General features: G+C 40.3%; 3 protein-coding genes across 3 annotated transcripts in view; 2 read left to right on the top strand and 1 right to left on the bottom strand.

Annotated features, from left to right (window-relative positions):
- Positions 1–492, top strand: part of LOC309688653 (bifunctional protein GlmU-like) — a 5,217-nt gene extending 4,725 nt beyond the window's left edge. Inside the window, exon 3 of the mRNA XM_082504527.1 lies at positions 1–492. This exon is cut by the window's left edge and continues 335 nt beyond it. The gene's annotated coding sequence lies outside the window, so the exon portion shown is untranslated.
- An 18,447-nt stretch (positions 493–18,939) lies between these two features.
- On the top strand, positions 18,940–65,059 carry xrn2 (5'-3' exoribonuclease 2). Its single transcript, XM_082504994.1, has 31 exons — positions 18,940–19,151; positions 19,779–19,906; positions 20,156–20,267; positions 20,412–20,523; positions 21,147–21,205; positions 21,313–21,402; positions 21,564–21,636; positions 22,328–22,378; positions 22,542–22,699; positions 23,296–23,370; positions 23,892–24,025; positions 25,182–25,239; positions 25,454–25,561; positions 25,690–25,734; positions 26,308–26,439; positions 27,064–27,108; positions 28,811–28,905; positions 31,737–31,872; positions 37,504–37,611; positions 38,303–38,392; positions 38,506–38,578; positions 38,956–39,039; positions 39,573–39,670; positions 41,682–41,761; positions 41,891–41,947; positions 43,294–43,362; positions 44,482–44,610; positions 47,396–47,514; positions 60,255–60,315; positions 62,917–63,118; positions 64,683–65,059. The coding sequence occupies exons 1-31, from the start codon at positions 19,077–19,079 to the stop codon at positions 64,743–64,745; spliced, it is 2,919 nt and encodes a 972-aa protein (XP_082361120.1). The 5' UTR covers positions 18,940–19,076; the 3' UTR covers positions 64,746–65,059.
- A 254-nt stretch (positions 65,060–65,313) lies between these two features.
- nkx2.4b (NK2 homeobox 4b) lies at positions 65,314–67,967 on the bottom strand. Its single transcript, XM_082504997.1, has 2 exons — positions 66,987–67,967; positions 65,314–66,489 (listed from the first exon to the last, which is right to left on the bottom strand). Exons 1-2 carry the CDS (start codon positions 67,483–67,485, stop codon positions 65,828–65,830), a joined length of 1,161 nt encoding a protein of 386 aa, XP_082361123.1. The 5' UTR covers positions 67,486–67,967; the 3' UTR covers positions 65,314–65,827.
- Between the last annotated feature and the right edge of the window lie 3,928 nt (positions 67,968–71,895).

Below are 71,895 nucleotides of genomic sequence, written 5' to 3'. Positions count from 1 at the left end.
ATCAGCAATATTTGAGCCGCAGCATTTACACCTGCAGGGCAGCTAACAGAACATCGATCAGCTCCACACAACAATCGTCCCTCAAGAATCTGTCTGTACCCAACACATGACACATCGGACTTACATCATGTGCTTTTATGTAAATCCCAAAAGTTGATTCTATTCATCCGGATGTCCAGATAATTTACTTACCTGGATGATTGAGCATACATCAAGACAGGTCTTACGTAGGCCTTCGTTGTCCACAAAGCAAAACTGTGGGACTGGTGAAGCTTCATCATGAGCTATCCTTGAAGCTAACTCTGAGATTAACACTGTGCTGAGAAACTCAGTCAAAGCTTCATGTTGAACTAGAAGAATGTGACATTAACTAAACTTTCTTCCAAATCTAGCAGAAATAGTCTCAATAAATACTGACTGTTAAATTACTGCAAAGATGCAATGAGATGACTTTGTTGAAAGAGCACCATTAAAGGCTTAAATCCTGAACAATGCTTGAAAGGAATTTTTGCATTGTATATATCATTTAAGGTATTTTTGCAGGTTTTCATCTCAGTTTACTGGAGTTGATGGTGCACATATAAACAAGGTTAAAAGTTGATGTAAGTTAAACGAGTTTAAAGTTGTTGTTCTGCACAGAGATGGCTGAAGGGATCATTTGTAAAATACTCAGCAGGCATTTCAAAATTGTTTGTTTTGTGCTCAAATAATTTAAAAAAATGCAAACCCTAGCAGTTTGGTTAGCGTCGGGACAGAGGAGCGATCATTTCTCCTGCACGCTTGTGCTCTGCAGTCTTTACAGTAGCTGCTCCGCTTCCAGGAGAAAGAGGCGGGGCACATTAAAGTCGAGCTACAAAGGGTCCCCGCTGCAGCTTTGTGCTTTTGTTTGTCCGCGTCAGCGCAGCATGGTGGCCAAAAAAGCGTTGGTGGTCTGCCCCTGTGCCCCCGCCCCCAAGGGGGGCAGGGGGCCGTTTAACACATCCAACTAAAGCAGCTTTGTTTTCCTTCCTGACAAATGAGAAGGCGATGCAGGCGTGCAAAGCAGATGTTCTGGATTTAAAATATCACTTTTTGATCTCCATCCGTTCTTTCGTTGCTTGAAATCACATCTTAATGTGGCAGAGGTGATTAAACATCACCAGCGTTGTTTTATTCGCTCTCACGTACCCTCGCTGTGCGTCCACACAGAGATATGTTGCTGTTCTTCTTTAAAATGTCGCCGACTAACAAGTTTAGAAGTAAGAGTTGTTGTTTATTAATGTTTGTGTCTGGCATCCTGCTGTGAGGCACCAATTACTTTCTACTGTGAGTCTCTTGCTTGACCGAGAGATGGCTTCAGAGTTCAGGTTGCTGTGTTTGTGCCCACACTGCGGCTCGATGTGTCCCCATGCTGACCTTTTAAAAACACACAAACACGAGCATTTCAACACTGTTATTTTATGAATTCATAGTATTGAATGGGTTGCACCTGTAGAGCTTGAGTGAAGTCAATGTAAAAGATAAAGGTGCAACAATCCCTATACATATATAACTATTCATTAGGAGGGGGTGTTGAAGATGCATGGAACAGCCAGCAGGATAGGCTACTCTGTTTGAACTGTGGTTGGTTCCTTATCTGAGCTCCAGCTGTGGAGAAGACAGAAGTTTGATTATTGGAAGAAGTTCATCAACTGAAGGGAAGTCAAGTGTTAAACACAGTCCAAACTGTCCACTGTGGCCTCTGTCTGTGCTTCCTGAACTCTGTGGTAAACTGTTGCTTCACTGTCAGCATGCAGTTTGTTTCTATAGTGTCTGCATTGGCAGAATTCCCACACAAATCTCTCTTTTTGATACAGAAATTGACATCAGCATGGGAATATAAATCCCACTTCAGGCTTCAAGGTTCAAGGTTCTTTATTTGTCACATGCATAGTTATACAAGTATAACACACAGTGAAATGTAGCCTGACACGCTCCTCAACATGTGCAAAAAAATTGGGGAGGGGGGGTGTAGAGGAAGAACATATATATACACACACACACACACACACACACACACACACACACACACACACACACACACACTGGGTGAATGTGAAGTAGTAGCAGCAAGCAGGTGAATTTTGTACATTAATATGAATAGACATCTGACTATTTTACAGGATAGACAATATAAACATATTTAAAATTAAAGGAATTTGAAATGTACATTGTGCCTTGGTTTAGAGTGTTTGGAAGAGAGTCCTGTCTCAGTCAATTATAGATGATGTAAGAGGGCGGGTGTGTGTGTTTAGGGCACGGATGGCTTGGGGATAGAAGCTCCTCTTGAGTCTCTCTGTCCTTGCCCGGAAGATGCGGAACCTTCTACCAGATTGCAGAAGTTGGAACAGTTTGTTGCCAGGATGGGACGGGTCCTTCAGTATCTGCGCTGCTCTAGTCCGGCATCTCCTGGTGTAGGTGTCCTGAAGCGGGGGGAGAGCAATCCTGCAGCAGCGTTCTGCTGTACGGATCACTCTCTGGAGAGCTTTTTGGTCCTTCCTTTCAGGGAATTTGGGGAATGCTGCCAGATTTTAATCTACTGATTTGTTTTTTGATGGCTTTTGTCTTTAGACCTTGTGTCTGGGCAGTATTCTCCTAAAGTTTACAGAATGTGTTCAGATGATTGCTGTTTAGAATTTCAGTTTTAAAGACCGCCTGGCTTAACATGATTCACAATCCTTTTGTAAAAGCAAACATGTTTGGTAGCTGGTGGAAAGAATAGACTGATAGTAAAACTACCTCAGGTAACTAGTCACACACACACACCCCGCTCTACTCAGGTGAATCTCCTTGTACAGATGAAAAGCAATGCAGATGATAGTATCTGCTCTCTTTTTCTCATTAGAGGATTCTCCTCCCTGATGCCTTTTGTCCCTCTACTTGTGTTATCCATCAGTAATGAGCCCAATAAAAACAGGGGACTCTGGTGTTGTTAAGCCGCCCCCTCTTCGCCTCACTTCTAACGAGACCAACCCTGGTCATTTGTAAGTCGGCTGCAAAACAGACTCCTGTTTGAGGAAACAAGAGAAACCGTGGTGGCGGTCGCAGGCCTATGGCACAAGCAGACATCCCCCTCCCCGGGAAGCTGGTGCTGATCAGCCGGCTTTCGGCTTTTATGTGGCAGTCAAAGATCTTCCAGGCTAATGACACGCAGCTCTGTTTGAATGTCACAGCATGAGGCGGAGGGCTGGACAAATCCCACACACAGATCAAAACATCCGAGCTGCTGCTGTCACCGCTAAGGGAAGCTGACACAAGTTGCTAGTGTGTTTCCAATGTACAAATGTTTTGCTGTTTTTCATATTTTTGTGGCTCAGAAAGTCAAAAACAGTGTATCCAAATGAGAAAGGTTTTCTGAAGAGGTAAAAGAAGAGCACAAAACTAAAAGTGTCAAGAAAACAGTGCAAGGAAAACTCAATTACAGTCCTGCACGTAACAATACAATTAGTACTGAAGTGTTCTCGAGATGGAGAGATGCAGTTCAGACCTTTTGCTGGATGAAGTCTGATAAAAGCAAAGCAGAAATAAAAATTGAAAGAGGAAAAAAGCAAGGATGGAGGACTAGTTCAGACTGATACATTTTTTAGAAAATATTAAAAGAATTTGGATCTAATATCTGAGTGTTTAGCTCTTCCGATGCTAAAGTACAGACATAGCTGTTGTTTTCAACCTGGACGCTGTTCAGCCTTATCAAAGCTCACAGGATGACTTTGGATGGATGTACTTGGACATTATTAAACATGCAACAAACTCTGAATCATTTGTGTTTTCATTTCAGTTGAGTTTTTCCTGTTTTAAAATGTTCAATTTTACTTAAGTTTTCATTAGTTTCAGTGTAAGTTTCTTTTGTTCAATTCCCCATCCTGACACTAAAACTGTTCACACAGCAAAATAAGCCCATGTGAGTGAGTGGTAGGCTCTGAGGACTCTTTGATGATGATAACTGCAGTTCATGCCCTTTTCTCTCTGCGGTCTTTAAACTTGATCAGACAGGCTTCAGTCACATCCAGGCAGCTTATTAATGAAAAACCAAATCAATAACGCCAAATCCTCCTCAGGATTTGAACCTGAGAGCTCTTAGGCCTTAGAGTTTTGGGGCATAAAACGGTGCTGTTGCAGACTTTCACCACCAGGAGGCAGCACGAGTCAAGATGAGACGCAGGTTGCAGTAGGTGCGCTCTTCAAGAGAATCTTCAGTCAGAACCATTTACAGCATGAACCAAGTAAGACCTACTGTCAGACGCCTCACTCTGGGAAGTGGCTTCAGTTTTCCAGCTTCACTGTTATAAAGTCTGCTTTTCAACAAAACACTGAGAAGTCCACAAAGCTGAGCAGACGCAGTTATGGAGCCAGAGTCCGCAAGGCTTTGACTCTTGAGAGTGATCATCTCAAGTCAGGGGCGTATATTGTATCACATTCTTTCAGTTTGAGTGTTTTTTACCTGCTCTTGGGTTAAATTGGGGCGATCGTGGCTCAAGAGTTGGGAGGTCGCCTTGTAATCGGAAGGTTGCCGGTTCGAGCCCCAGCTTGGACAGTCTCGGTCGTTGTGTCCTTGGGCAAGACACTTCACCCGTTGCCTACTGGTGGTGGTCAGAGGGCCCGGTGGCACCAGTGTCTGGCAGCCTCGCCTCTGTCAGTGCGCCCCAGGGTGGCTGTGGCTACAATGTAGCTTGCCATCACCAGTGTGTGAATGTGTGTGTGAATGGGTGGATGACTGGATATGTAAAGCGCTTTGGGGTCCTTAGGGACTAGTAAAGCGCTATATAAATACAGGCCATTTACCATTTACCATAAATTGAAGCATAGCATGTACGTAATTCATGGATGGCATGTATGTAACAGGACCCACTTTCTATGGCTTAGCCACTCTTAGCTGGTGAGGAAACAAGCTCATCACTGACATATATGTTCATTTAATATTTGTGACCCAAACTTATGTCATAAAGTTATTTTTTTCTGTACTGATAATGTAGTGCACGAAACATTGTGGACAACCCAGTGAAACTGTTCTTGTGTTTTTGTTTGTTTGGTGGCACTCCTGTGGAAAACCAGACAGTTGAAAAAAACAATATAAAAAATGCCTGTGATGTCACCCACTGATATTGTTGGTGTCATTGCTAGCATTTTGGTCCCAGCTTTTTTTAATTGTTGTTGTTTGTTCTTTTAATGACCTGCAAAAGAAGCCATATTATTTGTCAGAACGCTCCTTTAAAATACTCCGAAAGGCTCCAACAGCACAAACACAACTGAAAAGTCCAGTTCGGTGATATTTAAACACATTTAATGTTTCCATTAGAGGAACTGCAGTCTAGCCTGCTCTCCAGATATACGGCTTTAGGGCTAAATCCTACCAACCTATTTGGTACAAAACAAATGAAATGACACAAATCGGCTGCTTAAAGGTTAGAAGACATGACAAGACATTTGTTAGGGCAGAACATAAAGCTCAGATCCTTCAGTGTGTGGAGATCTTCTATTTGTGCCATTTGCTTTCCTGTTGTCCACTGGGTGGTGGGCAGCATCAGTGACAGAGAGGCCAACAGGCTCAACAAACTGATCCACAATGCAGGAAAAGTAGAATAGAATAGAATAATCCTTTAATTGTCCAACTGGGAAATGTAGTTGTAACAGCAGCAAAAAAATACAAATACAAACAGAACAGAACACAGGACAAAGAACAGAAACACACAAACTTTTTACATACTTACATCATGGACAAGTTACCAAAACAGTACTGTACAGTTATTATAACTGAAGTACAGATAAGTGGCAAACCCAGGTCATAGTGTGCAAACAGAGCAGGATACTGAAAAATGTTTTAATAGTTAAGAATATTTAGAATAACTAGAAAAGTAAGTTAGGTAAATGACATTTTGGCCTAAGTGTCCTTTACCGTTTTTGTGATACTTTACTCAGTGTTGCGTTAAATGCTGTTTTTGTAGGAGTAACAAACTGTCTCTGGCTTTGTTACTATCACCTACTATCCATCTGTGAGCATGTATGAAGGTTTTTCCACAGCTGACCAGGCAAACAAAAGAACCAGAGCCTTTACAACGTACTACTGGTAATTTTTTCTTCACAAAAAAAAGAAAGAAAATCATTCGTTTATTACAAATCAAACTAAAAATAAAGGTTGGTTCTTTGTCCTTTTCAGGAAACATGGGCTCTTCCACAGCTTTAATAAGATAAACGGGCACAATCAGCGTGAGCAGAATGGGCCCAAACGCTGGTATAAACAAATAATCAAATCATTTGATGCAGTTTATGGGAGCACTGCAGCTCAAGTGCCCTTCCTCAGACCTGTGTAGCTCTGTCTAATGGGATGTTGGTTGAATTGCTGCTAGCTCGAAATTGTCATTTTATGCCTGTTATTTCTAACAATACTAACAGATAAAGAGGAGAAAAGGACATCCATAGTGGCTGACTGTGCTGTTTTCAAGGCCAATGTGGTGAAAGTTTAAATGTCCCTGAAATAAATTTGATTTTATAATGCTAGGAAAAAAATCCCAGAAATATGAAATATGAAAACTGTCAGCTGTTTTAGATCCTGTGAGCAGCCCCAAACAAAGGGTCCCACTCAAAAGGGTTAATTCCCGTGCAATCGCACAAACCAGGTGAGCCCCGTCTCAGACGCTGTAGGCTGAAAGGTTAACGCTCATGACAGCACAGCTAGAAAAAGACTGACCTAGTGTGGTGTGTCAGGAGAAAGCTTCTTCTTTCTATAAAGAGCATGACAGCATGGCTTGCTGTGTTCAGATCAGGGTCACTTGATCCAATGTTGATGATAAACTTTGCTAAAAAGGGATGTTTGTAGCTTAATTTAAAAGTATCCAAACTGGGGGCTAGTACCTCAGGAAGAGTCATTTAGGGTTAGCTGGATAAAGGCTTTGTGTATTCTTCCACCATGCTTTAAAACAACAATCAGTCAGGTGTGAACAAATCATACATGTTGGGAATGATCACAAAGCCAACCCTGCATGCATTTGCAACTAGTTTTCAAAACAGAGGACAGCTCTTCCCAAACTAGGCCAAAAACAGAGTGCTGCATTATTAAATCCCACGTGTGTTTGTATAGGTATCACGTGGACACATCTAAGACGTTAATCCTGGTACCAACACAGCCTTTATCTGGTCTTCTGCGGACCATATTTTACATGTTTCCCACGTTATCAGATTAGGATTTGGGCCTCTAAAAGAGATGGGAGATTCTCAAATAACTGAATTTATTTCTGGGCTTTATGTCATTTGCTGTGGATGCATTTGTTCTTTAAAAACTGGTGTAACTAAAAATAATAGAATTCCTTTGTTGTCACTCTCTTAAAATAAAAGTAATAAAATTAGATCTGCCGTGAAAAATAAAAAGTGTGAACATTCTTTCCACCTCAGGTGAAAAGACAACAAGAAAATGAGCCCTGAAGGCAACATCAGAGCCTTTTTGTTTGGATCCTCCAGCTGAAGTTGAACTTGTTTGTGTAACTGAAACTCAGTGAACAGATCAGCCCATCTGCAGCAGACAAGGGTTCCCTTTTGAAAATGTGCAGTGAACTTCCATTAACAATAATTGAGTCCCACTCCACTGAGTCACTAACAGAGGGAGGAGGGGGAGGAGGAGGGAGAGTGCACGTGTGTGTGTGTGTGTGTGTGTGTGTGTGTGTGTGTGTGTGTGTGTGTGTGTGTGTGTGTTGTTATTAAAATGCCTACCTCTCTAATGTGCAGGTAAGGACCCCTCACCGTTGCATCTCACCAGGCTTGCTGCCAGGGCCGTCTCTTGCTTTTAAGTGAGCGCCTTAATTGAGACAAATTTAGCTCAATTAAACCGCTTTACCTCTGCCAAGAGCGTTTCAGAGCGGCGGAGCAGCCTTTTCAATTAGCTGCCGTGAGTAAATTCACCACTGATCCTGTGACTGTTTGGGTGTGCGGACTGTGAGAGCGCTGGAGCCCGCCAGAGTCACAGACCCGCTGCTGCTGCTCCATCAACACGACCTGGGATGGCCATAATGGAGCTCAAGGACATTTTAACTCATTTAATAACACGAGTGAACAAACAGATATACAAAGGAATAAATAAACAAATACATTAGCAGATAAATGACCCAAAATTTTCAGAGTGGGGTTGTGCTGGCAGGCATTCGGAACCCCTCATTAACATGTGGGTTTTAAACCATGTTAGTGGGCTGGCGCTCACGCGGCACTGCTGCTCTGCTGACTGAAACATCTCGACTGGCATTAATTTCTTAACAGATATTAATGGTTCCCAAAGGATGAAATGCACTCACATATTCCTTTATAATAAACACTTATCAGTGTATTAAGTGGTATAATCAGACACTCAGTGGAAAGATTATGGGGCAAACCGTTAAACCACGCAGACCACCTGCACCCAAAGTCAAAATCAGGATGATGTAAGAAACTTTCAGCAGCAAGTGTCACACGACTGACTCTTGATCTTTCCCTGTGACCTTGTTTTGTCTTTCTTACAGTAAGGACATCACTCTGCAGGAGGGGGAGATATAGGAGAGGTGGAGGAAGATCTCAGCCTGGGCGTCTATTGTCTTGTGTATAGTCTGGAAGATGAGTGGATGACGGGGTGGGTGCAGTTTTCTCTGTGGTGGGGTCGGGTGGGCTGTCCCAGGTTCTGTGGGGCCAGGCGGCGCTGCCGAACTGGGCCCCAGTCCGGATGGGCCTGGGCCCCCTTTACCTGGCGGGTTGCAGAGTGTGGGGGTGCCTACTGGGGTCAGCGGGGGAGGGAGGGGTCACTTGCCCCTCCATTCCTTCCCTCCCCATCTCCAGCTGCCTCCCTCTTCCCGCTCCACCACAATCACCCACACATGCAGGGCCTTGGAGTAGGGGCCCTCCCCCCTTTGTCCCCTTCTGGCTGCCTGTGCCTGAATTTTATCCCACAACTTAGACATTCACATTACTCACACTCTCATAACACATACATACACATAGGATCTTGGGGGTGGGCACACTACACGGAATCCAATAGACCATCAGGGTGTACAACCTCACCCCTGGCGTCGTTGCCCACCTCTCAATTTTAAATACATGTAGACACTGAGGGCTATCAGGAGGGGCTACCTGCTGCTCTCTGGCAGGTAGCTCCATGTCCTCCTGGGTTTTAAATGCACCTTAGAACACACATGCATCAACACTACATATGAGTGGGCGGAGGGAGGTTTGGAGTCTTCACACACCACTGTTCTCTGCAGCCTGCTGGAGCGGGGGGGCTAGGAGGAGGAGTTGGCCGTCCGATTGGGGTCTGGAATGTGGGGCCTCCCTGCTGCTGCCAAGTCAGGGCGGTCTGCACACTGTGCACTGTCGATCTTACGTGCTGCACAATAATGTTTAATATTTAGTATTTAATGTTATATTCCCATATATCATCGTGATGTTGTTTATTGTATTGCTCTTTTTTTTCTCTTCTGCTTGTTGTCTCTTTTTTCTTTCTCAACAGGTGATCCAGGTGATTGATATATGTATTTTTTGTCTGCTTATTTTGTAGTTTTTTGTTTTTTGCCCTTTATCCCCGTCCCTCTTCCCTGCTGTTTTTCTTTCCCTCTTTCTTTCTCCCCTTTCTTTTCCCCAGTCAAATCTGTCCCGTATTTAGCAAGTGAAAATAAAATAAAATAAACAATAAAAGGTGAATCAAATAAACCATTACGGCAAGGCTGGGATGGTCCATTTGGTAAAGTAAATCCGTTGGGCACCTTTCTTCGCCTTTAGACAATAATTCTGATGGCAAAAGAGCCAAACGGGACAGGCAAAACAAAACAAAAAAACAGTAAGGACATCAGGGCGTTTTACGACGTGGACAAGTGTGACCAAACTGTGACAGAGAAACGGATTACAGGGGATACACACAGCTGGGTATCCCACAGGCCAGGGAAAGTCAGTCACAGTCAAATGCCTCCAGAGGATAAGATAGGTGCTGAGAAACCAGCTCAATGGTAGGCGTGAGATCCAGTCCACCCATAGATGGGATAATAAGCTGGCCACAGAAGGAGATAGACACTAAAGATGTCAACATTCACGACGCTGGAGGGTCACCGATTGGTTTGTGAAGTCCTGCTGTGAAGATGAAGTTCTTACCTTTCTAAAATCTGAAGTCACGAGTGTGGGGTGAATCTGACTGGCAAACCGAGGGACGCCACGCACATCAATCATGGGTTGGTAGCCAATGAATATACAGTAATTATCCTCCTCTCTGAGTCCAGTGAGCATCATGTTTTACTCTCTGTGATCTGAAACTTGTAATTTGACCCATAAACTCAGGAAATTTTTACCGAGGTCATAGAAGACTGCTTTCTATGGAAGCCTGTTTCTGCCACTTAGAAAACAGAAGAAGGATACATAACTCGAAATTTCGAATTATTTTCTCAAAATTTCGACTTATTAACTCAAAATTTTGAGAAAAGCAACTCGAAATTTCGAGTTACCGCTGCCAATCAGTAATCTATGTGAATGATGTCATTTCCTTGTTACCCGGAAGCTGAAGCCCTCAGGTACAAATGCTACAGCTAAGCTACCGGTATTACATCCAGTCATGAATGCACGGATTGCTGAGTACTTTCAGCGTGGCTTCAAAAATGATGAAATCCTTGTGTTATTAGCTAAATCAAATGGCGTTACTATCAGCAAACGTACTCGCGAAAGCGCCAATGTGTTGCGATCCGGTTTTGAGTGCGCGTTACTCTGCGCCATATGCTTCCGGGTAACAAGAAAGTGACCTCATTCACGTAGATTACTGATTGGCAGCGCTAACTCGAAATTTCGATTTATTAACTCGAAATTATGAGAAAAGTAACTCGAAATTTCGAGTTTCGTTTTTAGAAATTTCGAGTTATGGATACTTGTTTTTTGGGGGGGGGGTGGCTTGTTACAGTGGGGCAAAAAAGTATTTAGTCAGCCACCGATTGTGCAAGTTCCCCTACCTAAAATGATGACAGAGGTCAGTAATTTGCACCAGAGGTACACTTCAACTGTGAGAGACAGGATGTGAAAAAAAAAATCCATGAATTCACATGGTAGGATTTGTAAAGAATTTATTCGTAAATTAGGGTGGAAAATAAGTATTTGGTCACCTCAAACAAGGAAAATCTCTGGCTCTCACAGACCTGTAACGTCTTCTGTAAGAAGCTTTTCTGTCCCCCACTCGTTACCTGTATGAATGGCACGTGTTTGAACTCATCATCTGTATAAAAGACACCTGTCCACAGCCTCAAACAGTCAGACTCCAAACTCCGCCATGGCCAAGACCAAAGAGCTTTCGAAGGACACCAGGAAAAGTATTGTAGACCTGCACCAGACTGGGAAGAGTGAATCTACAATAGGCAAGCAGCTTGGTGTGAAAAAATCAACTGTGGGAGCAATCATCAGAAAATGGAAGACATACAAGACCACTGATAATCTCCCTCGATCTGGGGCTCCACGCAAGATCTCATCCCGTGGGGTCAAAATGATCATGAGAACGGTGAGCAAAGATCCCAGAACCACACGGGGGGACCTGGTGAATGACCTGCAGAGAGCTGGGACCAAAGTAACAAAGGTCACCATCAGTAACACACTACAACGGCAGGGAATCAAATCCCGCAGTGCCAGACGTGTTCCGCTGCTGAAGCCAGTGCATGTCCAGGCCCGTCTGAAGTTTGCCAGAGAGCACATGGATGATACAGCAGAGGATTGGGAGAATGTCATGTGGTCAGATGAAACCAAAGTTGAACTTTTTGGTATAAACTCAACTCGTCGTGTTTGGAGGAAGAAGAATACTGAGTTGCATCCCAAGAACACCATACCTACTGTGAAGCATGGGGGTGGAAACATCATGCTATGGGGCTGTTTTTCTGCCAAGAGGACAGGACGACTGATCTGTGTTAAGGACAGAATGAATGGGGCCATGTATCGTGAGATTTTGAGCCAAAACCTCCTTCCATCAGTGAGAACTTTGAAGATGAAACGAGGCTGGGTCTTCCAACATGACAATGATCCAAAACACACCGCCCGGGCAACAAAGGAGTGGCTCCGTAAGAAGCATTTGAAAGTCCTGGAGTGGCCTAGCCAGTCTCCAGACCTCAACCCCATAGAAAATCTGTGGCGGGAGTTGAAAGTCCGTGTTGCTCGGCGACAGCCCCAAAACATCACTGCTCTCGAGAAGATCTGCATGGAGGAATGGGCCAAAATACCAGCTACTGTGTGTGCAAACCTGGTAAAGACCTATAGTAAACGTTTGACCTCTGTTATTGCCAACAAAGGTTATGTTACAAAGTATTGAGTTGTATTTTTGTTATTGACCAAATACTTATTTTCCACCCTGATTTACGAATAAATTCTTTACAAATCCTACCATGTGGATTCATGGATTTTTTTTTCACATTCTGTCTCTCACAGTTGAAGTGTACCTCTGGTGCAAATTACTGACCTCTGTCATCATTTTAGGTGGGGGAACTTGCACAATCGGTGGCTGACTAAATACTTTTTTGCCCCACTGTATGTTCCCCGCATTCATTTTTCCGGCCCTCCCTTCTTCGTTTTTTAAAGTAAATACTAACCTCTAAATCTCAAATCCAGTTTCTTCCTTTTCCTGTTCAGAAACATCAGGACCAGATCGTCATCGCTTCATGTCAACTTCATTTGTGTTGTTTGTTTTACAGTGTACGATGGCCCCTAATGGAACGGTTACGAGCAGGGTCTAACCTGAGGAAAGCAGGCTGTGCCTTTGTTGATGTGTTGTGAGTTCTAAATCTATTTGTGGGGCGGAGCCAAGAGGAAGCAGGCTTTAACAGAAGTTCAGATTTGTATATCTCAAAGGTAGCAGGGATGGGAATGATGTATAGTCTAGCCTCTTTGATTCCTTTAAAATTCTGGTGGATGTATTTTTAAATAACTGGAGACGGACTTTTGGCTGTTTATGACAATCTTCACTATAAAAATAATGAAACCTTTCCATGCGGTACAAGAACTCAAACGTTCTTCCCACCAATGAGCGTAACAGGCAAAAAAATAAGTAAAAATTCCGCTAAAAGAGGAGGAAATAAGATGCAGAAAGCTGCCTGTGAGCGCTTCAGAGGAGAGGAACAACGGAAACCCGGCAGGTCTTTATTCCTGCAGCACAATGGGCAGAAACAGACTCAAAGAGGCTCCGATATGAAGAAGTGTGCGAGCCACGGAGGACACATCACAACCTTGGAGACACAAATTGCTCCGTTGTACGATGTGAATTCCTGCTGAGCTTTTCATGAGTAGGCTAAAGGATCAGCTAATCAAAGGCGCACTAACATGTTTAGCCAGTGTCTTTGTTAGACCAAAGCTACAGTACAAATAGACCTTTTTTTTATCGCGCCTTTATTAAGCTTCTGTTTATCAGATCATATCTCATGTGTGCAGTGCTCCCTGTGCTTGAGTGTGAAAGTGTGAATTTAACACATGAAAACACAAATCAGCTTCTGGATCAGACTCTGAAAGCAGAGGCTGAAGGAGATAAAATGACATTTGAATACGTACGTAGGACCTACAGCGACCTGGTGTGAAGTTCATGCTCAGACACTGCTGATTGTGACGTGTGCCTCAGACTCTGAGTGTGGATAGTTCCAGTCTAAACGAGCAGAGGTCTTGTGTGGTGTGATCTTTAGCTGTTTGTATTTTGTCTTTGAAGTGATTGTTCTAAAATAAAGTCTGTGCTTAAGGTGTTAACACAGCTTCAGAAATCATTTTAGGCTTTGGTAATGAACCGAGGTGCCAGCAGGGAGTTGTGGAAAAAACACCGACACCTGGTCTGAAAACCACACAAAGTACTGTGAACAGTTTTTAGTGTCTTTGTTTTTGTGTGTTCGTCTGGTTTTCTGAATCTTCTTTATCCATTTTCAACCTAAAAGTGGTTCTTCTATGATTCTGTAATTATTCTGTCTTAAAAATTACTTTTATACCTCTTTTTAACCTCCTTGTGTCTTTTTGAGATCTTGTAATAGCCCTTTGTGTTCCAATCTCTGTTTTCTTTGATTTTATTTTAATCATTTTGCATTTTCCTTTCATTCTCCATCTCCTTGAGTGATATTTTTTGCCTTTATTGGTGATTTCTTCGTATTTGTCTATTTTTAAACATGAACTATTGGATATTTGGATTCATATGTACACCTCCATCAGAAGTCCACAACTCCAGTGCTGGTGTGGAAATGATTTTGTGATCTGTTTGCATCTCTTTGCTCTTTTTGTGTCTCTTTTTAGTTACTTTGCATCTCTCTGAAGTCTTGTGTAGCTCAGGGCCCCTTTAAAGTCTCTTGTGTTTTGGTAATTTTGTAAGTAGTTTTTACATCCTCTGTTTGCAGTGATTTTACATCTTTATTCCTCTATTCATCTCTTTTTAGTTGCTTTGCTTCCTGTGTTTTCTTTTTCTGTCTCTTTGAAACTGTTTGTGGTATATTTCAGTAGTTTATCTTTCCTCTTTTTGATAATTTACTTCATTTTTTAGCAAAAAATTTAAACCACCACATCTGACAGGAGCTCTGGACCTGGGGAGCTCTGGTGAGAACAGTATTTTACACCAAATACATCAATAGGGCTTGTCTAAACATATGAATGAAATTAGTCTCGAAGTTGGTTTGAATTCATCCTTCAAGTTTTTCGTGTTAGCTGCCTCTAGCCCAGTTTATATATGTACCATGTAGCATTATAATAATGTAATGTCATAGTCAAAAGTTAAAGAATGAAATTGAAACATACACAAACATATACAAACATGCGTTTGTTTGGCAAAAGGACACACATTCTTCACTCGAGTGCAGCTGCAGATACTTGTGTTGGAAAAGCTCTGAAGCACTGAAGTACTGTTCCAACTTTACCTAAATAAAACAAAAGTACAGGCTCTGAAATGTATTCAGCTTATAGAAGTAAGACGTAGCTCTTTGAAGGACATTTTACTTTTAATCATCAGCTGTTTTTGTGCAAAATTAACCGACAACTGTGATTTTCTCTCATATTTTTTGTTAAAAGTTTGTGTCTCTGTCACAAACATCTCTTTGATTTGTACTCGCGTTCCTTGCAAATGTTAAAGTGCGTCTCTTGACCTGACTTTCTCCCCTCACCCCCAGCCAGTCGCGGCCCCTCGCTGAGCCTGGTTCTCCTGGGGATTTCTTCCTGTTAAAAGGGAGTTTTTCCTTCTCACTGTCACCAAGTGCTTACTCATAGGGGATCAACTGTTTGCATTACTGTATGATGTTCACCTTACAATAACCTGCACCAAATAACAATAACTTGTTCACTGTTGTTGTGATTTGGTGCTATACAAATAAAATAAAATTGAATTAAATAGAAACACACTTGTCTGAATGAGGCTCAAACTGTCTCAGATGAGAACTGCCAAACAGGTATTTTTCCAACTTTCATTAATCTGCCATAAACTTGTTCTCACAAAGTTTTATTTAATTTCACACATTTTCTGTTCCCACTGATGAACTTCACTCATTTCAGTTCACTCAGTTTAATAGCTGTACTGGGAAATTTAATTTGCAGATATGCTCTCATGAAATCCATCAACAATATAAAAAGAAGAAAAACATTACATAACAAATACAGAAAATTAAATCCACATCCAAAAAACTCATAAGATATAATCCTCAGTAAAATTTTTAAAAAAGGCACAGCTATCACAAATTGATTAAAAAAAACAAAACAAAACACTATTGCATAGAAAATAAAGGAGTTTTTTGTCCTGCCACATTTTACTCTTCGTGTTCAGTATCTGCAGCCTGAAGCAAACAGTTCAAGTTCTCTGTGCAGGGGTTCGGTCTGGTTCATCACATCAGCGCCTGTCTTTTGCACCTCCTCCTGCTCATAAACAGCAGATAGTGAGATCTGTGGGGCTTTGCTCGAGTTTATCCTGTCCTCGGTTCTAGCATTTCCAAAGCAGTTGGATGGAGAATATTAAAACAGAGTGATACTTATAGCTGCCCTCTCTTTAAAACAGTATCTTGATGAGTGCCTTCACGTGACGCGTTTAGGGGACATCTGCAATCTAGCTTACACTCTTCCTGTGACAGCAATGCATAAAAGCCCATCTGGCCTCAGGTTACAGAACACACCTGCTATTTACAGCTACAACTAAAACGGATGCAGGATTGTTTTTGCTTCGTTTCTGTTGCTTAAATTAGTTGCAGCTGAGATTTTTAGAAGTGGTTCATAACATAATATCCCACTGCCTTGTTGTTTACTCTCTTATTTACCATTTTGATTAGGTGGAAGTACAGTTGTGAATATTCAGTGGAGTTTTTCCCACTGCACTCTTGGCTTATAATAAGCTAATTTCCTTCACTGGCATCCATAAAACTGTTTTGACTGTACAGTTTTATAGCTCTTAATGACTGCATTTGGAGATGTAGAATAAGTTATACAGTAGAATTTTTTATTTTAATATGATGTAGAAAAGAAAAAAAAGATGTTGAACAAAGGTAAATAATTATATGTGGACTTTTTACCTTTCTACCTAACATGTGATCTCTCCAGCCTGGTCGCTCACCCTGGATCTCCTCCCTGTGTCTCAAAAGTTTAAATTAGTCCAGATTGGATCAGACGTTTTCGTGTCCCAGACCTCCTCTGTCAGACTCTCTGAGATTTAGCAGCAGCTGTTCCTCTAGAACAGCTGGAATAAGACAAAGTAAAGCTGAACCCTACTGTGAAGCTCCAAAAGAAAAGACTGGAAAAAATAATTATATATGCCCTTTTTAAAAAAAAACATGCATTAGGATATAGAATCGGTACTGCTGAACCTGTAGTATAAACACCTTGATTAAATTTACTGTCCATGGACACATACAGGTTTTTAAATCAAGTCGAATTTCGTCTAGATGTGATATCCAGATAACCCGGGCTGGTGATGATGGTAATGATCCACCAGGTGAGGGCGCTCTCCCTCTTTCAGTCGCCTGCATGCGTGTGGAATACCAATCCAGAGAACCCCCTGAACAATCAGCTCACAGAGAGATGAGATAAAGACTGAACCTTCACGTTTCCATTTTTTCCAGCTCTTCGAATGAAACATGTTTTTTTAACTTCTGAAATGCTTAAACTAAAACTTCTGCTGTGAGATTGTTTTGATAAACCAAAATTCCCACTTTATCTCAACAGAAAAACTTTATGGAAATCAGTCAAAGCCCAGAATGAGCGACCTTTTTTCCATGAATTCAGCAACTCATCGTGTGCAGGTGCCGGAATGTATTCTTGTGTCATACTCCCGAGCTGCACCTCCGTGCGCTTTCACATCTGCCATTTGCGCTATACGAATGCAGGCCATTTACCATTTACCATTTTTACCATTTGCATCAGATTTCACTTTATCTTCTCCATTTCTCTCCACAAACACTAAAACGACACCTCTGTCCTATTACCTGCAGCTCCAGCGTAAATGTTTATGGAAATGGCTCGTCGGAGCAGGCCAAGTGTTTTCCATCAGCGGCTCTTTGCAGTAATAATACTGCAGTGTTGATGTCAGACCCGCCTTGCTTGAAGAGGGGAGGCTAATGGCCCCTTTCCCCCGCTGCATGAACCAGCGAAGAGAGGAGGGAGGGAAAAAAATCTAATTCACCTTAAATGTGCTGCTGCAGAGCTGGGAAGCGAGAGGGCATCTGTTCAGAGAGTCCCCATTAAAGGAACATCATGTAAGATCAACCACAACGCAATTAGGGAATATGGACACGAGTGAGAGTCTGCGAGGATCACACCTCTCACACACCTGTTGGCTTTCGGTGGTTTCTTCAAAGCACTGTTTTCATTTCAGTCCCCACTTTTAACATGAAAACTCAACTATAGAAGTGATTATTATTATTATGATGATGATTATGATGATGATGATGCTTATTATTATTATTATTATTATTATTATTATGTAATATTTTATTTAAACAAAAATACTGAGTGACAGAGCACATACCCCTGTAGTACATGTTTATAACAATATTAAAATTAAAATTCATAATATGTGTTGTTTATTTGTCATTTTCTAAAAAAGTTTTAAAGTAAATTATTAATTCATTGACTGCATTAGACAACTTTAGAAAATATGAACGCCCCGTCCCTCTTCTCAGCTGTTTCTCTTTCCCTCTTTCTTTCTCCCCTTCTTTCCCCCAGTCAAGTCTGTCCCGTATTCAGTAAGTGAAAATAAAATAAACAATAAAAGGTGAATCAAATGGACCATTACGGCAAGGCTGGGATGGTCAATTTGGTAAAGTAAATCCGTTGGGCATCTTTCTTTGCCTTTAGACAATAATTCTGATGGCAAAAGAGCCAAACGGGACAGGCAAAAAAAAAAAAAAGAAAAAAAAAGAAAATATGAACGCTGACAAGTTCAGAGACTTTCTCAGGAAGCAAAGATCGTTCAGCAGTTGATTTATACTCATTTATACTCATGTTAATTTAACAATACCTGCATATTCACTTGTATTTTTATTTTTATTCCTATTTATTCTATTTATCCCCTTCGTATATTTTATTTATATTGTCTCTGTATTTATATATATATGTGTGTGTGTGTGTGTGTGTATTATATATATATATATATATATAATATTCTGTAACTCTGTAACTTCTGTCGGTGCTGTGCTTTTTTGGAAATCGAATTTCCCAGAGGAACCCACCCGAGGGATTAATAAAGTTCTATCTACATCTATTAATATCCCTAATAACAAAAATAAAGTATTAAGGAGGAAATATAGATCCCAGTCAGTTTTCAACATTATATTCCGCTTACATAAGTGGTGACTATAGTCCAGAAATAAATATTTATTTTATTAATTCATTAATTTACAATCCTGGTGGATCAGTTGTTTCCATTATCAGGACCGTTGGATGCCTGCAGTACCGTCTCCGACCTATGGGGTCGCTGTGGAGTTGCGAGACACTTCAGGATGCTCCGGAAATATTCGACATAAACCGGAAAAGGTACACAATGGCTACGGCCAGCAGCATGTAGCCAACGCATCGACAGTTAAGATCTTGTTTTAATTAAGCTGTTTTAATCATTGCCTACTTGTTCGTATTTTAACCGTTGAAATAGAAACGACTGTTTACCGGAGATGGGAGTTCCGGCGTTTTTCCGTTGGCTCAGCCGAAAATATCCATCAATTATTGTGCACTGTGTGGAGGAAAAGGTGAGTGGTTAGCTTTGAAAGCTAGCAGCCTGTCCGAGGAACATTATCGGGAAGCTTTTTAACACTCTTCTCGCGCATTTGACTGCGTTTTAATCGCTGCACACAGCGGGTGAAGTTACTATGGCAATGCGAAATGTTTTGGCGAGAGTGGGGACGATAAATCAAAGCTCGTGCAGTCTGTTTACTTACACGTGACACTGTAAATAACATTGCTGCTGTGTGAATGTTTGAAACCCACGCGGAACTTTAACCTGACAGCAAACACAGAAAGTGTTTGGATTCGTTGTTTTTGTATTGTTAAAATTAACAATAGCTATAATTACTTTACTGGTCTGCTGTTAAACAGTACTGTGCAAATGTTTTGAGCCACTCCTCGTTTCTTTATGATTCACAAGAGCTATTTGCCATAAACATTGCATACAAAAGTAAAAAACTGTCTACAGCATACATATCCTGCGTAATCACAAAGCTTTCTGAAATCTGTGCTGTAACCTGACATACATGTCTGTAGAAATGTCACTAGGTTCTGTGTGAGTGCAGCTCACAACAGCTGAAGATGTATTTTTGTCCGGAGTTGCAGCTCTGATGCAAAAAAGGTTATTTTTTTGTTTCCTTTCATGTTAACAGGGGAAGGAGTGTAATGGAGTTCGTATTCCTGTTGATACAACGAAGCCAAACCCCAATGAGGTGGAATTTGACAATTTGTACTTGGACATGAATGGGATCATTCACCCCTGCACGCATCCAGAAGACAAGTAGGAACCGTTCTCAGTTTAATCTGGACATAAAAGACCGATCTTCTGTATTTACAGCTCAGTTCATTTCTGATATAACAGAAACCTACTCCCTGTGAGGTTTTTGTTTCCAGTGTAATTTATTTGGAAGTCAATAATTTCATTGAAACAGTCTTTTTCTAAATTTGAAATATTTATACAAATTTATACATATATAAAAGTTCATAAATGAAGCCATACCAAGTCTTCACTTTGTCTCTTCCTCCACAGACCGGCTCCCAAAAACGAGGATGAAATGATGGTCGCGATCTTCGAGTACATTGACCGCCTGTTTAACATCGTGCGGCCGAGGAGAGTTCTCTACATGGCCATCGACGGAGTGGTAAGCTGCTGCCGTTAACAGAAACGTGCAGTTTTTTTCACTGATGAGCATTCACAAGTGTTACTGTGTGTGAAGTAAACTTGTTTTCAGTGTTACGCCGATCTGACAGTAGCTTTGATGTAAACTAAAGTTAACTCTGCCCAGGCTCCACGTGCCAAAATGAATCAGCAGCGCTCTCGGCGGTTTCGTGCCTCCAAAGAAGGGGTCGAGTTGGTGGAGGAGAAGAGTCGCGTGAGAGAGGAGGTCATCCAGAAAGGTGTTTTATTTGCCTCTTTGACTGCTGGACTGAAAATACGGGCAATATATTTTAATGTGATATTCAAAACACTGTAATGTTAACTGCGTCAAATTTGATGCATGGAGTTTTTGAGGGCTGTGCATCATCTGTGTGTATTTTTTTCCCAAAAAAACCTAAATTAACTGATTTTTAAACAATAAATTGCAAAAAAAAATGGCAGATGTACCAAATATGATAAAAATTAAACTTGCATATGCAAATTGATTGATTTTTTTTTTTTAAAGTATGAAATGATTTATTAAACACTCCAGTTGAAAAATATTTTTGGACATTTATAAAACAAATGTGTATTTAATATATTCCTGGTGATTTTCTCTTGGAGGAAGATTGAAACTCTCAAAAAGAGTTTGAAGCATTACATCTGGAAAAAAAACAACATCCTGGTTTTTTGTTTGTTTGTTTTTAAACCCGATTGGATCAATTTCAGCTCAGTGTAAAAAATCTGCTGATTTTTTTTTTTTTTTTCCCCTCTGATTCTTTCTCTGTCCAGCTTGGATAGGGAATGCAGCCACATGGGGGTAACTCCGCCCTCTAGTTTCTTCTCAGTATAATATTGAGATTTTTTTTTTTTCCGTCTACAGGAGGTTATCTTCCTCCGGAGGAGATTAAAGAAAGGTTTGACAGCAACTGTATCACCCCAGTAAGTTTACTCCATCCAGTGAAATCTTGCCTAACTTTTATTTACTTGTAACAACGTAGTTACAGGATTTGTACTTGAATGGATGATTCAGTGACTTTTCTCTGCAGGGAACAGAGTTCATGGACAACCTGGCACACTGTCTGCGATATTATGTGGCCGAAAGACTCACCAACGATCCAGGATGGAAGAATATTGTTGTGAGTCTAATTTATGGCCAGATGTTACCTGCCCACAACTATTTCTTTTATAAAATAAAATGACTCAGTTTAATCATCCTTACGTTCCTCTTTTTTTGTAGTTTTCAGCTCTTGGTATTTTGCATTTTCAGGCACTAATCTTCAGTTTCTCTGTTATCCAGGTCTTCCTGTCTGATGCCAGCGTCCCAGGTGAAGGTGAACACAAGATTATGGACTTCATCAGGAGACAGAGAGGTACATGCATTAACACTCAGAGCAATTCCAATGATTTAATTAAAGGGACCTTTTATGATTATTTCACCTCCATATTTTTATGGTTGGCTTTAATGAAGAAGCTTTGCAATACTTAATGTTCAAAATAATCTTCGTCTTTCACTGGGTCTTGGTGTAGTGCCTCAGTGTTTTAGGTCCTTAAGCCAACTTTGTTCTGATTGGCTGTCGCTCCCAAACTGAAGGTTTGTGCCTGAGATGACCATATTAAGTATGTCTCATCTCGTCAGCAGCAGGATAGATTGGAGCAGTCTGAAGCTGAGCTTTGACATATGTTGACCTCATTGTTTGAATCCTTGAAGCCATTTTTTATGTAAGACCGTGTTTGTGATAGAAGAAATGAAAAAAGCACAGTAATTCCCCTTGAATGCAGCTGCACTGCAGAATGGTAAATGGAAAAAACGAAAATATGGGAGGCTTCTGATGTGAAGTACTCTGAACTGTAGTGACAGATTCACAGTTCAAAGTTAAAGTGCTGTTGATTATCAGGTTGACTCTTCTATCTTGAAGTCAAATTTGATAGGTGACCTTTGATGACCAAACATCAAGTACAAGCCTTCACCCACCCCCCCCCCCCCCCCCCCCCACACACACACACACAGACACACTCTGTCTGATCTTCTGTTGACTCGATGTTTATGGTCGACTCTTGCAGCTCAGCCCAACCATGACCCCAACACGCATCACTGCCTGTGTGGAGCTGACGGTAAGCCTTCAGATCCGCCCTCTTAAAGTCAGGATAAGTGCTCTTAATAGAAGCCATTTACCTCCTCTGACCCAGCATATTCAAGAGATCTTGTGTTGCTGTCTGAATGACTAATTTATATTTTAACCAAGTAGTTTGACCATGTGTTTTCGTTGCATGTCAGCTGACCTGATCATGCTGGGCCTGGCCACTCACGAGCCAAACTTCACGATCATCAGAGAGGAGTTTAAACCCAACAAACCGCGACCTTGCGGTCTCTGCGGACAGACTGGCCACGAGATCAAGGACTGTCAGGGGATGCCCAGAGAGAAGCAGGGGCAGGTGAGGAACACGACTCTGAAGTTTACGTCCCTGTTAGCACTGCTGTCTGAAAAAACAAAGCTTTAAAGCGTAGTTTGAAGATCCACGATTTGAGTGAAAGTCTTTGACTGGAACATTTGTTTGTGCACATTGCAAAATGAGCTGTGAATTTTTTTTCAGTGTAGGAGCTGTTTAAATGGGCCATGTTTGTTGTCCTACAGGAATTTTAACTGGAACCACCTCTCAACCATGTTTGTGGTGCTTTTTGGAGCATTTTAGGAAAATTACCTGATAGTTGTACTATCGCGCTGACCTAGAAGTTTGTGGTTTGGTTTTGCTGAATGAAGTTTTAACATTTTATCAATCTGTTATTATGCAATTAGCATGTTTCTGTATCTTTGTTACGCCTGCACAGTTTACAGGTGGAGCTTTCTAACCAAGCCAGCTAGTGTTACATAATAACTTAGGACTCCACCTCTTGTCTAAATATGGTCAATTCTGGCTCAAAAAATACTGCTGAAAAATAATTGATGTTTGATGTCCCATTGCTGACATTTGCCATTTAAAGTGCGCAGTATACACTCTGTCAGCGGACTGAACCTATGTCTGTTTTACAGCATGATGAGTTTGCAAACACGATGCCGTCGGCTGAGCAGGAGTTCATATTCATCAGACTGTGTGTTCTGCGGGAGGTCAGTCACTCAAACTCACTTCGATCAGCTTTCTTTCTTTTTAGTTGTTTATTTTAGGGTCAAAATCTCACCTTTTGTTCACAAACATGAAATCGATCTAGAACGATCAAATTTGTGCAATCCAACTGGAAGGGTTCAATGAGTTTTACAGAAATAAAACGCAGTGGGTTGCCTTTGTGGTGCTTAAAATGATGGTTCCTAACCTCGGGCACCTCTGAAACTATTTTGAGGAAGAGTAAGAATATGAAATAATGTTTTGAGAGTTCGTTACATGTGTTTAATATATTCTGTTCAGTGTTCAGGTCAGCTTCGCTGTAAGATTTCAGCCTTACCTTGAACATTTCCTTTGAATCATCAGCTTTTCTTTTTTTCTCAGAAGTAATCAAAGACAGACTGCAGAGGAATGTTCTGCCTCTATCTGTTATGGACAGCATTTGAACATGAAAGCAGGAGCCGAAGTGTTGCTTCAATGATAAAATGACCTTCTCAATCATCTCCATTAATTCTCATGTTTTCTTTAGTACCTGGCCAGAGAGCTGACCATGGCCAGTCTGCCTTTTCCCTTCGACTTTGAGAGGAGTGTAGATGACTGGGTCTTTATGTGTTTCTTTGTTGGAAATGACTTCCTACCACATCTTCCGTCCTTAGAAATCAGGTGAGCATCAGTTCATCGTCCTAAAACTGCTTTATACAGTTCTTTCATCAGGGACTATCAATCTGAAACACGCTGTTTAAATGTGGTGTCAATTCAGGAAGTGGTAACAGGGGTGTCTGCAGTGAAAGGTTATTCAAGAACTTATTATGAAGCGCTGTCATAAGTTTACTTTAATAATACCCAGAATGTACATACAGTTACTCACCATGATGTAAAAAGGGGAATCAGAGAAAACAGTAGGGTAATATTTAATGATTGGGTTACAAATAAGCCACAAATTCACAGAAAAATGGGGGAAAAAACACCAACAACAAAAAAATGTCCAAAAAAGAAACATAATGAACAAAACTCAAATGAAACAAAACACATAAATATAAAAAGACCCCAAAATGAAGAAAATGAAAGAAAACAAAGTAAAATGCACATGTTTGAGGAGTAAAACTACTTTTCATTTGTTATTCATGGGACAAGGCCACAGCAGGTAGCTTTTCTATTTATTTATTTATTTATTTTTTAAATCTGTCCTTTCTGACTCTACCCCAAAAAGGCATTTCTGTCTCCTCCCAGACTTTACTCGGGTGAATAGATTTTTATGTATTTATTCCTGAGCTTATTAGAATCCATCCATGCTTTTTCACTTAATAAATAAATAAATAAAACATTTCAAATAAATATAAAAAATCAAGTGATTTAAATAATAGATTTGGTGAAATAAATAAAAATGTAATAATAATTACATTTAATAATAATTATTTAATAAATTTAAATATATAAATGTAAACAATTAAAATGAATATAATTAAATTTAACAAATGTCCTGGAGAGAGTATTTATGTATTTATTTTTTTATTATTGGCTCTAATTACAAAGCCACAAGTTCATCTCATAGCTAATCAACTGTCAGAAATGTTATATTAAGTGCTGTATCCACTGTAACGCTATTATTATTTTCTTTATTGTGTTTTTCATACTCGTATAGTTTTCAAGCTTTTTGTGCTGTTATTTGTTTGTGCAATATACAGAAGGTGTTTGTTTTTTTCTGTTGTATAAAAAAAGATTTGAGATTTGTATGTTCAGTCTTCCATCCCTATTAATGAAATAAAAGTTGAGGAGTTTGTTTGCATCTGTGATTCATGGTTTTGTTTGTTTCCCCCAGAGAGGGAGCGATAGATCGACTGGTCAGGATCTACAAAGATGTTGTTCACAAAACTGGAGTGAGTGTCAACATTTATCTGAGCTCTGCAGGCAGCAGTGTCCAGGGTTTTTCTATTTGTTTGGTGTGTTTTTTTTTTTTTTTTTTTTCTTCAAATGTTTTAACCAACGCTGGAAGAAAAATGATATCATTGTTATATATAGATATAGGTATCATTGTTTTTGAACAATTGCACTTAATGTGTAGAGTCACCCTGTGCATACGTGCTTCTGCAGGGCTACCTGACACAGAACGGATACGTCAACCTGGAGCGAGTTGAGATGATCATGCAGGCTGTGGGCGTTGCTGAGGACAACATCTTCAAGAAACGCAAAGAGGATGAGGTGATTTTCACAACTTTCTCTCCTCAGATTTAGTCTTTTAGACCTGAGATGAAGACGAGGAAATGTTCGAGTATTTCTGCTCTTTATGAATCTATTTTATCGTTCACGATGTCATCTTCTTTCTTTAGGAAAACTTTAAGAGAAGAAACAAAGAGAAAAGAAAAAGAATGAAAGTGAGTATGATGAAAATGATGCTGATATTTTGGCTTTATAGTTTAAATTTACTATATAGGATCTTTGTTGTGCCATAAAGTAAACTTTTCAGGTGTTTCTGCTGCTAAAGTTTAGCCTTTATTTTCAATGCAGAGTCACCTCCGAAGGGGCAGAAAACCTAATGTGTCATTTTCTGCCTAATCAGCAGATATCACTTAAAAATACTTTTCTAGTTCGAGTTGAACTCAGATGGAGAAGTTTATATCAGTCTCATTTTCATGGTTACTAAAGACACTATAAAGCTATAAACACAGCATGCAATTAAAATGAAGCTGATTTAATCGGTGTGATTCGACTTCACCCAAAAACAAAGCCTAGAGTAGAAGTCAAAGTGTGACAGTGTTTCTGTTTTACTTATGGCATGCCACGTTTCTGATCAGTCATCGAGAGCCTGCTGCTCTTAGCATTTCCACTCATCCTGATGTTCCCTAAAACTATTTGAAACTACACATGCTGTTTTATTTTTGAGTTCTCATAGTTGCATTCTTACAGTTATGGGCTTGAGTTGAGATATTCTGTCCATGTTTCTGCAGGCGGAGCAGCAGGGCCCGGCCTACCTGACCACGGGTCAGTTTGCCCCTCATGCCCTGGGGAGAAGAGACCGACCCGAGGCTGTCCAGAATGCTCGGCACCAGGCCTGTGACATGAGGATGCAGTCAAACATGGTAAAGCTGGGTGTTTCTATCAGATTGGTTTTGTTTTGTGTAAAATCTTTAAGTACTGATGGTCAGTTTGTCAAAACTCTTACTGATTCTTGCGTAATGTTGTCGTGATCTGTCATTCTGAGATTTTTCTCAGAAATATGAGTTACCACCGAGCTGGACCAGCAATCCATACTTGGTGTGGTCATATCCAGCATTGTGTTTTTCATAGAGGTCCGTTACACTCAGTATTGGTTTTGTTGGGCACAATCAGACCTCAGGTCTGTGCCATTTATACCAACACTGAGGGCGCGAGTACTCTTTGCATTACTCTGAGTGATGGGTGTCGCCACTCAGACCAAACCACCACATGTGTGCTCGTGTAGCAGGAGAAGAAGTCAAGACGGAAGTTTCTTCAACCCGTGCAAGGCTACAACGAGTGAGAGGCGCGCAATAGGCCAAAATAACACCAAAAATGCAGCCAGTAAATATGACGTCACTCCTGCTGTGTGGCACCATTTGCGAGGTCGAGAATTGCAGGAATAACGGACCCATAAGTCATGTGATTATTGTATCCTGTACTGTTTTGTTTGAAACCTGACATTTTATTGCAATGAGCCATGGAGTCCTTTTCCTTTCTCCCCTCAGAGTGCTGCTCAATCCTTGAAGGCCATGATGAAGAATGGAGGCAATGTAAGTTGGCAGTTGTATATCACTGTGTTAACATTGACTCGCTGCGTTAGTTTTCAGCACAATGCCTTTTGTTCTTGGACTCGAGCTGTGCAGGATTTATGCTTCCAAATAATCATTATTTCCTTTATACTGAGCCTCAGTGGAGCCCCCTCTGTTCATCCTCTTTTGAAACAATCGTCTTTGCTCTTCTCCACGCCCAACTTTCTTCTGATTGGTTGCCCCTCTTAAGTGGAATATAAGTGGGAGGTCACACTGAGAGTTGTGTGCCTAAGTTGACCACAATATGAGTTGTGATTTTTTTTTAATTTTTTTTTTTGGGTGCTGGTTTTTGTGTTCAGCATCGTTTTAAAGTGTGTCAAGTCATAAATAACCAACAGGAAACCAAACCACTGACACGCGGGAGAGTTTGTGTCCTCACCATTTTGATCCCCTGAATAATCTCTTAGTCTCTTCACAATCTTCTCTCCTCCTCTTCTTCTCAAGTGTGTGTCTGTTTACACCTCCAGGGGCTGGAAAACACCCAGTTAAGGACTCGGGGGATTTTAATTCTGCTGTTTAGGTTATTGGGAAAAAGGCTTTTTTTTTTTTTTTCCCCTGTAGAGATTCTTCTATCAGCAAAATATAAAAATTTGATTTAAATGCTGCTCTATCAGTCAGTTTGTGCGTTTCTTCTCTGCCATCATTTATATTTGGAGAAAATGGCAGCCTGTTTAAAAAAACAAACAAAAAAAAAAAAAACAGAACTGAACAAAACGCCAGCGTCTGTATTCTAAAGTGTCTCCCAAGTTGGTAAATTTCCTGCCGTCGTGCAGCGTTAAATTTTATCGGCTGTCAATAGGCGACCATACATTAGCACATGAATGAAAAGAGTACAAAGGCTTCAAGGGGGCAAAAAAAAGGAAAGCTTGTAGCTAAGGCAGCGGATTCAGTGTCCTTCAAACACAGACAATACACATGTATATGCAGGAGCAGCTTTACCTGACGTGAATGCATATAGTCGACTCATTGTGAGCAGAAAGGTGTTATAATGCTCAGCATTTACTATATATATATATAGATAGATATCTATAGATAGATAGATAGATAGGCAGTTTTTATATACCCTTTTTTAAAACGATTAACCAATAATCACGTTTCATTTGAACTACAGGAAATATTGATCAGTTCAATCTTCTCCTTTTTAAAGATTTTGTTGCTTCTCTTGGTCGAATAATACATTTTAAAACTGATGCAAATGTACTACTATACTAGTACTTGGATAAGAGATTTTTAAAAGTATTACATTAGTGACCTGAGAATCTGTTCTCTTCAAATGAAAGAGTAATATTACCAACTTAGACCTGTGTAACTAAAACAGACATGGTCCAGGAATTATTTTTGTTTTGACTGCGGTGGAGCACAGCTCAGTGACCATAAAGCTTGTTCAGGAAATTTTAAAATATTCTGCTATTTCCAGCGACACACCGGTTTAATGAAACTGTTTCTTTGGGGAGAATTTAAAGATTTCCGTCTGCACAGGCAGAACTGTTAAAGCTCAATGCAAACACTACAACACTGCTGCTGTGTGAAAGGAAAGACCGCTAACCTGTTGTGTTTGAAAGTGCTTCTGCTCATGCTCAAGTAGTCCAGTCAGGGTTTTAATTGTGTGTGTGTGTGTGTGTGTGTGTGTGTGTGTTTTTTGGGGTTTAATCACCCTCGGTAGTCGTCTGCAGGTCCCAGTGACAGTGCAGACAGCAGGGGAGTGAAGAGGAAAGCTGATGACAGCGATAGCGAGCCGGAGCCTGAAGACAACGTCAGGTAAATCCTTACAAACTAGGTGGGCGGGCTCACAGCAAAGGGTGGGATTACTGTGTTTTAATCTAAAGTGAATACAGAATCTCCCCCAATTTCTTATATTTGCTAACCCGCATTAATTTCATTTTTAGAATTAATAAGCCTACAAATAAATTGTTCCCCTTTAAACGATTCAAGCAAACAAACTTCTCACGTGCACCATATCATCTTGTTCTCTTCTGTAACTACTTCATGTTTTCATTATATCCATAAACTCATATTCCTGTAGTTTGTTCATCACAGGTATGCAACATGCAGAGGTGTACACTATCTTCTAGATAGACTTCTTCATCCTACCTGTATATGCAATAAACATTTACAGCAGGATGTTAGCTTGTGCATACATTATCTTCCTATAAATATCTTCGTCATCCATCATTTGATCCGAAGTCTTATTTAGTCTTAAATCTTAGTGCAGACAGTTAGATTCCAGACTGACGGTTTAATTTCAGGATATCTTTTCCCCCGTTTCTCCTCTTTGGCTCTATTAATCATGACAGCGCTCTTATGCTCTGCTCATTTTCCACATCATAAGCAAAGCATATATGAAGGAGCTGCTGGAGACCACTGCAAAGAGGACTAAAGACCACAAAATCATCTGCATACATAATGTGGTTCATTAAAAAGCTGCTATTCATCCACCCACTTTCAGCTTCTTTGATAAGTCATCAACATATAGATTAAAAAGAACCGAGGATACAGCTCCAGTAAGCCTGAACATTCGTGATGAACACTTATGGTGTATTTGGGCACCCCTCTTTTGACTCAACACACTTTTTCCCCCCTGTATTTATTTACAATTAGGAATGTGCACACAGGTCAGTGAATGTTTGGCTTTAAAGCCAAAGTGGTTGTCAGTGGAATTAATAAAGATATTTATTTAAAGCTTGGCATAATTTAAACTTCAGCTGTAGGCCTGTCAAGACTCTCTGTCTTACTGGGTTTATTCTTTTTTTATGATTAAAGAAACCCAACAGCACATAGAAATGTCATTTTAATCATTTTAATAACTCATACAACTTTGTAAGCAAGACATTTTTTAGTTTAAGTTAATTATAAGTAAAGTTAATCACAATAAATTAATTTTGGTGTGAAAACAAGGTTTCATAACACAACTTTCACTGACTTCTCAGGTACAAACTCTCAAAGTGCCCACACCAAAGAGCTATGCTTGAATTAAACCTGCTTTTACAAACCGCCACGACCCGAATAATACTCTGCAAGTAACAAAGCTGGCGTGTCAGACAAGCTGCTCATTGGCTCCTTTCTCAGCACATTTAGCGTCTCTGCTGGGCTCACACGGTGACCAGAAAATAGGCAAAACAAAATTATTTGTTTATGAGGTCAGTCATTTATTTCATCATTATTGTAAATCGGCTGCTGTCTGTCGAGTTTTCTTGAAGCTGTTTATAACTGGAAGCTCCTTCATAACCACAAATAACCTGTAATTTGAATGCCCAGGGAACCGCGTGCATGCAGTTAATAAAACACCTTAAAAATAAATCTGTGCAGATGAACTTCAGTCAGCAAAGGTCGCTTTAACAAACAGAAGAGGAGAGACGTGCTCATTAATGCCACCGAGCTGCACCACAAGCTCTTTAACTCTCTGCCATCTCTGCTGCGCGCACACACACACATATTAGTACGCACATTTGTACACACACTCCCTGCTCTGCTGAACAGCTCCCACTTCCCCTCTGCACGTGATTAATATGGAAAGCAGGAGCGTTCGAGTAAATTCCTCTGTGACGCACTCGTCAGAGCTGCTAAATCCATCGGGCTAAATTGGTATTCATGGAGGCTTTTCTCTCAGGAGTCGGCAGCTTCCCGCAGGCCGCTCCGAGGAGCCGCCGCGCAGATGCCGGACGACCCTGATTATGTGTGCAGAACGGCATCGCCGCCCCAAATCTACCGCGAAGTCATAGCCGTTGAACTGTTCCAGCTGGTTTTTCAGCCTATAGATGAGCCATTTATTTGAATATGTTGTTCAGATTTACCTAAACTGTAAAGATTTGGTCATGTCAGCCAATAATCAACAATGGATTTGCAATTCTTGGCCATTGGCAGTATTTGTACCAGTGGAGTTGATTTCCCATATTCCCATCTTTATTACTAACTGAGATATCAAGCTTTTGTGTGGTCATCAGTACAGGTGGGGGCAGTCTAAAAAAAATTAGACATTGTGAAGTTGTTGGAGGTGGTGGGGTTCAGACAGATGTTACTGATGTTGAATGAAAGCATGTTAGTGGAAGTCTGGAGCTGTGCGCAAATTAATCCACATTTTAACCCCCAAAATGTTGCATTGGGCAGAATTCCCTCAAATGAGATTTTATTTAAAGGTCAGTGTTGGGAAGGTGGGTGTTGATGCCTAATTAACTACTCCAAAGGTCATCTCCTGGCCTTTTGGACAGTCCACTGGTAAATATGAAATTTGACTGGCTGTGGTAGTTGACACTGTTCTGATGGATGGAAGATGGAAGAAAAACAAGCAAAACAAAATGCAGAGCACTTACCATCAACTTCCCCGTGCCACATTTTCTGGCTGTACTACTACTAGCTAAGACTGATTTGTGCACGCACGCTGACAGAGATACTTGTTAATTATTATTCATTTGAATTCTTAAGGAGACTGATGACTAAATTACTTAATAATAACCCCACAGTGTGGTTTCCAGTAAGATGACTTAAATCTCAGTGTTTGGACCTGTGTGTAATGTCTTTCTTGGTTAGTGCTGTTGGTTAAGAAGTTAGTTCAATCTTCTGAGTGAGTGTGACCACCCCTTTGTGTCCTGCAGGTTGTGGGAGGAAGGCTGGAAGCAGAGGTACTACAAGAACAAGTTTGACGTGGACGCGACAGATGAGGATTTCAGGCGGAAGGTGGTCCAGTCGTACGTGGAGGGTCTCTGCTGGGTACTGCGCTACTATTACCAGGTAACTGAAGTCACACGGTGGGTTCAGTACTGTGTACAAACGAGCATGTCTTCAGCAGCGATGTGTTCTTTTCTTTTTTTCCCGTGTTTTTCTTTTCCTGCTGAGAAACATATTCTCACTGGTTTATAAAGCCTTTACTTCACCCGGATGCTAGCTTTAGAAACCGTTTAATAGTTTTCTTTGAACTTTGAACCCCGAGCTTTCATTACATACCACGATCCAAGCTAAATTTCCACCTTTACAAATGGAGAGGCAGGTGTATTTAGTCGTTTTTTTGATGAATTTATGCACAACATCAACCTTTCTGATCCTGTTCCTGAGTTACAGAATCAAATTATGTTAAGTTCCCAAATATTGCTGGTAAGGTTAAGAGTTTATTTTTCAGAGCAGTGCTTCTCTCCTTGAACTTCCACATACTCGTCTTTCAGCAGTTCTTTTTCTCTTTTTTTGTAAAAATTTTTTAGTTAAGGTCTTATTTATACATGTGTAAAAAGATTAATCACATGAAGTTCTTGCTAACAAAAGTTAACGATAGCTTTCGTAAAATTAAATCAAGAGTGTGGCTGCCACAAGGTGAATTCTAACTTTTGGATATTTTAGCTTTCATGTAGACACTGAGGGGAAAAATTTAAGGTGAATGATGCACAGAGTAGAACTTTGTGCTAACAGTGCAAACAAAGACTGAGAAAATCACTAAAGTTTTTGAGGGGAAGCTAAAGGATAAGGATGCTTATTTTTCTTTTTCTTGTCATTTCGCGACCAGAACCTGTGTTTGACACAGAAACCTCACATTCTCTGTAAAGGTGAACCTGTAAGGTACATCGACTGAGTAACATGGATAAAGCCATTTATAGAATAGAATATAAAGCTTTGTCATTGTGTTCAGCATACAGTGAGAGTCTCTGTCCTGCTCGATGCATCAGGGTTAAGTATCGCTCATTAGTTTCTGAAGCATTTGATCATTCTGGATTTTGTTGCTGCTTGCTGAAACCTGAGTTACGGGAAATGGGTGGATCTGACTGAGAAGAGCACTACATGTTGATACTTGCTTTTCCTCTGCTGTATCCTCGATTTTACTTTAAATACACAAAATGAATTCACGTATACTTTAAACTAGCAGCTGAGAGCGTCAGCTAACCAGAAGGGACTTTGCTGAAGTCATAAACAAAGTGTGCAGGAGGGACACTTTCCTGTAGATCTGGATACAACAGGAGTTGTTCATGCAGTGAAAGGAGTTGCCCCCTGCTGGACATTAAAGATAAGTTGCTTTCATTTTTCACCACAAGCTTGTAGAGGTAGTGGGAGAGGCAGCCTAGTTGTGTGAAGTCTTCTCCAGGTCTATGTGGAAACGAGCTTCATGCCCTGTGAAACGTCCATTGATGGTAAAACCTGGTTGTTCAGTATATTCAGGTGTTCACATGACATAATTATTTAGGAAACTAACATTGCTGAGCCTTGATGTAAGCAACTGATAAAACTGCCTTCACTTGCTTGTATTGTTGCTGCTAGGCATGTGCTTAACTTAATTTGATGTTCTTCTCACTGTGATGTTCCTGTCACTCTAAATCCGGGTGTATCTGGGCTTATTAGACCACATGACCTGGGTTCAGTCTTTATGCTTCCTAAAAGATTTGAACCTGTTTAACAATTAGCTTCACTGATAGCTGGTTTTCTTAAGGGTACACGTGTTTAGTCCCAACACCGTGAGGCCTATTCATATTCATATGTGGAAATGCTCTTACTTTTAGTAATACAGCCGTGAGTGCTTCTGATTTATTTTTAGTCTATTTGATTTCACCAAACTGTTAAGTGATCTCTGATAACAATTTCTTTTCTAACCATGTTTCTTCCTCAAGGAAGAGCATTTGTCCTTCCAAAGTTTTAATAGTGTGTTGGAGAGCCTAAAGCTCAGTCTTCAGACTGGTCTGACTGCTCTGTTTCATTTCCTTAACTACTTGTGGTCTTGTGTGAAGTCAGAGAGAGGATATCCTTAATGTGGTTCAAACCTTTTGTTTATACGGAGCAGCCAGTGAGAAGAAGTTAGTTTAAGGGAGGGGAGCTAAAATGTCAGAGGCTAAACTGATTGGAACAATAAGAATAAGGACTATTCTGAACTGTGAATTATGCAAAGCTACTCTAGTAGAGTCCAAGAATCAAAATATGGAAATGAGTAGAATCAGATCAGAACCACTTGCTTGTTGTTTTTGAAGATGATTTGCATTTGAATAGGACTCGGAGGAAAAATGTTGTGTGATGATTGAAAACATGAAAATAAAAGATCGCTACAGCTTGATCTTTAATCCTGCCTGACCACACACCTGATAGGAAGTAAACCAAAACCTTAATGAGGAGTCGGTACACTTACTGTTGCTGAACAAACATGTCTGACACAGAAATGCGAACTTTACTTCCCACAACTCACCTCTGAGGTAACAAGGTCCTCTGATAAATCCTCCTCACAAGTGAATTAACCCAGGGACTGATATGTGTTTCGTTGCATTTAGATGAAGCCTTCCGACATGAATGACTCTCACTTTTATTATTATTTACTATGTTTTTATTTTAGTTTTACTTATTTACACGAAATAAACTCGTGCTCATCTAACACTGAGATCTGCTGCTGTTGTTTGCAGTGTGATTATACACGAATCATTGTAGTGTTGTAAAATATTGATCTTTATGTTGAAATGAAATAATCAGCTGGGGTCCCTCTCCAGGAGAGCCAGGGCGCTGAGCCGGGGGGGATTTGTCCTGGCTGATTGTGCTCTCCTCGTATGCACACTCTGTCGACTCCACACGCTCGCCAATCCAAAGCCCGTCTCAGGGGGCCGCTCTGAGTGAATTCATTAGCGGGCCCTCGACGGACGGAGACGTGTCTGCTCTTCGCTGCCACACATTCACGTTTCTCCTCGCCACTGACTGAGTTAAGATCACGCACACCTCACCAAGTGATCGGGGAAGACAGAGCTCAGTTTATCCCCGTTCTGTCTCTGCTTTTCATCATAAGGGCAAAAAACTAATTTTTTTTTCCTCCAGTAATCTGTTGGATGTACAGAAAAGGTCTCCTCTGCCAATAATTCATTTCTTTACAACCGAATGGCCGCAAATGACAGTTTTCCAACTAGCAGGCTGTTCTCTAATGGCAGTTTGAATGTTCATGCTTTGTTGACACTGGTGATTTGCCTTTTTAGTATTTTTATTGTAATTTGCGGCGGTGCATGCAGATGTTAATGGGCTCTATAGCATTACAGGACTGACAGGCAATTTTGAAGGGCAAAGTTGTCGGGGTAAAAGTCAACGAAGGGAGAAACCTGTGTCCAAAAATTTTATTTTATTTCAGGCTGAATGGAAACTGAGCTTTATTTCTTCAGTTTAAAGAAGGTTGAGCTGTTTCCTGATTTCTCTACATTTCATGGCTGATGGACCCGAGTGTTCCCAGCATTGTGACAAAAAACAAACCATATGAAAGTTATCTAATGAGCGCATATTGAAAAATAAATATAAGCAGAATGTTTGTGGTGAGCCCTGACACATTTCAAATCTCTTTAAGGATTTGATGTTGCTCATCAGTGGTGATAATTATACAGGGCGAGTTTTGTTGTTCTTATAACTTTAAATGGAGATGATCAATTTAAAATGTTTGTTTAAAAACTTTGGCAATCACTGGGGTAATATTACTGTAATCTTGAGTCATCTGTCATTTTTCTTCAGTATTTTTATTGGGTTTTGTTTAAGAAATAACAAAAAACTTGAGCAGCTGGATAGTAACTGGATCCTAAGTCAACCAATTCAGACGTACTTTCATACTCGCAGTCGTTAAACATGCACAGATTATGAACCAATGAAATATCAAATTTTAAAATGGTTACATGAATAAATGTCCCACATTTTTACAGATGTCTGCTTTCCAGTTTCAGAAACAAATCATACATCGCTCAATGTGGATGTTAATAACCAGTGAACAAATGATATTTTGTGGATATTTCAGTGCCTCCCAAATAATTTTAGTGAAATGTCATAAAATAGTTTTCTTTTCAACATGTGGATTTTAAATCAGTAAATTCAGTTTATTTAAAAAAAAAAAAGATCTGTTAATGCATTTTTGATTATTTGACTCACTAATGTGAACACAGTGTGAATAAATCACCCATTTATATATTTAAACTGAAAGGTCTGTGTATGTTGAATCTGTGGCTCCTTCATGTACTTAATAACATATTGAGGTAACAACTTTCACTTCCTGTTGTCAGCTGTTCTGAGTCAGGACAGTAAGTGTGTATGTATGTGTGTATGTATATATATATATATATATATATATATATATATATATATATATATATATATATATAAAAATTTTTTTTCATATTTCCCCCCCCCCCCCTTGTTGCTGCAGTTCGTGATCTTTGACCCTGCCAGCCTCTGCCACAAATGAACCGAGTCCTTGAGACAAAACATTTTGCCATATTACCATAAATGATCTGTGCGATCGTCCGAATGTGGCGATCAGAGCCTCCTCTGCCTTTTATCATGGTAAAAGGACCGTATTATCATTTGAATGACCACCTTTAATAATAGAGTGCTGGGCTTTAAAGCTGAGATTGGCTGAGATGCGAGGATTGGTGGATTTACCGGAGGACCTCGTTTTCTCAAAGGTGGATTGTGGGAAGTGAAGGTTGTTCTTTGGTGCGAGGCATGTTTGCTCAGGAAGGATAAGTGGTCCAACTGCATGGTGACGACTTTTTTTTTTTTTTCTTTCCCCAGAGCTTTTTTTCTTCTTTGTCAGCAAACATTTCTGAAACACAGAACAGAGGAAGGTGATTACATTTTAGATGCAAGAGCCTCTCAGCAGGTGTGGGAGAGATTTATTTATTTTCTTTCCCTCAGAGGCATCATGGTTTGAACTACAGTCTAGTTTTAGTTTTTTTTTTCCCCTCATTCTTATTGTTTAACCATCAAGCCAAAAAAAAAAACAAACTTAAAAAAAAAAATCTGGCATGTCTGAAAGTGTAGAAAGTTTGAATAAAAAGCAAAAGCTGCCTGAGGATTCAGTGAAAGGTTTAAAATGTCAGCACTGCCACCTTAGACTGGTCAGATTGGATTTTAAGCTTAGTGCTGCTAAAGAAAAAGGGCAGAGAAAAGCTTTCTGCTTCCATTTCGAAGTTGCTTTTAATTTCTTTTTCCCCCTCATCTGGGTGCTTGAGTTGATATCGTGCCAAACGAGCTAATGCTGAATGAACAACAATAAACTAACACCAATGATTAAACTGAGCAGAAAATGAGTCACCAGATTTTATGAGAGTTATGCCTAATGTGAGTGACTGAAATGTGTTGATTTTTGGATTTTTTCCTGTATTTTTATTATTGTAAAGTGAACATAAAGCAAATTTATTATCCAGGTAAGGGATAAAGCCACTAAGAACTCCACTGGTGAGATGTGGATCCTTCTTCATATTTGTGAATAACTTCCATGTGTGCACCAGCATCACACTTAATTACTTTATATGTAATTACATACATTTAATTACTTTATATGCAACAAGCTTCTTTTTTCAGTCAAACATTGGCCCCATTAACTGATCTTAAGCTCAGAGCTAAGTTGTTGATTGGAATTGTTTACTCGTTGATTTGCAGGGCTGTGCTTCTTGGAAGTGGTACTTCCCGTTCCACTACGCACCGTTCGCCTCTGACTTCAAAGACATCAAAGACATGTTCTCAGACTTTGAGAAGGACACCAAACCAGTAAGAATGGATTTATTTCTCTCCTCCTCATTCTCAATCTTTCTCTCTGTGACTTTTCAGTGAGAAATGTTGTTTTTCCTGCAGTGAAATCTGAAAGTGTGTTGAATCAGTCATGTTCCTTTAAACTAAAGGCTGCTATAGCTTGTTGCTTGTAAAGCCACTGATAGCAGCTCAAGTTATTAAAGAAATTCACTAAAACACCGTAAAAGTTCACCTCAGTTGACCTGTTGGTCTTCCCTAAGTATTAAGCTGGCGTTATGAAATGAAAGTTAAAACATAACACAATGAACAACAGTAGAACAAGGAAAACACATCAAAGGTTTAAACTGAGAAAATCTATAATTATACAACCAATACCAGTTCCTTTTGAATTTGATAGGTCTTAAAAAAGTTGGGAGATGTAACAAAAGGGTGGAAAAAAAGGAAGTCGTATTAAGAAAGTGCTGGAATAATTCAATTATCTCATCATCTGCTGAATGTAATATAACGTTCACTCTGGCGGGAACTTTGTGTGGAACAGACAAGGCAAAAACAAACAAACTTAAATCCAACTTGATCAACTGATCATGTCAAAGCAATGCAAGACACACCAGCGCACAACTGTGAATCATACGGCAGCATCGCACACTACAGCGTCCGATCTTCAGGGTTTAATCAACAGACATGACTGTTTGGTGGGTGTTTTGTGCAGTTCAAGCCACTGGAGCAGCTGATGGGAGTGTTTCCTGCCGCCAGCGGTAACTTCCTGCCACCAACATGGAGGAACCTCATGAGCAGTCCGGTAAGTTTCAGGCATGAAACGGCTCAGCAGTATTGCTGCTCTCTGATCTTTTTAGTTGTGGTAGTTGTGCCAGTGTCTTTTTGAGTTTTACTAAATCGCTTCCTTTGATGCAGGATTCCTCGATCATCGACTTTTACCCCGATGACTTTGCCATTGATCTAAACGGCAAGAAATACGCCTGGCAGGGTGAGTCTGTGACATTTAAATAATGTGGACAGAGAGATTTATTACAGCTGTTTTTGTTTAATCTTTATTGTTAATAAATGGAAATATATTTTTAAGCCAACGTTTCATTCGACACACTTTTTTATTTGATATTAACTATGCGGCTCATTTTGGTATGAAGGGCTCAAATTCCCTGTGCAAACAGCAGAAACTTAAAAAATGTTTCAGTGCGGGAATATAGAGGCTTTGACTTCAGAATAAAAGTTTTAAAAAGGAGAAGATATAACCTGAGTACACATTAAAAACAGATTTAGAGAATGTAATACTGTACTATTACATGATTACACTATTTATTACTGTAAGTGCACTTGTTTTATATCATGGTGCTACTTTCATAGGTGTTGCCTTGTTGCCTTTTGTGGATGAACGTCGGCTGAGGGCGGCTTTGGCTGATGTTTACCCCGACCTCACTCCTGAGGAAAGTGAGTAAAAGCCCATTGTATCAAATGTAACATCTGGATTTCTCTTTCGGTGAACTTTACCTTCTGTGATAAAGGTGTTTGATGTAAAACTCACTTTATGTTTGTAATTCTGACATTATCACCATAATGCAGTAACAAAGCACTCCAATAGCTGGGGTTGGCTGTAGTGTCAAAATGTTAAAGGGTTGCAGTGCTGCCATCTCTGCTCCTCTCCATGTTTGGATAAAGGGTTAAAGGGTCTAAAGAACTGTGTTATAGTCAGACAGGTGCGTTTTATGTATTTGCATATATATGCAGATATTATTTTTTTCAGTCATCATCCCCACAACGTACAGTTTGCAGTAGAACCCATATTCACCTTTCTTATCATTGTTCTGACATAAATGTGGTCATTTATCTCTTTATTTTTCTGTTTTCTAATCATGGGCTTCTCTCCCGTTTACACTCAGACCTGTGTGAGCAGGGTAGCAGTTTGTGAACACTTGTTTTTTCTCTCCTTTCTGACCACACCTGCTTTCTGTGCTCTGTTTCAGAGAGGAGAAACAGCCTGGGAAGTGACGTGTTGTTTCTGGGGAAGTCTCACCCACTCTTTGACTTCATCCATGAACTGTATCGCACAGAATCTAACGAGGTAAGAAACCCGACGCCGTCAGTAAGCATTCACTTCAGTCAAATCAATCAATCAAAACTTTATTTATTTACCTCTTTTCATACAATAAAGATTCAACTCAAAGTGCTGTACACATTAAAAACGGAAAATAAACAAAAATACACACATGCATCTCCTTGACTACACCCTCTCATCACCCCTCCATCCCTGCAGCATGACCTATACATGGATATAGACACCCAGACATCATACAGAAACACTGGAGCTAAAAAAAAATAAATAAATGAAAGCTAAACATAAAGGCAGGTAATGTGAAAGAATAGAGACATAATTATAATAAAAGAGGAAACGTGAACAAATAATGCAGTGAAAATGTGTCAGTAAATAAATGAAAAGTTAAATAAAATAAATTAATAAAAAACCTTAACTTTAACTTCAATTCAAAGGAAACTCTTAGCTCAGTGTTATCGTGACACACACACACACAACCCTGTTCAGCTATCTTAGTGAGGACCTTCATTGACATAATGGTTTTCCTAGCCCCTTACCCTAACCATTAAAAATGAAAATGAATGCCTAACCCTAAACCTAACCATAACCCAATTGTAACTCTGACACTAAAACCACATTTTGAGCCTCAAAGAGGCCTTTAAACTTGTGAGGACGGGTGAGTGTGTCAGTCACAGGGATCAGATACAGTATATGCGAAGAGGACCATGGAGGAAGAGGAGCAGATAAGTTCAACAGCAATTTCACGGCCCCTAGGACCGTGCAATAAAAACTTCTATGAAAGTCAACTAAATGAAACTTTTTTTTGCAGATTTCGGTCCTCACAAAGATAGCTAGACAGGAACACACACAGAGTCAGCTGGTTTGCGTCTGTAATAACAGTCTTCTTCTTCTGTGACTCAAACTTTGATATGCTGCCGCGTCACTGTGCTGCAGATGTGCGTTGAAGCTGTGCAGGTGTCGCCCGCTTTGAGTTTAGTCTCACTGATTATGCATTTGCAAACCGAAGCAATCGATGCGTAGACTTGCTGGGTAAATACTTCTTAATGAGTGCATCTGAACAGTCAAGCAAGCTTCTGTGTGCTTTGCTTTCAGCGATGAAATGAATTTGATGCGAAGGAAAATTAGTTCATCTAGAGGATTCAGAGTTTCAGAGGCCTCGCAGTCTGACTGAAAGAATAATGCAGGTTTTATTTATCGCTGCGTTCCACGAGAGAAAAGCCTTCACCTCAGAGGACCCTCTTCTCCTGCAGTTACATGAACTTGAACTTTTACGTAGCCCGTCTAGACGACAGGTACAGATTTGATAAATAAATAAAACTGTCAGATGAGGATGAGATGAACTACTGAAAAACATTTGACAAAAACCTCCTGTGCAGACATGCAGTTTAAAAGGAAAAATCTTCCCACCTGACCATCACAGTTTTGGCCACAAAAATTCCTTTTTTTTTTCTTTTTCTTTTTTTTTTTTTTTTTTTTGAGGGTCCATTTTAAAATTCCATTATCTATAAAACTACTTGAAGTAGGTCCTTCACATTTTTAGGGTAAATTTCTGGTACTATGGCTTTGAGTGTGGACTCAAGTCAACATAGAATGTGGATATTTGGATGTGTGATCTCTAACGGCAGATTTGGAGACCCGTAGAAAGCAGTTTTTCAGGTAGAGGACTGACGTTTTATTTGCTGCTGCTCATATACAAGGCAGGTGACACTAGTTTAGAATATGTGTAATGTATTCACAGAGTCATAGTACCAGATATTTACCCTCAAGAATTTATTTGGAGCTCAAATATTTTCTAGATGATGGTATTTTAAAACAACTTCTTTAAAAAGATGCTATAGAATTTTTGCTAGCAGGACAAACACAACTTGAAGTAATTGTCTGCGCTTTAGATGGTTTAGTTTTTTTTTTTCTTCTTTTATGTCCATGACCTAAGAAGATCAGAGGAAGCATAATAATAGAGTGTTGCTGCATTAAACCATCATTTGTTTGTGGATACAAACTGCAGCTTTATCTCCATCAGGACACTGAGATCCCTGCAGAGCTGTGCCATGGAATCCAAGGTAGACTAAATCTCGATGACGACCCTATTCTACCAGATAAGTAAGGAACACCGACTTTATTCTCATTTCTCTGCCTCTTGTGCCATGTTGCCACCGCTCTAAGCCAACGGAAGACGAGCTGGGTAAATGTGACATCTGCCTCATGTATTTGTTTGTGGTTATCCTGCAGTACGGTGAGGTCGCCTGTTCCAATGCTGCGAGATATTTCACAGAACACTGCAATCGGGTAAGTCAACACAAACATTTTTTGTAGCATTGATATTTACTGTACATGTTGGGAAGACTCATTGGATTTAACTTAAAATTCCACCAACAATGACGATGATGTCAAGTATGGCTGGAGGCGAACAAAGAACAGGAAACGCCTTTACAATTGCAGTAAAATGTTCAGATTTGTGTAATTTTTTTTTTTACATATTTCTTGGTGAAAGTTCACACATGAGGTGTCTTTAATTATTCATGGTCATGTCGTTTTTTTTTTCCTGTTTAATCCCTTTGTATAAAAATTCCACAACTATACTTATAAAAAGCAAAAACCTTCCCTGATTTGAATTTGGCTGATGTCCGCTTCAGGCTTGTCTGCTTGTGCCCTTCTGGACTGTATCAGACATTCCTGCTGTTTTTATTTTTCTTTCTTTTCTCCACTTCCCTCTCTGAAAGTCCAATTCTGCATCTGCAGTGCATGCCGATCTTTATGGTATCAAAGCCACAACCCTTTAATTAAGTTTTACTGAAAAAAGGGAAGTCATATTGAGACAAATGGAGTAAACATGTGCAGCATAGGAATAGAGCAAATATTTGTCTATTACAATGCATTGGAATTGGGCATCCCTGATAATCTGATACGTAAAAAGGAAGGTCCTGGTCTCACTGCTGACTTTCTGACCTTATGCATTTCCTTTGGGCTTCAACACCACTGACTCGTCCACTGAAAACTGCCATTTGGAGTCAAAGTTGGAGGCCAGATTCTCATCAGCAGTGGTGAAATCTTTTGGAAACAAGAGTTGATATCTGTTGTCTACAAGTAGCCCAAATTGGATGACCTGAAAAATTTAGATGAGAAAATATTTTATTTTTTAAAAATCTCAGTTTTGAGTTGAATCCCAACTTTAACACAGATGTCGCACAAAAAAACATGACAAACTGTTGCATCCACTTCCAAAAATAAGCTAAAAAAGCTGATTCTGATGGACGTTATGACAGACCATCCCAGATTAGTCTTTTTTTTTTTTCTTATCGCTTTTATTACAAGCTTCACTGACGTCGTCATGTTTCCATTGGTGCTCAAAGCTGTTTGACAGCACATAGTTTTGAGCTGTGTACGCACCATCCCCCCTTTCATTACTGTAATATGAGCCATTCTTCAAGGATGAAAAGACATTTGGGCACGTGTTGAAAATGACTGAGCGAAGGAGGTTAAGAAGAAAATGACAACATTTGAACCATCATGGTCTCAGGATCTCTGTGTTGAGGCGCAGATTTATTTTGCTTCTCTGAAATTCTTGCTTTAAAGTATGAGCTAATGGAACTCTTGTTGTGGTCAGTTGCAAATGATTTTCATTTTCTTTCCAGAGTGAAGTTCAAGGATCCCCAGTATCCAGATGGCTTTGTGTTCAAGGCGGTCCTCCTGCCTGAAGCAAAGTGAGGATTTTTCTGCATTTATCTCATGAATTCCTGGTTGAACATTAAAGGCTTTATTCATTTCAGGTGCAGAAATAGTTTTTTCATTTGCCCTTGTAATTCCTAAAGAATACAGCATTCATATATTTTTCTTATTGTAACAATTCCATGAAAAGACCAAGTACGCGTTGATTCATTTCTCAATAGGTTGTGAATGTCTGATTTGTCTCAGGCTCTCAGCATCCTTTAGGTCCGTTTGTTCCTAGAAATTATATAAATCGTTACAACATGTTGTGGCTCTGTTTGCAGAAAGGCAGTTAGTTCTATTGGAGTCTATGGAAAAAAGATTTCAGAGCACCGTTAATATATAACCGTAAAAAAAAACTTCCAAGTTGGGTTTATGATGTGAATCCCCAGTTTCAAGGCTTATTCAGTACAGAATTGGCCTAGTCAGTGTCTTCATATTAAAGGAAGCTCCTGGAAGAAAGCGGGCAGATGTTAACACTGCAGAAAACGATGGAGAAAAGACACAATGATGTTGCAGGACTCGACTGTGCAAGTGCTTTGAGACCTTTGACACTGGGCACCGGAGCTGATCTTGCTCAATCAGCGTATACCAGAGTGATGCAGGAAGTCAGAGTCAGGAAGAACACAGAGGCTGTTTTAAAAAGTAAAAAAAAAAAAAAACCTTTGCAGACTAAATCCTCCACTTCTGAAGTTCTCCGGCATGACTTGAAACTGTGAAAATGAGAGAGCAACACTGTGTCACAGACACAGATTCATCCACTTTTGTCAACAAGAGCAGTAAAAAAGTGTATTTTCAGCTGTGACAGAGGCGGTAAACTCAGGTGGAGTAAAGGAGAAAAAAAATGTTTTTTTTTGTTTCTGGAAAATACAGAACTGCACTAAGATCACAATCACAAAGTTTGTGGGTAAAAATACAAGACCTTCATCAAATACGAGTCCTCCTACAATTCACTGGCAGTATTTCAGTGGTGTTGAGACCTGGATTATTATTTTTTTTCTAAGAAGGCGTCACTGATAGATTTGAGGGTTTCAGGTAAACACGATGGCACCCTTCCCCCTCTCATATATGTCAATAAAAGGAAACCTTTTTCACATCATAATACTGTCTTTCAGGATTCCCAGTAAGGTTCTGAAACCCGAGGACTGGGTGAGAGGCAATGGGCAATCTTGGAGGCCTCAGCTGGGTTTCAACCCAAACAGGCAGCAGGCTCACCTGGACCAGTCTGGCTTCAGGGCTCTGGGGTATGTTCATAATTACATTTTTAATATAATCAATGTTAAAACCAGTAAAAAAAAAAAAAAAAAAAGTAGAACATTCCTGTTTTCCTGAATTTCGAGTGAAAATGGTTCAGACTCTTTCCATTCTCGCATTCACCTCAGTCAGGCAAATCAGGACTGCTGTTGGGTCGTTTGTTCACACTTCCTAACAGGCCCCGGTTAGTCCAGAAATCGGTAGGTGTGAGGACAACAGTTGTACAGTGCTGCATTCCTTATTCATATATGATGAGAATCTCAGTCAGGATAATGGAGGCCCTCTACACTCCAAGGATACATCTCCCCAGACCACAGACCCACTGCCAAACTGGTCATTCTGGGGGATGTTGCGGCTGGTATAATGTTCACAATGGCATCTCCCGGCTTTTTCACACGTGTTACGTGTGTTCATTGTGAACTTGCTCTCATTTACAAAGAGAATGGGGCAGTAGTGGTGGACCTGTCCGTTATGCTACCCTCAGGGAGTCTGTTCCTGGCCGCCATGTTGCAGGGCTCTTCCTGTTCCTCCGTACAGAGACGAGCAAGATATAGTCCTGCTCTCCTGATATTTCCTTCCCACTTTTGAGACTGTGCTGAGAGACACAGCAAACCTGGAGCTGGACTGTCTGTGCGACCTGAATGAGCCTGAATTCTCCCAGCACTGATGAGGACATTAGCAAAAAGCAAATTGGAGAAAAATGGGTCAGGAGAGATGAGGAGAGAGCAATGGTTTAGCTGGAGTTACAGGTTTTGTATTATACTGTGATGACAGGGTTTTTGTTTTGTTTTTTTACAAGCAGTGCATAACCATATCTCGGTTACAGAGTATTTTTCCATGCTTTTATTTTGAACAGCAAACAGTGATGCCTTTTTAATAGAACTTTGCATCCTGAAACTTTTTTCATGGGTCATCGGTGGTTTGATCAACTTCGGTAAATACACCTGTCTCTGAAGCTCCTCGCTCTGTGTGATGAGATCATTTTAAAGCATCCAAGTCTGTCTGCCGTGACTCAGTACAGTAGTTTTAAGTATTTTTAAAAACAAAGATGTATTTAAATGTTTACTGCCTCCCCCCCACAGTGGCCCCCATTAACCAGCCATCCTTGATTATGATCTAAGCTCTCTTCTCCACACATTGATATTATCATTAAGGAAATGTGAATAATTGAACATCTGGCACGGCCCGACTGTGGGAATTAATTATGCACAGATTTGAAGAAACATAATATATTCCTTCCCCCCCCCCCCCCCCCCCTTTTTTTCCCCCCTGCTAAAGTAAGTCGTTAATTCAGTGATTCAGGCCGTTATGTGCCTTGATGGCACCACACGGGCAGGTGCTCACCGGATGGCGAGCAGGAAAACCTGAAGGAAATGAATTTTTTTTATTGCTTTGATTTTTAAATTGTGCAGTTATGGGTGTGTGTTCAGTTTAGGAAGAGGCCAGAGGTCATATGACATTTCTGGTAGGACACAGGCTCTTGTGTGGAAAAAGGCCGGGCAGAATAGCTCACTGAATCATTTAACCCTTATGTGTTAAGTGCTTTGGTTTGGTTTGTTTTTTGCCTTTTTGTGGATGTGCAGGGAGTAAAGATAATTTTACCACCATGAGACGACATTGTCCATCCAGCTATCAACCAGTCAATCAATCAGTCAATCCTGCTTTTAATGCCTTTCATGCTTCCTTGTGTTTTCCTTTTTCCTGTGATCCTGAAATTGTTCCCCCTCCAACATTGGGGATGATTCCTGAATCATTTTCAGGGTTTTAAGGTATCAGCTTATTACAGTATGAAGTGATGGCATGTGCCTGATTCTACATTGCCTTATTGATTAATTGATCAGTCAACTCATTTTCTTTTTTAAACAGTTAAAGGAACAGTAGGTTTGCAAAATACAACAACAACCTCACCAAATGCCACAACTGTCACACTGACTCATCAAAACTGGACAACAGAAAACTGGGGGGGGGAAAAAAGTTGCCTGGTCTGATGAGTCTCGATTTCTCCTGCCACATTCAGATAGGGACATCAGAATTTGGCATAAACAGCATGAAAGCATGGGTCCATCCTGCCTGGTATCAACAGGGCAGACTGCTGCTGGTGTAATGGTATGAGGAATTTATTGGTACAGCAAAGCCGGGCCCCTTAGTACAAAAGCATTTAAATGCCCAGCCTGAATCTGTGTTGTTGCTCAGCATGTTCATCCCTTTATGACCAGATGAATGAATCGGTCACCAGATCTCAGGTCGATAGAGCACCTTTGGGATGCGTTGGAACAGCAGATTGATATCATGGATGTGCAGCCGACAGATGTTCAGTAACTGTTCGATGCTGTCATTTTAATATGGACCAAAACCTCTGAGCAACGTTTTCGGCACCTTGTTGAATCTGTGCCACAAAGAACTAAGATGGTTCTGACAGCAAAAGGGGATCCAACCTGGTACTATGAAAAGTGTGCCCAGGTAGGGTGGAAAGTTTAAAAGTAATTCAATGTTACTCTGGCATTTGCTCTTCTCTTCTATCTTCTATCCTGCATTTAAATAAAAAAACAGTGTTATCAAACATAATTGATGAGTAATGCTAAGACTAAAAAGCTGAAACCAGCAATCTTCTTCCTTTGTTTTATATTCAGCATATTCAGACCATTTTTACCCACTTCAGTCTCCAGACACTGCCCAGACATTAGGGTTAATACCGGGTGTGTGTAAAGGTTACAATGGAACTTTCTTTATTTCTAAATTAGTTTTTAACATCATAGCTTCTTCTTCTCTCTTCAGCCACAATCTGAACAGAAGCCAACAAGGTGGAGGACAATACAGCAGCACTCCACCGCCAAGCAGCTACAACCAAGGAGGCTACCGACCTTCACACAGCGGTGGCCACCAGTCTTTTCAACGTAAGACACACACACAAACACACACTGATGTAATGCAAGGCCTTATTTTTGCCCTACTCAGTGTTTAACCGAACATAAAAAAAGAATCCACAATGAATTTTACAGAAACAAGGGTTGGCGCATTAGCAACCCCACCAGCAAACATCCATTTAACTTTGTCTCACAGTTTTTGTCAAAGCCTCACAAGTTTGAAAACCGCAGCCCTAACCTTAAGCCCCCTGAATCATCTTTAAAGCCCCCTCGAATGGCCACTATCTTAAAAAAAAAATATCCTCAATATGAAGATGGAACATTTCTGGTTCATAAATAGTTCACAAAATTCAGTTTGATTCAGAATGATGTATTTAAGGCTGTTTGCATCAATATAAAAGCAAATAAAATTATAGATGAACGTTTAATTAAAATTTATTCCATACCGGGGAGCCAAATAGACTCTCATTTTATAATTTAACAATCCAAGGCCTCAAAAAAGCAACTGTGTAGGCAGACGAAAGAGCCAGTCCTGCAGTAAGAGTCCTCTTTTAAGTAAAACACAGTGTGAGATGCATTACACTCAAGACTCTTAACGTGTTCATGGATTGGGGACATGCTGTTTCATAGTCCAGCACTTCTGCTTCGTCCTGTCCTATCCTGTTACCATTAATTTGATCTTCTTAAAAAAATAATAATTACAATATTTTAGACTTAGAAATAAAGACAAAAATCTTCATGGCACTTTTTTTCTTTATTAAAATTCTCGAAAAATCCAAAGCATCCTGGAAAGTTTGGTCAAATGTGACTTTACCAAAGGAATAAAGTGATTTTAGTAATTTAAAAGTGACCTTTGAGCATTTAAAAAATTTCAGTCTTTATTTTCATTTTTTAGATTAATTTTAGATTTTGGATTCATTCTGATTAAGAAAGTGCAAATATTTTTCAAATGTAGTTTTTTAAAAACGTTTCTTTATCCCTTCTCTACACAAATAAACAACAGTTTTCTAATCTAAAAATTAAAAGTATGTACATCTGAGTTTACCACACTGAGAGTAAATCTGACAACACACTCAGATCAAAGTTTGGTCAAAAGTAAGTGGACCTCATCAAACTGCTGCTGTAAGGTCACTGATGAGCGTTTGAAATTGGGTGAATTGTTGAGTTTGCTGCTGTAACCTTGAGCTCAAAAAATCGATTGAGATGTTTTGCTTTAATGCACCCCCCACCAACAGTACCTGCTCCATTAAATTCAGTAAACTTTCTTTTGGCGTTCCTCTCTGGAATGCTCTTTTTCTTTGCACATTCCGACAGCCTTGCTTTTCATGACAGAGCGTAAAGCTTTCATCACGAGGCTTTGACATTCACCTGTTATTCTAAACATTTTTATCCCTTTAGCAGAGACGAAGAAAAGCTAAAATATTCAGCAAAAGGTAAAATGCCTCTTCAGGTGGATCTCAAAGAACTGTAGTCATGTTAAAAAGGAAGTGTGACCTCTTTAAGTTGTAAGATTTTACATATCCAGTCTGTTAAATATATCATACGTCTCATCTGTAGACCTTAGATGAACAACAGCACATGACAGAAGCAGTGTGTTTGAATCTTAGCAGAGTGATCTGAACAAAAAACAAGACTTATGGTCTGTCCTTTGGCCTGCAAATACCTCACAGCAGCTGTCAGCACAGAAGTGTTGATTCGGGCACCTTGCAGTCATTGAGGCGACTTTGAACTCCTCTGTATACCAAAGTATTTTAGAGTCAAATGTGAGGCCATCTGCCTGACAGCTGAAGCTTGGTCAGAACTAGGTCGAGCACTAAGTGTTTCTACAAGCTGCTTAATCATGGGGTGGAATTCGTCTTTCACAGACTGCTTCTGCATTTTGGTTTAGTTGTTAAGTGAAAAACAGTGTTAATCTGATGATGTATTGATGATCTTTGTTATGAATTTTGATACATTAAACCATAGAAGTGGAAGAAGTTGTACTTTCTTTTTCCCATTATTATCCATTTTATGCCAGGCACGATTGGCTGTGATATTTTCTAGGTCAGCTGGTGGTTGGTTCTTTCTTTGGTTTTGAGCCTTCTTTAAGTAACTTTTTCTTCTTCAAGTAACGTCTCTGACTATCTTTGATCGCCATCATTATAAATGGTTGTCCCTCAAAGTGGATTAAATGTGTGTATGAAGCCATTTTGAATTTCTTTTTTCAACTGACAGAAGAAGGCGGCGACTGCTGCAGTGAACCATTCATGTCACGATTATTTAAGCAATTTATTGGTTATTTGTACCAAATGGCACAAAAAGGAGGAAGATGCATCTTTTCTAGGTTGTTTTTGAGCGAATCAGCTGTGAATAAAAAAAGTAATTGATCTTAAAAATGACGTCTTAATTTTCCACCAATGGACTGATGTAGTTACTGACTAATCAGGTCACATCTGGAACGGACACCGTTGCCATTTCACTCTGAGGAAATTGGGCGCTGCAGCTGCCAAACGGAGACACAAATAATTGTGTTATATGATTATGTTCATCACATGCAGTTGAACAGCTCGTCACATATGGAGGCAGAATCCGTCTCCCAGCTCCTAATCACGGTCTGTGCTCGGCCTCGGCCCTGGCCCCACGGTCCTCTGCCAGCTCTCCTCCAGTTTGACTTTGATGTGCCAATTTGCAAGTAGATGAATAATCTCATCTGCCCACTGATGGCGTGCGGGGGAGTCTCGGCTATTCTGGTGGCACTTGATGCAAATGGGGGGCTTTTGGCTCCTCCGGATTGCGGCAGCACCTCCCTTGGCCTCTGCTGCTCGTTCTTAGTGTTAAACTTGCCAATTAGCAGCCCGGGATGTTCACCACCCCCAGCTCTATATTTGTCCTATCATTCACAGAGAAATTATTTTAATAAAAGGGAATCATTTTAAATCCTGCTCGTCCGGTTCTGGTGACACAGGATGATTTTTATTGTATCAGCTTGAAGTACCTGAAATAGAAATATGTCATTGACAAAGGTAGCATTTATATTTTATTCTATTTTCTTTTTCCTCCTGAAGTTTTAAAGCTTTTCTGTGCTCAGTTTTGATTTAATGCGGGTGTGTTAATCTCGGTTTCACTAAAGACCAATCTGCAAATGTACTGCTCATTTAAAAAAAAAAAAAAAAGGGTGGAAAAAAGTTAATGGCACACTCAATCATGGTATCACACAGAGTCAGCTAAACTTCAGGGGGGTATCGATATGTCACGTTATGAAACACAAACCATTGTGAATTTATTTCACCTTCTTTGGCCCCATTGCAGTGAAATTCTGTGTCCTGCTCACTGCTGGTGGTGTGACACGGTATCTGCAGCCCAAGCAGGTTGCACAGGGACTCCAGCTTCTCCAGGATGGGGGTGCATCCTTAAATGCTATTTGTGAAGGTTTGCTGTGTCTGTCAGCACAGCCTCAAGAATATGAGGAGATACTAGGAAAGTGGGCATTACATGATGAGAGCTGGACAGGGCTGTAGGAGAGCATCAACCCAGCAGGAGGACCAATATCTGCTCCTTTGTGGAAGGAGGAGCAGAGGAACACTGTCAGAGCTCTACAAAATGACTTCCAGCATGTTTCTGACAAAACTGTCAGAGTCAGACTCCTTGAGTGAGGCACCAGGGCCTCACATCCTTTAGTGGGACCGACACCCGGAGCCCAGCACCGTGGAGCTCAATTGGCATTTGCTCAAGAACACCAGAAAAGGGCAGATTCACCGATGGCGCCTAGAGCCGGTTCACACCGAGCACATGTCACAAATGCCACACTGTCTGCAGACCAGAGGCGGAGCCAGACATTTGAAACACCCGGGGCTTAGCCCAAAGAGTAGTATGCATGTGGGATTTTTTTTTTTTTTTTTTTTTTTGGGGGGGGTGTAGAAATGACTGAAAGATTAATAGGCTCTGTTCAAAAAAGAATGACTTCATATAGGGAAAAATATATATCACATGTGCAGGACACCTTAAACTAGTTTTTTAATTAAGCAGCAAGGCAGAACAAGGTCAGGGCTGTATCAAGACACGAGGACTAAACCCCAATTCAACCAGACCCAGAACTGATCCAGAATTAAAACAGGACTACAACAGTTCAAAATCAGGACTACTGAGGACTTAACCAAGACAGAACCAGAATCAGAACTAGATGATAGTAGCACTAAAAATCATCATAGACCTGCACTACACTTATTTTTTAATTCTACCAAAGTCCACTATTTAGATTGAGAAAAGTTTATATAATTATTTAGCCTTGTTGTGCAAACAAGCCTGCATAACTTAATAAATACAGAATTTGAAAAATAACAAACCTAAAAAGAAACACTAGGTACAAGATACATGAGGACCTGTGATACGGTGATACTTTTGGTAAACAACCATTTGACTAACATGTGTGTCTCACCTGCTCTTGTTCATCTGTTCTGTCCTCGTTCTCCTCTCTCTCCCTCTTTGTGCTGACAATCATCAAATATACAGTTGAAACCAGATATTTACTCTTCAGATAAAAACACTTTTTTAATTGTAACATCAAATCAGACTAAATGTTTATTTTTTTAGATTGATAAATATAAAAACATATTTGTTAACTTTAAGAGTAAAGAGAGAAACTATCTGTGTTTCTTAATTGCAAATGGCACCAAATTGTATTCAAACTTGAGCCACATTTATGGAGCTCCACAGTTCTTTTCCTGGTGTTTTGGTTGATATCTCTTGATTTTCCCATGTCAAAGAAACAGGCTCTGTGTTTTGCCTTATATGCATCCACAGGTGTGCCACCAATTTACTCACATGGACTCTACTAACCTATCAGAAGCTTCTTCAGCTCAGAATGGAATCGTCTGCAGTTTTCTTATTAATTAACAATAAATTTAGTGTACATGTACTCCTACATTTGATGAAAGTGATAAAAATAGCTCTGTCTCTCTTTATTCTGAAATTTAACTAATTCAAAATATATTTCAATATTTATCTAAAACAAAAATTTACTCTAAATTGATGTTGTACAGTAAAAATGTTTTATGTTTTCTCCCTAAAGTGTATGTAAATATCTGGTTACAAATGTGAATATCCTGCTGTGTACTGAAATCCCTCTTGTTTTGCATAGAAATATACTGAACAACATACAAAGCATAATATATAAAATAACATTTACCTGAGTTTTTTCTTTGAAAGAAGCCTCGAATGTCCATTCTTATGTTTCAGTACATAACTGAAACCGATTTAGTCGGGGAGGGTAAGAACTGAAAATATGAAATAAACACACGTAAGCTAAGACTCTCTAAAAAAAATAGCATTTGTTCGGCTTTTCATTTCGCCATTTGTTGATTCACTTGAAGAGCAAGTAACGTAATATTGGTCAAGTGATCAGTTTCATATCAATCTTTCGTGATGCACCGTCATATTTACATTATTTGTACGGTACGAATGATTTGCTTTGGTACCTGGTCAAACTTAAGCTCTCCTTAGTATGGCTGGCTCTGTTTCTCCAACAGCGCACTCACGGGCAGCAGCTGCCCCGCCCCCTCGCTCAGTCGCTTAGTGCCTGAGCTCGGATCATACCAATATCAGGGGGGGATTCACGCACAGTCGTAAATTCCCACAGTGTGCACTATGTGCTTCGAATATTGTGTGTACTTTTTGTTTTATACAGTTGTCAGCCAGGCATCTAACTATGAAAAAATTACACTCCAAAATACCCCGGGCTTCTGACAAAACAACCCGGGCTTAAGCCCCGTAAGCCACCCCCCCGCTCCGCCCCTGCTGCAGACGTTTTGATATCTGTGGTAATGCGTCAGATTGACCCCGTCCCTGACCGCAGAGATCTAAGTTGCAACACCGAATTGCCAGAGTTCATTCTTGAAGGACTTTGGCACACATATGAAATCGTGTCAATGTGTAGCTGATATTCTTTGAAAACAGAGGTTGACTGACTGTGAGTGGATAGACGATCTTCTGGTTATGTTCCATTTAGATGTTTTCAGTCCCTTGCCTCAGGTGAAATTGGCTGTCTTCAGTGTTAGCTCACCTTTTGTGCTATTCTGTGTTGACTGGCTTGCTTATATCTAGACCTGCAACGTTTATTGAGCGCCTGAAGTGATTCCAGCATAAAATGTGCTCTGAGTTTCATCTCAAAATAAGATTTGTATATAAAGCGTGGATTTTTTTTCTTTCATAAGAGGTGATTAAATTATTTGTTCATCTCTTCTGATTCTTTTTAACTTTTATGGTAAAAACTGAACATGGTCCAGTTCTAATATCAGCGACTCGTGGAATGTGATTATCCACACAAGTAGGCCTTATTCTGCAGCAGGAGGCCAGAGGCTTGCTTTTGTCCTGGTAACGCTTTCTCAGGACCAATCCTTTGCTCGCCCAGTAATCACTGCAGGCTTTGCTGGGCTTTTGTGTGGTGGCTTTGCTTGGTTGCTGATTAGTGTTGTGGGAGACCGGGGGCCGATAATGAGACTGTCGAGTGGCTCCGCTGGACACTGGCCCCCTCTGATAAAAGCATCCGGGAGGCTCCAGTGCCATTGGGTGTGTGATGCGCTCTGAAGAGGGTTGAAACCAAAGTTAACTTGCCCCTTTGACGACGTGGCTACCTCCTGTGGTGATGTGTCAACACGCAGCCTCTGAAACATGCTGCTGGGCTTTGTGTGCCACAGCCAAACCAGCTGGTGTTTAATAACCAGCCAGGGGAGTCTCTGCTGGTGGCCATTATTGTCTTGACATGCAGTGACACCAAATTTTAACCAGAGCAGCAAAGTAACTGTTTGATCCAGCAGCCACAGTGGCCGATAAGCCTCCCAAAGTCCACTTCAGAGTAGCAGCTACACATAATGGCTGCTCACACAGGCTGGTGGATCGACTTCAATAACATAAAGTCATTGGATTTTATGTGGCCTTGAGTATTTTTGTTCTTTATGTTTCTCTAAAGGTTTTCGAGTTGTGGTGGAGAACATTTTTATGTAAACAAACTTATTATTATTATTATTATTATTATTATTATTATTATTATTATTAATGAAGATTAGCTTTATGTCCACTTTAAAGTAAACTCTGTAACCTCAGAAATGGCCCAGATGCTAAATTGTCATTAAGGTTATTGTCAGGTGAATTCTGTGGTACATGTGATAGATGGCAACTTCACACTGATGGTTTGAGACCTGATGGTAATGAAGAACTCTCTGAACTTGCATTGTTTCTAATGGCCAGCTGGGGCGACTCCTGTGGCTGGGAAAAGACTCAAGGTAGTCTATTGGGAAAATAGCCCCAGGCTTTTTTAAATCACCATTACACTTTCGATGTCTGCAAATCCACTATGGTCTGCTTGGGTCCCAGTGACGTAATTTGCCATCTGGTGGTTAGCATGAGAGTTCATCATGACGTTCATGTTCTTGCCTGTTTTTTGTGACCACATGAAGCTCCCAGGCTTCTGACTTCAAGCAGACTTTAAAGACATATAACAAGAATGACTGCTCAGCCGTCCAGAGTCAGAACCTGCCCCCCGTGATGGAAACGGCTGTTTTTCTCAAAAATACATTTACTCCTTATTGAGTAAGCTATTCCTTGTAAGCACGAACTATAATAAAAAAGAACCCACTGAGGTTGCAGAGGCTGTGTGACATAGCCAGAGCAACCGGTGGTACAATCGTGACACAAAAAGAAGGACTTAAAACAAACTAGTGAAAATCACATATCCTAAACAGACAAAATAAAAAAACAGATCATTTGAAGTTCATCTACTCATGTAGTAGTAAGCTAATGGTATGATTGCAGTTCTGGCTGGATTTTAACCAGAGCGTCACAAATCTGCTTGAAACTGTCAGTAACAAGTTTTACTCAAATTTTTCTACCAGTTATTTTGGGCTTGACAAATTAGTGCAGATTTTGGTGGATAATGTATGATTTACATATTTAAATATAACATTTTGTGGCATCTTTCCTTGACGTATTGGTGAATGTATAAATTACCAGGTCCTCGTGATTCTGCATGTATGTCTGTCCCAGTAAAATGCTCTTATTCTGATTCCAGCCATGTCGCAGTCATTTGTCTTTTTTTCTTCTGAAATTACCTCTCGGTTTGTGGAGCAGCAGCAGGAGCAGGTCGCTAAAGTTTTGTCCAACTAATAGAAAAGTTACTGTCCTCCTTCTGGGATCTGAGTCAACTAGTCGCTGAACTAATTGAAGCGGTGTGGAGAGAGACGTTTGGTTGTTTAGCGCGCTTGTAATCCCTGCATTAATACAGTGGACGCAGCGCGTTTTAAGGATTTAAAGCGTAATCCTTTGTTGGCTTTTGTCCGGCGCAGACTGGAAGTCTATACACTTTCAGATCATTGTTAATTAAGGAGATTGACAGGTGTCCACTTGTAATTCTCTCTTTTGAATCATCGCTGGTGATGGGGGGGGGAGGCCAGAGGGTTGTGGAGTTATAATTGGAGCCCAACTGGGTGGTCCACTTAAAGTTTGTTGGTGGAGGAGATAATCAAACATGAAAACTGAATGACAAAAACAAAATAAGAATGTGTCAGCAGCAGTCTGCCTGCTTGCTGCTAATTGTGTGTTTTACTGCTTTTTGCTGTGGTCAGCAGAGAACGGCTGCAGGATTTCCCACTTGCCTTTAGTTGATCAGGTGATTCTGATTAATTTGTTTGTTTTTTATCTGCATCAGTTGGCTGGAGATCTTATCAGCATCCCAAACTCAGGATTTCTATCTGATTGCCAGACGTCCCCCAGTATTGTCAGGCAGGTTTTATTTATTCTACTAATCCAACAGGAAGTTTTCAGTGGCCGATTATTGTCCTGTTGTGATCCTAAAGTGGGTACTAACATGTCTGGAGTTCAAATTAGTGTCATTTTAAACATTTGAGGTGCTTTGAAGTTAAAATTTAAACACAATAATTAAAACTAGCAAAAAGAGTCTGGTTTGGTGCTGCTCAGAGCTTTGCAGACCCACATCTATATGTTGGAAAAATATGTGCAGAAGATGGTAACGCCAGCTACTCGCATGTAGCTTTGCCCCAGTGCAGTGTCATAATCTTTTTTGCAATGTTTGATTTTTGAGTGTTTTCCTCTTTGTCTTTATAGAATAGAATAGAATAGAATTCAACTTTATTGTCATTGCACATGCACAGGTACAGGGCAACGAAATGCAGTTTGCATCCATCCAAAAGTTCTTTAGTGATATAGATATATTACAATATATATTAGCAATAATATAGATATGTGAGTATATTACAGAAATGGGTCTATTATGGTATGTTATAATGTACACGGTATGAAGTATGTTGTCAATATTCTATAACTATAAGTATGTACAGGCTGTAGTGAGTACAAGCTATGTACAGGATATGAACAGGATATAAATATGAAAAACTATACAGAATATGAAATAAATAACTTTACAGAATCTGGGATATACAGCTATACAGAAATGGGAACTATGCAAGTTGTAAACAGTTGTAGGATTAAAGATTATCGAATGTACAGAATGATTATTTACACAGAGCTATACATTAGTGCAGTTAAGATAAGTGAGGGTGTAGATAGTTTCTACAGAGGCTATATAAAGTGCTAGTGGTTGTGAGTGGTGGTTCAGTCCATGTTATTATTGTGTTTGAGGGTACAGTTGTCCATTGTGGGTGTGTGTATGTTCAGTCCATGAGTTTAACGTGGGTCAGATGTCAGGAGGCAGAGTTCAGGAGTCTGACAGCTGTGGGGAAGAAGCTGTTCCGGTACCTGGTGGTCTTAGTCCGGAGGCTCCTGTGGCGCCTCTCAGAGGGCAGGAGGGTGAAGAGTCCATGTGATGGGTGACTGGGGTCTTTGATGATTTTCCCAGCCCTTTTCAGACACCGCTTCCTGTAGATGTCTTTTATGGCAGGAAGTGGTGCTCCGGCGATGCGCTGGGCAGTTTTCACGACCCTCTGCAACGCCTTCCGGTCCGAGGCAGAGCAGTTCCCGTACCAGACTGTTATACAGTTGGTCAGGATGCTCTCGATGGTGCAGCGATAGAAGTTCACCAGGATGTCTGAGGACAGGTGGTTCTTCCTCAGAGTCCTCAAGAAGAAGAGGCGCTGGTGAGCCTTCTTGACCAGCTTGGAGCAGTTGGTCGTCCAGGTGAGATCCTCGGAGATGTGGACTCCCAGGAACTTGAAGCTGCTCACACGCTCCACAGCCGTCCCCTTAATGTGGATGGGTGGATGTGGGTCAGCATTCCTCCTGTAGTCCACGATGAGCTCCTTGGTCTTCTCGGTGTTAAGCAGCAGGTTGTTTGTGTCGCACCACTCAGCCAGACGATCCACCTCCTCCCTGTAGGCGGCCTCATCGTTGTCACTGATGAGGCCAATCACCGTGGTGTCATCTGCAAACTTAATGATGGTGTTGGAACCATCAGCAGGTCTGCAGTCGTGGGTGAAGAGGGAGTAGAGGAAAGGGCTCATCACACAGCCTTGTGGTACACCGGTGTTCATTGTGATGGTAGATGAGCAGCGGTTATCCAGCCGGACATGTTGGGGGCGGTTGGTCAGGAAGTCCAGTAACCATTTGCAGATGAGGGAACTGATACCCAGGTCTGTCAGTTTCCTGATGAGTTGTGAGGGGTGGATTGTATTGAATGCTGATCTCCGCTGATTCACTTCTCCTGTATTTTTCAAGCCAACCTTTGAACCAATGACCGTGTCAATACTTTGAGGCTACATTCTCTTGGCTTTTTGAACCCTCTCCATTGGCCTTTATACCCATAATTCCTCACTCTGTTTAGCCAAAGAGCTACAGAAACTGATGCTAATGTCCACGTAAGATTTTAAGTTAATCTCTCCATCACACTGTGATTGACTCGGCGGTGTTTTAAACTACATGCTGATGTCAGCATGTTAGTGTGGTCACAGTGACGGCACTATTGAATGCTGACATTGGCTAATTAGCATTAAAACTAAACCTATAGAAGATATTGGAGAGAATGCCTTCTGCTTATGAGACCTTATGACTGGACTTGGTCTTTCAGGTCATCTGAAAATTGAGGTCGACTTGTCATGTGGTTTGTATTGCTGAAAACTAATTTTAATAGGTTCACTTTTCCTTCATCTTTTTCGGTTGTCTTTGTTTACATCTTATATGTGTATAAAAGTGTGTTTGTTGGATGGTGTGACTCTGCGTCTGTATGCTGGAACATGTCTACTTAATGTGTGGTTTGAATCTAACTGTGAAGCCCTTTGTAAATGTGTTTACAAGTTGTTGTTGTTATGAATATTATTATTGCTATTGTTATCACTGTTATGTCGTAAACCAGAGAAACCTATTACTGTCTAGTTTGTTATATGTAACTTGTACCAAGAAGTGTAAAGAGGACTAAAGGAAAACAGTTTAAGACATAGTTGCCATCACACATTTTATTTCCTTTTAAATTAGCCTCAATAAAGCCCAAAAATGAAATGTACTGCTGTTAGGGGATAAACTGCATCACTTTCATAGCTCGGAGTGTTTCAGGGGTTCTACAGAGAAAACATGCACCAAAAATGTCAGGGTCCACCAACATCGTCCTCCAACAGATCCTCACTTTGCTCCTGGGATGTGTGAAGTATTACCAGTAGCTCAGGTTTTTGTCACCCACCAATGAGGTTTTAGCCAAATTCATATCAACAACGTTGTATCAAACCCATACGATTTTAAGTTTTAGCATCATTTATTCAAATGCAGTAGGTATTTTGTGCTGATTGCATGCTCAGAAAAACAGGAAGGCTTCTTTCAAACAAGGTTAACACAGGTTCGCCGTCTTTACGATGGAGACTGAGCATGTCAAATTATTAATGCAGGTGTTCGGTCTCATCACTGAGCCTGTTTATGAACAAATATTAATGCCCCCACTCTCATCTAATACCCACACTCTTCCACCCAGACACTCCTGCGAACTCATCCCAGTCCATAATTTTTTTTCTTTACTCCGACTTTAAAGCTTCCAGGTTTGTAAACGTGAGCCTCTGGGTCCTTTTTCACAGCACCCTTCACCCACCCCGGGGCTGAGCCACTCAGCAGGCCTGCCCCTATAAACAAACAGCCCCACGGCTCGCAGCTGGCCATCGCCTTGGCAACAGTGAATCTGGAAGAAGCCGTTCCCTTTTTTTTAAATTTTTTTTTTTAAAGTGTGTCTTTGTGAAGGGCTTGCAGCGATGGAACCAGGGTACTTGAGGCGTCGACAATGCTGCCGGCTGAATGCTTATTTCATTTTCTGAACAAAAAATGCAAATGTGGTGCTCCCACTCCCTCCTCGCATGCGTCTCCCCGCTCCACTCTTCCAGAGCCCAGTGTGATTCGACGTTTGTAAAATCCTAATTTTATCATGGCAACTGATTCGTTCTGTGTGCAGGGCAGAAATGAACGAGTTGGTGGTTTTTTTTTTTTTTTCTTTTTTTGGTTAAATTCTGTTTCTTTATTTTGTTTTTTTAATCTCTGGGGATTAAGCAGGCATCAGGCGGGTTAATTAGTATCCACGTTTAATGTCAAAGCCTTCTGCGTTTGGCTTTTAAACAGTCAAACTGAAGGATTCTCTCAGGTTTCATAAGAGTTTAACTCAGTGAAAGTCGCCCGTTGATGTGAATCTGACACATTTTATCATTTAAACTGAATCACAAAAGCACACCAAACACCACCTCCTCGCTGCTTAGTTGTACGTTGAGTTAAAGGCCTTCAGATGCAGCTCACTGAAGCTCCGTGCTTCTTAAAAAGATTTGAGCAGAACCACTCACAAGCACGTCTTTTGTTCCCTGCAGATTCCAGGCAGAACAGTCTGATGGGAGCGCCTCCCTCCTTCCACCAGCCCCAGTTTCCAAGGTGAGTGTGCTCTTTGTGAACCTGCATTAACTGGTTTTCGTGGGAAGTAAAGTTCACACTTAACATGCTAACTTTACCTGTGTCGATGGATACGAGCAGCTTTTTGTGGTGGTTTGTCCTGGACTTTGTCCTCCACTCGTCTCTAATGCTCCTCAGATTTGTGTGTTTTATTGGTGTGAGTCATGTGTGAATTAAACATGTCCAGGCCTGTGTGGTCTCCACATTTCCAGCCTTTCCGCTCTGCCTTCCCTCCGTTGGGGGGCTCCGTCCGAATTAAGATTTTTTCTTGTCGCTCTAAAACAAATTTCTCTCGAGGAGGTTTGTGCAACTTAATGAGGCATCACTAATGCTGTTGGCGACCGCGGCGTTTCCCTGCGCCTCGGCCTGGCCCGCACAGACTGGCTATTGATTCTGGCTCCAGACCTCTCCAAAGTCCTAATCAGGTTCTCTCGTTCAACTTTTCAGGCCTATTGTGGCTCCGTGTCACCTCAGGTCAGTAGTTATTAGCGGCGACTGAAAACAGTTTCTTTAACTACTCAGGACAGGACCAAATGAAATGCAGGAGGAACTTGGAGAGAGGGGATTATGGATTCCAGCGCTCGGTTAAGTCCGCCGCTGGCCAGAGTGTGACATGGTTCAGTAATGAGGGATGGGGCTGCCGCTCTGTTTCTGCTCTCTTCATTGTTCGTCAGAAGAGACTTTAATATCGCCGCTGGATCGGCACATTGTCCAGTGGTCGTTTGGAGGGCCGCAGCGTACTGGCTCTGCACTCGGTCCCGCGGACGCAGCGCGGCCGCCTCAATTCAGGAGTGAGGGCGACTCGGGCCATATGGGAATATGGTTCATTTCATGTGCATCGATGCTAAGTCGTCTCTGAGGAGAGGCCGTTTTGACTCTTTGACAGCTCGATCCCTCGGTAAACTCGAGTCGATGGGGATTTTAAGGAGGCCACTTCAAAGCAGAATTGAAAACTGACTTTTTGGATCAGTCGGGTGGAAATTCTCCAAACATGAATTAATCTTAACTTCTTAAGTTTATGAAGTTGTTCAAAGCCAAATTATTTTTTTCTCCTTATTTTAATGAATAAAAGATTCAGACTGCTGCAAAGAATAAACAGGTTGTCCTTTTGTGGTTTTCATTTATTGCTTTAATCAAACAATGTGCAGATAAAACAGGTTCTCGATCAGTAAGTGAAAAATGGACTTAAATGTCCTGCTTCTCGTCTTTTTGTCTGCAGGTTCACACAAATACACGTTTACTAATAAAAGGTTTTAAACTGTTCAGAAGGTTTTGTCAGAATTTGAAGCCCACAGCGATGCTGCTTTTACTCCCTCCACACTTTTGTAAATTGTAAAGCCACTGCATCATTCAGCTATTTATGGAACAGGATGGCTCGGCGCTCTGATTCAGGAGGCCAAACCAGCAGGAAATTAGAGTCCGTGTTAACCCAGTGCACATACAGCGGTGACTGATTTTAGACTGCTGTAATTAGTGAGCGTAAGTGGACGGCTATCAGCCGAATAACTGAAAATAAGTCGTAATAATTCTGTGGATTCTTTTTTAATTTAACTCGTGATTTTAGGCTGTTTTGTTAATATGATATAAAACCCAGTGGTTGAAGCTCATGTAAAAAAAATAAAAATAAAAAATTCTTAAAAGTACTTTAAACACAGCACATCTTGAGTGTAAATACTATAATAAAATAGTATATTTTCGTTTATGTCTATCACACAACTTTGGTCGTAAATTTAATTTAATGTGGTATTAAAGGGTATTTAAATATTACGTTTACTGCTTTTTTGTTATGTAAAAACAAAAAACATAATGTGTTTAAAAGCCCCAAGAAAGGAAAGAAAACAATGAAAATGAGTGTTTAATTCGTTATGATTGCTTATTCTTGTCTAGTTAATGAGTTCAAATTCTTTTGTGTGACGTTACTATAATATTGAAGTTTGGGCTATTTAATATACAGGAAAATGTTACAAATGTTCCGCTGAAGGTGCCGAAAAAGAACAATTTCTGCTATGAAACTTGATTAATGAAGATCTTACAAATAAGGAAGTGGAGTGTTTGTTCACTGTATTCAAAAAGTTTTAAGAAAAACTCATTATTATTATTATTGTCATTATCATTGTTGTTATTATTATATTCTTTCCTTTTTGTCCAAATTAGGAAAAAAAAACTGTCTTATTAAACAAAAATGATATAAAATGTGTTAATAGGGATACACTGATCATGATATTGGTGATTTTTAAATTGTGATTAAATGTCATCTTCTCATGCCAAACATTCTGTTTATTTTAGTTTGACTCTTCATTATAACAAAAAACTGAACACTTGAAAGTTTTCCATCTCTTTCACGTCATTTTCAAAACTTTTTAAACTTTTAAAATTCCGAATGTAATTAAACCGTCAGGTGAATATTTCTGCCTTCCAACACTGGCTAGAGGCAGATATTTGGTTTATCGGTGCATCTGTGTTTTTAAAGGAGTCCTTATTGTTACCTGTGGGAAAGTATTTCTACATTTCTAACCTCAGGTGTCTCTTACTCATTGTGTTGGAGTTTTTAAAGTTTGACGTGCAGATTTGACGTGTCTCCAGGCAGCAGCAGCAGCAGTACAGGGGCGGGGGTCACGGCTGGGATCGGGCCATGCAGACGCAGCAGTCGGCGTATCAGCAAAACTGGAACCGTGGCGGAGGCTCGGGGCCGGGCGGCTACCACCAGCAGCAGCAGCAGCAGCACTACGATCGCCGTAGAGACGACTGGCACGATCGCGGAGATAACCGGGGGCAGCACCATCAGGTAAATGCGACGTTTCCACGCACACCAATTTGTTTACGACAAGTGGAGGGCAGGGCTAAAACTTCCATCTTCACTTGATTTTGGCTTGTTTTTATTTGGTAATGTTAAAGTGAGGCTTAAACTGTTTCTGGGCAGATCTGTGAAGCAGATGCAGAAGAAAGAGTCTGATTGGTTGTTGCTCAGTTGCTTCAGATTGAAATCAGGAATCTTTTTGCTCTTTGGGTCTGTTTTTTTTTTTTTTTGTTTTTGTTTATTTTTTAAGGGTTTTTTTGTAAAATATTTAATTATAATTTGTATAACACTTTTAAGTATTTTAATTTTAATTATATATTTTTGAATTTTGAAATACTTCATATTACTGTTGGAGGTGTTTTTGTGCCTGATTCAGTGTTTTGAAAGAAAGTACTGTGTGAACTGTAAAACCCAGAAACACTCCAATATCAGCAGACAAAACATAAAAACTCAATACGAATTTATGAGAAGCTGAAACTTAAAGAATTAAGAAATTATCAAAATGCTTAATTTTATAGAGTGAAATTATTTTTTTCTAGAAATATTAATCATTCGGATTAACTGATCAGAATTTAACCAAATCAGAAATTTCAGAATTTCTGTTTTGGTAACTTTTGATTCTTATCAGACAATAAAAGTTTCTTTCTGAAGCATTTTAAGTGAACACTTAAGCAACTCTTCTCTGATTGGCCAACAGAGTTTGATAGAAATTCTAACCGGAAACTTTAAATAGTTTCAGTAAAGAGTTGTTTTTACAGTATAATAGTTTTATACATGTCAGCACGCTTTTATTCTGAAAGGAAAGCATGGAGACTGCAGAGTTTTCTGGCGTTCTTTTAAAACTAGAGCCAGAGAAAGTTCAGTGTGTAAAATTTGGAAAAGTAAAGAGAATTTTTTTGGCTCAGTTTATCTGTGGGTCTGATGTGTTAAAATATCAGATCACACACATTCCAACAAGTGTGCTTCGTTTTACTGAAAGTTATGGATTTATTTTTGTTATTTTTTTTAAACAGGAAGACTTTATTTATTTTATTTACTTTATTTATGTGTTAATCTAAATTATTTCCTCAGTTAAAAATAATTTCAGTGAGATTTCATTTGATTTTAGCGTTTAGTAAAACAAGAAAAAATGTGACAGATGTTTAAATTCTTAAGCTTGTGGCCAAGACTTGCACTGCTCGTGCTAAATGGGTGGACTAATTAAGAATAAAACCCTCAGTGTCATCTTGTCTTTATATCAATATAACTTTAAAAAAAATCTGACCATCCACCATGTAGACTGTTTTAATACAAACACAAAACAATTAAATTTTTACAGAGAAAATCTTTGTATTAACCAGTTTTTATGTTGTTCTATTATATGCTATACTTTTATTGTGAAGCACTTTGGGATATTTACCAGTGAAAAGTGTTCTGTGAATACATTTTACTTACTTAAATCTTTTAATACTGTTTTAATAGTGTTGTGCTTGTTAAAGTTATTCCTTTGACTTGATGCATATTTATTGTTGTAAAGCTGTAATCTTATTTTAAACCTCTGTCTCTATTTCAGGGCTACAGCTCCGGCAGAGGTTACCCTCTCCCTCCTCCATCCAGAAGATACAACTGGAACTAAACTCTTAATGATGTTGGGATTTTATGGAATGGGGAACTGTTTTTAGGGGAACAATGTCAACATCTAGCTTTTTTTTTTTGTCCACATTTCATATTATTGTCTTGTACAAGGATTTTTTTTCCTTTATTGTAATTCTTTGGGGAAAAAAAGTGTGTTATGTAATCTCTGATTTTTATGATGAAGCCTCTTAAACTTGTAAAATACAAGTGAGTGAAGGACAAAGTGTCCCGCTGTGATTATTTTTGAGAGGAACCTCTCCAACTTGGCTCATGTATTTCAAAAGTGAAAATAAATTCTTCTCAGTGATGTTGGTATATTTGTCTGAGCAGAAATCCCTTTTTTCACGAGTTAAAAATAAATAAACCCATTTAAATTTAGTTTGAATATTGAAGTCACTTATTTAAAAAAAAAAAAAAAACATAACTGACCTATGGTAGATTTTTGGTGAATATTTTGGGATATTTAAAGGTGGACATTTGATAGAAATCCGTTCCATGTCCAAGTAAATGCTGTCCTGTTGGTAATTAGAGCTGTATTGATGGAAATGCGTTAGAAAAATAAAAAGGTCCAAAATGAAAATATGATTTATTCAATACTGTAAACAAACGAAAATCAGCTTTAACAAAGGATCTCTGATGACTTGCCTCAGTTCGGTTTTTGTCTTTATGAGCTGCTTCTATTGCTCCACTTTGTTGAACCTGCAATAATTTAATTTGTTCTGGAAATGAAAAAAAAAAAACGTGAGAGGCGCCGGAAGCTGTGCCTCATCCTGAAGCTCCTTAAATTAAAGTTTCTCTGTGTTCAGTCTCAGTCACGTCTGGCAAATACAAAAAGAAGAGAGAGAAAAGACTTAAATGTTTCGTTTAGAAACGGGAAAAGAAAACGCGCCATCATCAAGAGTCAGCGCGAGCCCGAGGCTCGAATTTACAGTTTGAGTTGTGCACTTTTTATTGCTCAAAGCCGCCTTTGAGTCACTGCGTGTGCAGAAGGAGCCGAACCTTTACGCACGGAAGGAAAACAAAAAGATTGGCGCGTGTCCTGCAGAAAACTCCACTCGGAATGATGCCCTCCTCTCGGCATCACTACCAAGTTCTGCCGTACAGTAAGTTGGAGCCGATCATGCTGTTGGTGTACTCAATAAGCGCCGCGTCCGTCTGCGTCATGTTGATCTGCCCGTGCAGTCCCAGCGGCGGGCTGGGGGACAAATCCTCCAGCTCCTCAGTGGAGGACAGCTGGTTCACCTGCGGCTGCTGCGCGCTCTCCGCCATGGCATCCCCAACGCTGCTCTGCCTGTTCCCGCTGTGGTTCGACCCACTCGAGTCGGTCCGGCAGCCCTTAGAGTTCTTGGAGAGGACCGGGGACACAGACGAAGCCCTGCGTGTTGCTCCGCACAAGCCGCCGCCACCGCCTCCTCCACCGCCTTCCTGCTGGAGCTGTTGCGCGGCCTTGTCCTTGGCCTGCCGCTTCAGCTTATAGCGGTGGTTCTGGAACCAGATCTTCACCTGGTTCGGGGTGAGGTGGATGAGTCCGGCCAGGTGCTCTCTCTCCGGGGCAGACAGGTACTTCTGCTGCTTAAAGCGTCGCTCCAGCTCGTACACCTGCGCCTGCGAGAAGAGCACGCGTCGCTTCCTGCGCGGTGCCGCGTGCAGCGTCACCATAGACTTGGCGGTGGAGTCCATCCCGGCCAGACTGCCCACCATCCCGGGCATATTCATCCCCGCGGAGGGGCCCATGAATCTGGAAACTTTGAGAAATCACAATCAGAGTTTGGCTTTAAAAACAAAGAATAATAATAATTAACTAAACTAGTTTAGAGAGGAAAAGTGAAAACGGTAGAAAAAATTTAAAATGTTAAATTACCCCAAAGTCTTCTGTAAAAATAGGAAAAGTTTGTTGTTGTTGTTCTTCTTCAATAATGAATCATATTGTAAGATTTTAATCTTTTAAACCAGACCGACAGGTGCGAGAGTCTAATGGGATAAATCAGTGAGTTAACTTTAAAAGATCAAACATGTTGACGTTAATTTAAAGACATTAAAATGCAGTTAATCCGGATTCAATTTGTTTAGGAGCAACAAACAAACGTTTCATAAAACATAAATCTTTTTAAATCCTTCATATCGTTTGGAAGAGGAAGCCGGATTATTGTAACATGTCTAATAATCATAATAAAGTGACTTAACTCTAACAATCGCTTCAGTCTAACTCAGGCTCGTCTCTCCGGGTCGGGGACGCTCTTACTTGTCGGGTATCGGGGCTCCGGGTTGCTGTACCACGCCGCCGCTGCCGCCCCTCCGCCTCTCACCGTCTCCTGGTAGGACGGCAGGTCTCCGACGTTCCCGATGCCGCCGTTGCAGAACCCTCCGACGGCTCCGGAGAACTGCGGTACCCCGTGGGGCACGTGGTAGGGCCCGCCGGGAGCCAGAGCGGCTGCTGCTGCTGCGCTGGCCGAGCCTGATGAAGAGGAGGAGGAGGAGGATGAAGAAGAGGACGAGGACAGGTGGTGGTGGTGGTGATGATGGTGATAGTGGTGGAGGTGAGGCGGCTGCTGCTGATGGTGCGCCTGCTGCTGATGCTGCATACCGGGCTGCGAGACCTGCGGCTGCCGGTAGGCTCCCAGCGGGGATCCGAGGCTCCCCGCTGCGGGGTCCATCACTCCGAACCTGCGGTAGCTGTCCTCCATCGGGCTCAAGATGTCTGTGACTGAGAAGGGAGTGGAGTGCTTTGGGCTCAAGGACATGGTGCGGCCACCCCGTGCCCTCCTGCTGTGTGCGGCTGGATGTGCTCGGTTCTCTCTGGCGGCTCTCTGCCTGCGTCCCCCTCCCTCCCACCGGCTTCTTGCTTCTTCTGTGTCGCTGGGAAAAAGTCCAGCTGATCGGCAGCAGGAGGAGACCAGTTGTCCTTATCCCGCTGGACCCACATGGAGGGGCGGAGCGACGCGGACACAGCAGCCAACAATGGTAATTGACATTAGAGGTAAGCAGAGAAAATGGTTCAGACCTGCTGCTGCTGCGGATTCTGTTTCCGAGGCTGGATAGAGTCAAAGCCCAAATTCCTCCAAACATCAAAATCATCACCTGATTTACCACGGCACATATTTACCCGGAGAAGAAGAAGAAAAAGAGCGGCCACCTGTCAGAGTTCTCACAGCGGCTTTCCTTCAGATCGCTCTTTATTGGAACTGAATTTGATGTTTTTTCATTTAAAGTGACCATAAATGTGCCCCATCCCCCACACCCCACCCCTCAACGTGTGACACCTGCAGTTCTTTCGCGGTTTTCTTCTGTTATTGCGCGCGAGCAACAGTGCGCAGGTCTATTATCTCAGTTTCATCTTCCAGTTACGCGCGAGTGGATCTGAGAGTCTGTGACACTTCCACGCGCGGTTACCGCTTCGTGTTCAAACCACAGCTTTAATCTGACTGCGAGTTTAATCTGCGCGTATTTTAATCCCGTGTATTTCCCGCTCTCTACACGAATTTTGCGCACGAGCTAATCTGCTCCCTTTGCTCACTCTGCGCGTTACAAAAGTTCACAAAAATAAACCGAGCTAAACTTTTGTTTCTGGATTATTTTTTTTATGTGTAACTTCTCCTATAAACGAATATTAAGAAGCTATTAAATCAACCAAAATCATAATTATTCAGACTGTATTTATTGTCAAGTGTTTATGATGTAAAAATCTTTGTTTCACTGTCTTTAATCAAATAGTCTTTGCATGTAAATAATTTATCCAATTATTGTTTTATTTGCTCAATTTGCAGGTTTACTTGTTTACCCTTTTTTATGGCATAATACATCCCAATGAAAGTTTCAAAGAGTTTAAGATTAAATATTTAAGATTAGAAATATCAATGAGAGAAATGAGACTACAGAGAAGCTTTTGCCGCTTTTTGTAATTAGGAAAAACACGAACATGAAATGGAGCTACATGCGTGTGAGCCGAAGAAGAAGAAATGACCCAAAAAAAAAAAAAAAAAATATATATATATATATATATATCCAGATTAATGCTTTGGATGATTTTCAATTCTTTTTCCAGTAGAAGTGAGACTGAAGCTGAAGCTCTGACCTTCATTTTAATTCTACTTTTTCTCGTCAGAGCTGCGAGGATATCCAGACTTTTCTCCTGATCTTAAACCTCTTTAATGTTCTCACTGACCGAAAACAATCCACCTTTAAACGTGCACCTTCGGCCATCCTGTAAACAGTCCGAGGAGCCAATCACCTGCTGACCTGCAGCACTACGTCACGCCACGTCCTCTTTGGAGTTTTCACAGATCGAGGCTTCCCCGTTGCAGGAGGGATCGGGAAACAGCCGGGCCAGGACCGAGGCCGGGATCCGGAGCTTCCTCCGGGCTCAGAACTACTGCTGGCGGTAAGTGAGGTAACCCGGCGGGTGCAGAAGCACCGGAACCACCTGAAACAAGGTTCTACTTTGAGGAGTTGGAGCTCTGCAGTGGCCTGATGGTTTCTACAGATGTTTCCAGCCCCTGTAACGTTTTATAACGAGAGACGTTATCGCTATAACTATTATTGATGAGTTATAGTGCTCTAATATGACATCACTACAGTAAAGTTATGTGTTAATGTATTTATGCATTGATACAATTGCAGGCACTTAGTGATCTAATGCCCCTTTAATGACTTTAGGGGGGGGGAAAAACTATCACACCATCTTAATAATAGTTAAAACTTGTCACATACAGACCTTGAGTGCTTTGGCTGGTCACATATAATTAATCTGTTTTAGGTTTTACTCACTTTATTATTTCCTAAAACAGTTTTGGTTTTTTGGTTTTTAATCTTTGGTTGTTTTTTTCATCGCTGAAGCTCTGAATATGTCTGAGACCTTTTATGATGCGTTTAAGGTCAACTTGGTACAATCAGATTCTTATGGTCCAGGCTCCTTTCCTGTCCGATATAATCACTGCAGTGTTGTAGTTTTAGTGACTCTGAGCCACTTTAATGATCTTCAAGTGAAAAAAGAGAAAAAATAAAAGGCTTTAAAATATTACATGCTAATATTTTAAAATGTTTATATCATTGCAGGTGTCTGACTTTTTTGTCTCGCTATTTACTTAATTTTACATGACCTAACATGTATTTCCTGGGATTTCACCAAAGCATTCGGGCCTCTGAGCTCTACTTATTCTACTCATAGTGTATCCCGCCTGATTTTGTGGGCATTGACTTTATGGTCTCTTCAGAGACACTTTCATTACTCCCGCATGGACTTTAATTGTGTCTGTGGCTGCTTATGATGTGTTTAAGCATGTGATACGTGTATGTCTGTTAGATATTTTAAAATCCTCCAATTACTTGTTGTTAGATATATAATCATTGCAGTATGTGCAGACTCTTGGTGAGTCTACTTTAATTACTTTATATGAAAACCTTTTCTTTTAAATACAAAATTAAATTAATAGTAATAGTTTACGCCCTATGAGTCTACATACCCCGTGATGTTGTAGTAAAATTACGAGCCTCTGGTACTGAGGTTTCTCATAATGTGTCCAATTTGGTGTTTCTTGGCTTTAATATTTCCTAAGAGGCTTTGTATAAGTATATTCCCAGAGGGACTTTTAATGTGTCCAAGGATATTTGTGATATGTTTAAGGTGAAAACATTTCATGCAAATTCCCAGAAAGGTCAGCCTCTAACATCGCCATACTCATGTTCTCTAATGTAAGATTTACAATGAGTTTATTTTTAATTCATTATGGCTCAAAAGTGTTTTTAGTCTTTAAACTGAATTCCTTTTATAGTGAGTGTTACAAGTAATTATACTGATGGGGTCATTTCCAAATAATAGGGACCATTATTTACTTGTTTAGTGATTCTATGCTATCTCAGTGACATAGCAAATTTTAAAAGCAGCATTTCTTTAACTCTTTAGCATAAGATGGGAAGTGTGATATAATTATTATACAACAGGCCTCCGGTGCTCTTTGTATGTACAGTGGATCTATTTTATTGTTTATTGATGTAATCTTCACCCAAAAAGGCCTTTTGAAAATGTTATATGATAATATTCCCACGGGGACTTTGAATGCATCAATATAAAGCATTTAAATGCACTGAGAGGTCATCTAGTGTCACAGTACTCATGTTCTCTGCTCTATTATTTAGATTCCAGCTAATGTAGGTTTATTCCTTTAAATGAAATTCCTACAGGGACTTAAATGATGTATATATTACCAGTGATGCAGATCAGTTTATTACCAATAAAAGGGTCCCCGTGTGGCACTCTAACATTGAAATCCCTGCAGTGCTGTGCAGAGATCTATTGTATCTTTGCTGCTGTTAAGTGATTTTTATGGTGAGTTAATTAAACTGTAAGGTGTTTGTTACACGTAACTAATTAATTGGGTGTTCACTTCTTTATTCTGCTAAATAATGTTTTAAACAACGATCCTATAATATTTCTTTTGGCTTTTAAAACAGCAATTTATCTGTAATAATCCACATGATTTATTATCTGTGTAGTTAAAACTAAATGTTCATTGTTTTCTCACATTCATGCTTGGAATAAAAAAATACCAGACTTTGAAAACAGATGAAATCCTGCATTAAATAAATGTAAGTCTGTGAAGGTAAAATATAAAACGTAAGAAGTGAGTTTGATTTATTATGCACAGCGTTTTGAAAGGACACAGATGAATCTGAGCGGTCGTCAGATGATTAATGCTGTAAAAAAAAAAGTGCTTCACAAATTTTGCTTCATTTTGTTGTGAAATGTGGGATAATTACAGTCATTTAAATAAAACCACAGTCGAGGTTTTCAGGGGGAAATCTCTCATCGGCGACGACAGGCCCCAGTCAGATGCCTTTTTCAGAACAATGTGTTGGGTTTTACTGTGTAAAAAATGTCACCTATTACCATAAAGTAATGTTTGAAATGTGAGATCCTGCTGAATATTAATGAACATTTTTTAATGTAAATTAAAAATATCTTTGACAAAAAAAGTAAAAATGTAAAATACAACAAATTCTTCCACACTGTGTTGTATGTATTTCATGTTTTCTTTTGTTTTGTTTTTAGAGAGGATTTCCATGAGGTTTGTGTTCTTTTAGAAGAAGTTTCCCTTTTCTTTCTTTAAACTCCTGCGATGTCATCACAGAGAACCATCTCTGTCTAAGCTCCTGAT

Source organism: Aulonocara stuartgranti, assembly GCF_965226115.1.
Source record: "Aulonocara stuartgranti genome assembly, chromosome: 15".
Classification (NCBI taxonomy): Eukaryota; Metazoa; Chordata; class Actinopteri; order Cichliformes; family Cichlidae; genus Aulonocara; species Aulonocara stuartgranti.
This window is presented reverse-complemented; position numbering and strand designations above follow the sequence as displayed.

Bases quoted from the DNA above. Each gene is read 5' to 3' on its own strand.
- xrn2 (XM_082504994.1), top strand. From the start codon at position 19,077: ATGGGAGTTCCGGCGTTTTTCCGTTGGCTCAGCCGAAAATATCCATCA. The intron at 31,873-37,503 runs GTAACTGAAGTC...GTTGATTTGCAG, and splicing joins TACTGCGCTACTATTACCAG to GGCTGTGCTTCTTGGAAGTG. The intron at 43,363-44,481 runs GTGAGGATTTTT...ACTGTCTTTCAG, and splicing joins GTCCTCCTGCCTGAAGCAAA to GATTCCCAGTAAGGTTCTGA.
- nkx2.4b (XM_082504997.1), bottom strand. From the start codon at position 67,485: ATGTCCTTGAGCCCAAAGCACTCCACTCCCTTCTCAGTCACAGACATC. The intron at 66,490-66,986 runs GTAAGAGCGTCC...GATTTCTCAAAG, and splicing joins GGAGCCCCGATACCCGACAA to TTTCCAGATTCATGGGCCCC.